Source organism: Anolis sagrei, chromosome X (genome assembly GCF_037176765.1).
Source record: "Anolis sagrei isolate rAnoSag1 chromosome X, rAnoSag1.mat, whole genome shotgun sequence".
NCBI classification, from domain to species: Eukaryota; Metazoa; Chordata; class Lepidosauria; order Squamata; family Dactyloidae; genus Anolis; species Anolis sagrei.
In genome coordinates, this window is record NC_090034.1 from 28,698,690 (window position 1) to 28,752,178 (window position 53,489).

Sequence of the window (53,489 nt, forward strand, 5' to 3'; positions counted from 1 at the left end):
ATTGGATTCCAACTCCCAGCATCCCCTCACCAGCTGGAACGACCTCTTCTCAAGTAGGTCCTTGCTGAAGTTTGGCTGTTGAATTAAGAAGAGAGGAATAGGAAAGTGAAAGGTTGGAAGAAAAATATCCAATGTGGGGGTAAAGGTGGCATATAAAGTAGTAAAGGGAAGAGTATGAGGGAAAGAGAGAAAGGAGGAAAAAGGAAAGAGTGAGAGAGAGAAAGGAGGGAAAGGAAGAGAATGAAAGAGAGGAGTAAAAGGAAGACAAAGAGGAAAAGGAAGAGAATGAAAGAGAAAGGAAGATAACAAAGAACTTGAGAGAATGAGTGAAGAGGAAAAGGAAGAGAATGAGAGAGAAAGGAAGAAACAAAAATAATGGAAGAGAAAGAAAGAAATGAAAGAGAACAGGAGAGAAAGAAAGAAAAGGAGGAGAGAAAAATGAGAGAAATGAAAAGGAAGAGAAAGTGAGGAAAAGGGAGAGCAAGAGAGAATGAAGGAAAAGGAAGGAGAGCGAGAGAGAAAAGAATAAGAGAAAGGAGAATAAAGAAGAAAATGAGAGAAAGAATGAAAAGAGGAGAATGAGAGAGAAAAAGGGAAAAGCAAGAGAATGAAAAAGGAAGAGAGAAGGATAAGGAAGAGAAAGAGAAAAGAGAGAATGAGAAAGAAAAGAGCAAAGGTAAGAGATGAGAGAGGAGGAAAAGGAAGAGATTAGAGAGAGAGAAAAGAGGAAAGGGAAGAGAATGAGAGAAATGAAAAGAATGAAAGAGAATGGAGGAAAAGGGAGAGAGAAAACGGGAGAATGGTAGAGAAGAGGAAAAGTAAGAGATGAGAGAGAGGAAGAAAAGGAAGAAAGGAGGAAAAGGGAAGAGGAGAATGAGAGAGAGAAAGGTGGGAAAGGAAGAGAATTAGGAAGGGAAAGAATGATAGAGAACGGGGAAAAAAAGGGAGAAGGAGAAAAGAAGGGAAAGAGAGGGAAAGGAGAAGTGGGAGATTAGAGAGAGGAGGAAAAGGAAGAGGAGAAAGGAGAGAAAAAGAATGAGAGAAAAGAGGAAAAGGAAGAGAGAATGAGTGATCAAGGGAAAAATGAGAGAATGGAAGATAAGAAAATGAGAGAAAGGAGGGAAAGAAGAGGAAAAACAAGGAGAGAGGAAAGAGAAAAGGATAAGGAATAGAATGAGAGGGAAAGGAGAAAGGAGAGAAAAAAAGAGGAGAATGAGAGAAAGAAGGAGAACTTTTTAACTGTCCACTCAGTGGGGAAAAAATTGTATTATTGAGGCTCCTGGTTTCAATCTAAATGTTCGGGTTGCTCTCTATGCTGCTGAACCGATGAGTAAATTTAAATAGATAAATCACATGAACACATATTTTCCCCAACAAAGGAAGGGCCCTTGTCAACACCTCTTTAAATAACGCTGCCCAAGGCCCAAAATACATGTATGAAAGCGCCTTCCAAGCCAGGACACATTGGATCTGCTCTTTGCCTCCTTGGTCCCATCCTGAATTATAGCGCAATGAGGAAAAAGGTCCCAAATTAATTCCAGAATCGCAGCGTCGGCCTGATGTGCTTCCACATTTTTCGCAGTCCACTGGTGGCATTGGATGCAAAACAGTAGAAAGAAAACTTGAGAAGTCCTGCCATGTGTTGAGGCCTGCCGACTTCAATGGGGCCTATCATTACTTCAGGCCTATAGTTTCTTGAAGCCTCCTGTTTCTTGAGGCCTATCCGTTCCTTGAGGCCTAGTTTCTTGAGGTCTACTGGCTTCAATGAGGCCTATCATTTCCTCATGCCTTGTTCTCCCCGAGGTCTAAAGTCTCCTCAGGCCTAGTTTCTTGAAGCTTGCCAGTTTCACTGAGGCCTATCAATTCCTCAGGCCTATACTTTCTTGAAGCCTACCAGCAACCTTAGGCTTTGAATTTTTTTGAGGCCTATCAGTTCCTCGAGTTCTAGTTTCTTGAGGCCTACCAGCTTCGGTGAGGCTTCTCATTTCATCGAGCCTTGAGCTCCCAGCTTCCTCGGGCCTATAGTTTCCTTAAGCCTACCACCGTTAATGAGGCCTATTCCTCGGACCTTGATCTCCCTGAGGCCTAAAGCCTCCTTAGGCCTAGTTTCTTGAGGCCTACCAGCTTCAATAAGACCAATCATTTCATCAGACCTATAGTTTCTTGAAGCCTATCAGCAATGAAAGGACCAAGACAGTGACATCTCCAACCCATCTTCTGTTTGGGTATCAGCCAGCATGCCAACATTTTAAATCAATAAACAACTTCCTAAGATCGACAGAGATACTTGCAGAAACAGCTCAGCAAGCGAGAGTCCAAAAGTGATAGGTAAAATCCCGGAGCCTCCATCAGTGGTCGAGACCAGATGAGAAACTCCCTCCTGGGCACACAGAAGACAGGGAGACTTGGAAAGCAATGAACAGACTGCACTCTGGCACCACAAGACGCAGAGCCAACCTTAAGAAATGTTGCTACAAAGTGGAGTCTACAACATGTGAGTGTGGAGAACAGCAAACCACTGACCACTTACTACAATGTAGCCTGAGCCCTTCCACATGCACAACCTTCTCACAGCGACACCAGAGGCACTCTCAAGTGGCCAGCTTCTTGTCAATGGAAATTTATGCTAAGTTTTTAACTTTGTGGGTTTTTAATACATTATAACTGTATTCTCAATTTGTTTCTGACATGAATAATAATAATAATAATAATAATAATAATAATAATAATTTTGTCTTTGATTTTTTAGCCATTAACGCTCTGTATCAAGCCGGCATAAATCCAGTGTATGTGAACATCATAAAAAGCATCAATACAGGGTGAACAACGAATATAAAACTGTCGTCAGAAGTGTGTCATATTGGAATCAACAAAGGAGTGTATAAAGGAAACAACATTGCCTATACTGTTTGTGGTGGCTTCCAGAAAATTAAATTTAAAGGCGGGATTTCAAAGGACAGCATTTTCTCATCTCCATTTTCTCATCTCCTCTTCACAGATGATTTTGGTGTCTTTTTCGCCAAAAATCTGGAAGATTTACAACATGTTCGCCAACAAACTAGCACGACTGTCAAAATCACTAGGACTGGAAATGAAGGAAACAAAACGGATGAAAAATGAGCAGCGTGTCCAGGAGATGAAATTGAGGAAGTGACTGATAATAAGAGATAAAAATCAGCAATAAAGAGCTGCATTAAAGAACCAGGGAACACAGCATGGTCAGTGAGATCTATGAGGCAAAAAGAAAATGGGCAGAGCATTATCACATGAACAAAAGACAACCAACGGACGTGGCAACTCACGAACTGGATAACAAGAGACCACAAATAGCCCTTGGGCAGACCCCATATTTGATGGGACGAATGGATGGTTAATCTATTTGGCCAGAAATGGAAAAGAAAAGCACAGGATCATATATGTTGGCAAAGTGTAGTTTACGTGAAGCTCAAAGGAGTGGATTGATGACAAATTGGATAGGATTGGATTATTATTATTATGTTTATTTATACCCCGCTTTATCTCTCCTTAAAGGTAACTCAAAGTGGCTTACATTAAAAGTATGACCACATAATTTAAAATATACAAATATGTAAACATTAAAACAGAATTTAAAAATTCACAATTTAAATCAGTTGAAACCTATTCAAAGCTAAAAACCACACCACCTAATGACAGTCTCTACCCCCTGGGGGACCTCAAAGCAGCTCATAATTATATGGCACAACCCAAATAATTTAAAAAATGACTGATACAAAATTAAATAGCAGTTAAATATCTGTGTCATAGCTGTAAGTTGAAATGTGATTATGATATAACAATAATATTTGCATATGAAGATATTTGCATATATATGATGAGAGATCTTGACATGTTTAGACCTGAGTCTAAACATGCAATGCATTCGTGTTTCATAAACACCTTAAAACCATCACCTGGCAGGTAAATTTATTTACTTCACTTCACTTTATGTGCTTTATTTTTAGAAATTTTGAACATGAAACAACAAAGAAGCCCACAGAGATGCCCCTCTGTTTTCCAAATCCAGGTAAGACCTCAAGACATCTCACTTTGCCAACCTTTGAGTCCCAAAACAACCAACAGGTCCAACTAGTGGGGCTCCACTTTACTTGAACCACTTGCTCAGTTCTGGAACTGTCTGGTATTGAACTGGCTTCTTCTGTAAGGCCCAACATGCTTTGCAGAAATGAATGGCCCAAAAGGTTTTCCCAATGGGCTGCAGCCTCGCACGCCAACGGAAGTAACTCTGGTACTGTGTCGTGTTCCTGTCCAACTCTTGTAAGAACTTGGCCAAGTCTTGCGCAGAGGGGAAGTCATTGACATGAATGAAAGAGTCTGGAGGCATGTGGCGCTCATAGCTCTTCCTCGGAGGCCCAAGGACAACAGGCACCGCCCAGGAGAGGAAGGAGTTCAACCAGACCTTTTCGGTGATGTAGTCCTCATGGATGGCATTCTCAAAGGCCAGGTAGAACTTGTACTGGGATAAGGTAGAGAGATGATTCTCCCGAGGGAGAGGAAGGTGACTTTGTCCATAGACATCCACCTGGAGGTACTTCTTCAATTCACTGTAGTATTGCACCCGGCGAGAGCCTGGTTGCCAATTGCTTACCACCCAAGCTGCCAGCTTAGACTTGAGTGGGACGGTGACATTTCGAGGCTGAGGGAGGACCTCCATCCAGCCATAAGGAGTGAAGATATCTGAGTCTCTGCGGTAACTCATGGTGAGGTTGAAGTGGTTGTCCATGAAGTAAAGGTTAGGGGAGGCGGAGGGTGACTCCAGGTTGAACCAGACCCAACGCTGGGATGGCGGTCTCGGCTCTTGAGGGAGGTTCTTGGGGCTCCTGCATGCTTCCCGGTGGTGGACGATCACCACGTCCGCCTTCTGGTACCAACTGCGGTCGGCCGTGAAGTTGCAGTCAGGGAGGCCCAGCAACCGGGAACACTTTTGCATTGAAAAAGACCCACCAAAAGGCCAGGTCCACAGCAAGATAGTGAGGTTGGAGGACCACTTGTCAACTGGAGGACTGTTTTCCAGACCTTTTGGCCGGCCAACCTCAACAAACCCAGAAATCCCTTGGTTTGCTTTTTCATGTAGCCGGACATAAGTAAAGAAGATTGCACCGAAGCTGAACTGGAGGATCAGGAAGACTGAGACCCTCCAGCAAGTTATATTTGGCACCAGTCCACTCGAGTCCATGGAGTGACCCTGAAAGGGAAGAGAGATCTGGGAAAATAATGTGCATATAGAAACCTCCTTTGTTCATCATTCAGTGAGGAATCCCTAAACCCAAAAGATTACCACAGTATTGTAGAGCTGCAGATAAGTTGGAAATGTGTGGTCTGCTTTGAGTCTAAAGCATAAAGGAACAGCTATCCAAAGTGGGCAAGATAAATGTCAGCAGCTTGAGTAGGCACTTGTTTAAAGTTTGGACTAAAACTCAAAGTGGATTAACACTTTTACAATGAAGGGAATGCGGTCCAGTGGTAGTGGTTTGAGCATTTGACTACAACTCTAGAAACTGAGTTTTGGTTTCCGGCTCATCCGTGGAAACCTACTGGGTGACCTTGAGCAGGTCACATATTCTCAGCTTCAGAAAACCTTATAATAGGGTCACCATATGCAGGTGGTGCTGCAGGTTAAACCACTGAGCTGCTGAACTTGCTGACCAAAAGATCAGCAGTGCAAATTGGGGTGCCGGGTGCCAACCTAGCAGTTCGAAAATATGCAAATGTGAGTAGATAAATAGGTACAACTCCGGTGGGAAGATAACAGCATTCCATGCAGTCATATTGACCTTGGAGGCGTCTACAGACAATGCTGGCTCTTTGGCTTAGAAATGGAGATGAGAAACCCTCCCCCCAGAGTCAGACATGACTAGACTTAATGTCAAGGGGAAACCTTTACCTTTAGTTTTATATTCCAAAAATGAGAAAGGAAGAAAAGAAAAAGAGTGAGGAAAGGAAGAGAATGAAAAAGAGAAAGGAGAAAAAGGAAGTGAAGGAAAAGGAAGAAATGCAAGAGAATGAAAGAGAGAAAGGAGGAAAAGCAAGAGAATGAGAGAGGGGGGAGAGTGTGAGAGAGAGAGAAAGGAGGAAAAGGAAGAGAATGAAAGAGAAAGGAAAAAATTGGGAGGATGGAAAAAAATGAGAGAGAGAAAGGAAGAAAAGAAAGAATGGGAGAGAAAGAGAAAGGAGGAAAAGGAAGTGAAAGAACAGGAAAAAAGGTAAGAAAATGAGAGAGGAGAAAAAAGAGCGAGAAAGAAAAAAAAAGAAAATGGAAAAGGAAGAGAATTAAAGAGAGAAAGGAAGAAAATATAGAGGATGGGAGAAAATGAGAGAAAGGAAGAAGAGAAAGAATGGGAGAGAAAGAGAAAGGAGGAAAATGGGTAGAATGAGAGAGTGAGAGAAAGGAAAAGAATGAAAAAGAAAGTCAAAAATGACTTGAAAGGCACAGAATAACATCAAAATTCAGTGAGATTCCCGACTCTACACCCATACTGGATGGCAGAATTGATGTTGTTCATTTTTTTATCCCTGTTCAACAAGATCAAAGCACATGGACCCACATATGTATGTACTGTATATATCTTTAATAGGGCTCTTTGCAAAATGTAAGCGGATGCAGGATGGCAGTAAAAACTGGCCAAATACAGCCATAAACATACAAAAAACAAACTTGGAAATGGAGTTACTCTACTGACGAAATTAAAGCGATTTAATCCTGTGTTTACAAAGGTGAAATACAGTTGATGATTAAAAGCAAAAAACACCCTCCTGAACTTTGGCCCTACCTAGAATCTCTCTCCCAAAATGCTAGATAGATGAGCCAATAATTTATTGATTGAGCAGTTGATTTGAATCATTTCTCTAAGACAGTGGTTTCCAACCTGTATTCTGTGGACCACCAGTGGTCCACAAGAATGAAAATGTGGTCCGCAGCCTCACAATTACTACACTGCAATGGCAATGAGAGTGACTGGTCTTGCAAAACCCTCTTATAGTATTGAGGCAACGGGAAGAAGTTGATTATACTACCACATCAGCACTAGATTACTAAATATGGTTTTCAGTGGGGGAGCAGATGGCGACTTCTGGATGGCATATGTTCTGTATCAGAAACTAGAGCTGATGTGGTCTATCCTATGCAATTTTCTGAATCAGCATACCAAATAACTAAACCAAATCTAGATTTGACCAAAAACTGATTCGTAACCCTTTTAGTACTAATGGTGGAGAGTGGTCCCTGGTCAAAGTGGTCCCTGGCCAAGTGGCCCCTAGTTTTTTGGTTTTTTTTTTAAAAAAAGTTGGGAACCACTGCTCTAAGATCAATGTGGCTTTATAGCAGGGAGAGAAATGCCAAATTTAATGTGCAGGGTACTAAACATAATTCATACTATTAAAAAAATTAGCAGCCGGCTTACTAGCTTTGGATATATATATAAGGCCTTTAATAGTGTTTCTTGGACCCAATTAAAATTGGTACTGGAGAAATTCAGATGTGGGGAAAAATGTAGAAGCTTAATTGATAAACTGTACTCAAAGAATTATGCCTCAGTAATGATGAATGATGACCTAAAAGAAAAAAATAAGCATAACCCAAGGTACAATACAGGGATGCCCTCTTTCCCCAATTCTGTTTGCAATAGTAATGGAAATACTAGCCAATGTAATTGGAGAGGAAGTGAGTATAGAAGGAATAGGATTGAAAGAAAAAACATAAAATAAATCTATTTGCAGAAGATATTCTTTTAACATTGGAAAACCCAATACAACAGTGGGAAAAATTTTAGTTTACTTAACAGAATTTTGGAAAATAACAGATCTACAAATTAATTGGAACAAGTCAGAAATGCCATTATTTAATTATCAGGAAGAAGAGATTTTTAAAAAGTAAAGTAAAAAGAGGAGAAAATCAAAATCAAAAAGTCAATTCAATACTTAGTAATAAATATATCTAAAGCATTAGATAATTGAGGGATAAATGATTTAATTACATTAAGAAAGGAAATACATACAAAATAGTTAGAATATGCTAAATTAAAGTTTCTCCCACCTTGGACATTCCACAGATATATAAACCTCACTTGCCTAGTTTCCAACAGACCTCACAATCTCTGAGGATGCCTGCCACAGATGTGGGTGAAATATTAGGAGAGAATGCTTCTGTAACATGGCCATACAGCCCGGAAAACTTGCAGCAACCAACTAAACTATCATGGTTTGGCAGGATAGCATTGATCAAAATGAGGATATTACCTAAATTAAACTTTTTAGTCAGGATGCTACCTATAAAAATCTTGGATCAAGAATTTAAAAACTGGCAAAATATGTTATTGCAATGGGAATTTAAAAAACCAGAATAAATAAAAGCAAGTGGTATAAACCACAAAAAAGGACAGACTAGACCTTCCAAATATTCAAATATACTACCAGGCCAGTCAAGTAAGGTATATAGTGGAAAGCTTAGCAAAACAAGGAAAATTGGAGTGGCTATAAGAAGATGATAAAAAATAGAACTGAAATTAGAATATTTTTGCTTTTGAATAATAAAGGAAGATATAAAATAACTAGTATAATAAGTTTATTTATTTATTTCTAATATTTCTACCCCACCCTTCTCAACCCCTGAGGGGGGACTCAGAGCGGCTTACACTGGCAGCAATTTGATGCCAAAACGTAAAAAACAAATACAATAAATATAACAGAGTTAAACAATAAAAACAGTAAATTAAAACAATCTAAAAACATTATTATCAAGCCAATAGTCGCATCCAGTCCAATTCCACATCCAAGGTGCTTTCATGCCTGCTGTCTAAAGGCCTGGTCCCAAAACCAAAATTTCAATTTCTTCCTAAACGAAAGCAATCCCCCTTTAAATAACCTTTTAGAGATTTGGAGAAAATCTAATAAAAGTGTATGTATGTGTATGGCTCGGGTGTCCACTTACAAAGACAGGCTCCCACTTCCACAAACAACTATATCTCCCACCACTCAGGAGACACCAAAGGCCCTCCCTCCAGTGACATTGCAGGTTATAGAGAGTGCCGTAAACATGTACAAGAAACCTTCCAGTGTCCTCCATAAACACAATCCTGCCCACCACCCAAGTGAAGGTTTAATTCAGGGAGAATTTCATCTTAAATTTTATGTGTTTCCTCCACCACAGACATCCTAGTGTTTCTTTCTCTCTCTCCATTGGTGTGAATTTGCGTGACCTCTCCCCCCACCTCTCTCTTAACCCTTTCCTATTTTTTTCTATGGCACACAGCAAACAGAGGAAGTGATCAGCAACTGAACATACTAGAGAGGCTTGGGGAGAATTCACCATGATTTATTGGAGTTGTAGGCACTGGGATGTATAGTTCACCTGAAGTCTTTTTTTTAACTACATTTTTATTTTAATATGTAAAGAGCATATAAGTATACGTAATATTTCCAAGTAAAGAGGGGGAACAATTCAATTTAAAGAAAAGTAGGAAACAATGAGAGAGAAAGAGAATAAAGAAGAAAAAATAGAAAGAAAGAGAGGATAGGCAAAAAAATCCAAAAAATGGTGTAAAAATAAAAATAAAACTTCCTTCTAATTCTTCGCGAGTTCAACTTTATAATCCATTTAATCTTCCAAATCACTCTTATGTCCACTTATTGTATTATTCAGAGTTAGTTTCCTTTATTTCTTTTTTCTATATATTTCTCCACTTGTGACTAGTCTGTTTGTTTGATCGGGTTGCCTGTGTTCCTCTTTAATAAGAAGGTTAATTTATCAATTTCTTTAATTTCATTTATTTTTATTATCCACTGACCCCCATGACCAACAAAAAATATTGGAGGTCTTTGGAGGGATTTATAGGAGTTGTAGTTCACCTACATCCAGAGCACAGTATGAACCCAAACAATGATGGACCTGGACCAAACTTGGCACACATACCTGATATGCCAAAGTTTGATTACTGGAGGGGTTTAGGTATAACTGACCTTCCTTTAGTAGTAGTAACCTTCCTGTAGTAACCTACGGATGTGAGAGCTGGACCTTAGGGAGAGCTGGACCTTAGGGAAGGCTGAGCAAAGGAAGATCGATGCTTTTGAGCTGTGGTGCTGGAGGAAAATGCTGAGAGTGCCTTGGACTGCAAGAAGATCCAACCAGTCCATCCTCCAGGAAATAAAGCCCGACTGCTCATTGGAGGGAAGGATACTAGAGACAAAGTTGAAGTACTTTGGCCACATCATGAGACAGCAAAGCCTAGAGAAGACAATTATGCTGGGGAAAGTGGAAGGCAAAAGGAAGAGGGGCCGACCAAGGACAAGATGGATTGATGGCATCCTTGAAGTGACTGGACTGACCTTGAAGGAGCTGGGGGTGGTGACGGCCGACAGGGAGCTCTGGCGTGGACTGGTCCATGAGGTCACGAAGAGTCGGAGATGACTGAACGAATGAATAGCACAGCAGACCTTCCTTTCTGGGAGTTGTAGTTCACCCACAACCAGGGAAACTGTGACCTCCACCGATGATAGACCTGGACCAAACTTGGCACACAGAACCCTCATAACTAACTCAACCTACTGGAGGGGTTTGAGGGGACAGAGTCTCCATGGTGGGAGTTGTACTTTATCCTGCAGCCAGAGAGCACACTGAACCCCACCATTATTGCCCAACATAACAAACTTTAAGTACTGATGAAGTTTCTCGGGTTTAACCTGGCATGATGTCAGTTGTACTTAATCCACAACCTTATGCATGTTGCACAATTTAAAAATCGACTTTTTCAAATAACCCGGGTAATGCTGAGTGCCCAAGCTAGTATAAAAGAAATATGATGCCAGGGATTTCATCTTTAACATCAGTATTGATGACAGAAAACTTCCCAGCAAATCTAAAAAAAAAGAATTAGAGGAAGAGTTTTTTAAAAGAGGTATCATGAAAATAAGATACTGAGATTTCAAAATGATAAACATAGAAGGAATAAAAGAACAATTAGTAGGAAAGGACATAGCTTGGTATGAGTGTTTACAATTGAGAAAATGGTCAACGGATATAAGAAAAAAGTATAACGGGGATAGAGAATATACGACATTTGAGAGGATGATATCCCAAAGAGAGAATAAAGAAGAAAATGAAACAATAAAAGGAACAATAAGTGATAGTTATATATTTTTACTAGAAGACGAACAGAAACAAGAGCACCTTAGAGAATTATGGGAACTAGATTTGGGAATATTCAAAAATGGAAAAGAATATGGAACAGGCACATTTAAAAAAATATGTCTATAAGAATTAAAGAAAATTATTATAAAATAATATAGAGGTAGTATTTACCTCCAGTTAGATTAAATCAGATAGACGAAAAACATTCAAACCAATGTTGGAGATGTTGCCAGGAAGAAGGCTCATACATTCTTATTTAGTGGTCCTGTTAATTTATACAAAATTTTTGAGAAACAGTATTTTAAAAAATAAAAACAACAATAAAAATAGAGTTAAAGAGTACACAAGAAATAGCATTGTTATCAATATATGATAAGACAATACCCTACCCCGCTGGAGAAACTATATTGTTTAGCCGGTATTTCACCAATTGACATCCGCTATGAAGTAGCAGCCTGTAATGAAAGAACCAAGGCATTGACATCTCTAGCCCATGCTCTGTTCAGATATCAGCCAGCAAACCAACACCTTAAATCAATAAATAGCTTTCTAAGATCTACAGAGATACTCGCAGGAACACCTCAGCAAGTCCAAAAGTGGCAGGTGAAAACCCGAAGCCTCAATCAGTGGCTGATACTGGATGAGAAACACCCTCTTGAGCACACAGAAGGCTGGGAGACTTGGAAGGCACTGAACAGACTGCACTCTGGCACCATGAGATGCAGAGCCAATCTTAAGAAATGAGGCTACAAAGTGAAGTCCATAACATGCGAGGGTGGGGAAGAGCATGGCACAGCCTCTTTCTACAATGCAATTAATACCGGGCACTGCACAGGCCCTTGCCTTCAAGCTGATCTGAACTACAGCAGGGAGTTCCACAGTTCCTGGATGTCCGGTTGAGCCAGCATCGGTGGGAATGTGACCCCAGCAGCGGCTTCAACTAAAACCGCCTTCTGCCTTGCTTTCTTCCCCCTTACCTAACATTGTAACAAATCCTCCAATAAAGTATCTTCTAATTGTAACTTTTCCCTCTCTATAGTGATGCATTGTGTCCATTTATTGCCTCTAACACTCTCTAGCATGAACTTTTCCTTTCCCGAGCCGCAGATCACTGCCGGCTCACCCGGGATGCTTTTCCAGCGTCCTGAGGAGGCCAAAACTGCGTTCCTCTGAACCGCGGATACAGAAACCCATTGGGCCCCCGTATCCGTGGGTCAACAGATCACTTCCAAACTGGTGCCATATTCTTCCTAGACTAATTTTAAGACTAACTGCTATCTTACTTCTTGCATTCTGGACCCCTGCGCTCAGGGAATAACCTTTTTCACCCCAAAACTTCATTTGGAGACCAGCTCATAGTGATCCATGGCTCCATGCTGCAATGATGTTCCTGCCGCAGTCTTGCTGAGTGTCCAAGAGCCTGCCAACCCCAGGGGGCCTGCTGCAGTCACCCCTTGGGACCCCGGGACCCCTGACCAGCCATCCTGGACCTTGGACGACATTGGATTTATATTTTACCTTTCTTCAACGAATGGATCCTGATCCTCAGCGCTCACAGTGATCCCAGTATGCACCCCCATGGACTCTTATGGACATTTTCCCCTTTCACATGAACACTTTGAACTTTTATTGAACTTTTGCCAACTTTTGGAAAACTTTAGAAACTTTTTGGGAACTTTTTCTCCCCAAACCTCATGGACTCTTGCTACATTTTATGAACTTTCAATGGACTCTGGAGGGTGGGAAGGGCTGATATGATTTCCTTTCCCCCCCTATATGAATTTATCCCCATGATCCCCTTGTATGCCTTTCCCCTTCCCCATATACTTATATGAAATATAAAATATAGAATGCCACCTCTTCGTGAACCCAGCACCTCATGGCTTCGGGAAGCCTCTTCCCATTTCCTGAGCCAACAAAAACCCTAAACAAAAGGACTCACCAGGAACTCTTTGCATGGAAAATAAAACAAAGGTTCTTATCTTCTCAGACCTCGGAGTAGCTAGGCTTGCCCATCTGAGAGATATGGCCCCCAGACTATTTAATCATTCTACACCAAAGGTGACATCCTGCCTGCAGAGGATTTGGTATCACCACAGCATCTTCTCATTGCCTCCATTCCCCTGGCCAACACCAGTTTCCGATGTTATCACTAAACCCATATCCAGGACCCAAGGACTACAAAAGGGTCTGACTTTCAAGTCAGACGAAGATGTATTTTCCAGAAACTCAGAACAATAACTTAGCTTGCTTGAAGGCTTAGGAAAGCTATCGCAGCAATTATACACACATTAATCATTTAATCCACTCATCTTTTCCTCCTGGTTCATTGTTTCCTGCCCAGACTGCTTCCTTCGTTCCCATTGGCCAAGAGGCCGAAGCAGCGCTGGCTGCCTGATTGGCTGAGGCGTGGCTAAGCCGGCTGCACCTCCCAGCCAGCTGATGACTCCAACCAATCAGCGCAAAGCCAGCGAGGGGGGAGGGAGCGCGAAATTTGAACTTGACAGCTCTGTATTTCTATAATAACTATAATGTTTCCCTTTGCAAAACATGTCGGCTTTGGAAAATGATTGCAGTTTGACATCCACTCCAGCTGGAACAAAATAAACAACTCAGTGGCATTTTGTTTAACTTTGGTGAGATTTATTTGAGGAAACTTAGGGAAATCTGTTTTGCGTGCTTCTTTCTTGCCAGGGCAAACCGATCCTCTTTGGTGGGTCTGGCCAGCCTCTGCCTCCAAGGCAAGGCCCTCCTAATTCTTGCTTGATATCACAACCTCAATTTTGTTCCACATGCTTTTTAACATTTATATGAAATCACTGGGAGAGATCATCTGGAGTTTTGGAGTTTGGTGTCATATTTATGCAGATAATACGCAACTCTATTACTCTTTTCCACGCAATGCCAAGAGTGCCATCCTCCCTTCAGGGAGATAAGGCAGAATATAATTAAAGTTTTGTTATTATTATTATGAGTCCCGCCAACTGCACAACAGAGGACCTTCTCACAATGACACCAGAGGCACTCCAAGTGGCCACCTTCTGGTCAAAGGAAATCTAGCATAATGCCAAGTTTTTAACTTTGTTTGTAGTTTTTTATACATTATAACTGTATTCTCAATTCGCTTCTGACACAATAAATAAATAACTACCCTCACAAGAAGAGAAGGAATTGACCTCTAGCTTACTAATGGCTGCAAGACAGATAGTTGCAAAGAATTGGAAAGATAAAAGGGAAATCCATTTAGAAGAATGGTATAAAGAATTTTGGAATATAACCTTATTGTGTCAGAAGCAAATTGTGAATACAGTTATAATGCATTAAAAAATCACAAACAAAGCTGAAAACGGCATTATACTAAATGTCCTTTGACGAGAAGTTGGCCACTTGGAGTGTCTCTGGTGTCGCTGTAAGAAGGTCCTCCATTATGCATGTGGCAGGGCTCAGGCTGCAATGTAGTAAGTGGTCTGTAGTTTGCTCTTCCCCACACTTGCATGTTGTGGATTCCATTTTGTAGCCCCATTTCTTAAGGTTGGCTTTACATCTCGTGGTGCCAGAGCACAGTCTGTTCAGTGCCTTCCAAGTCGCCCACTCTTCTGTGTGCCCAGAAGAGAGATTCTCATCTGGTCTCAGCCACTGATTGAGGTGCTGGGTTTTAGCCTGCCACTTTTGGACTCTCACTTGCTGAGGTGTTCCTGTGAGTATCTCTGTAGATCTTAGGAAGCTATTTCTTGATTTAAGCCAACACCATATATGGAAAATAGCAGGCATGGGCAAACTAAGGCACAGGGGCCAGATGTGATCCCCTGGGCACTTTCCTCTGGCCCTCCTCCTTTTCTTTGCCCTCTTGTCTTAAGGGCACAGAGGCCCGTCACATCCTTATGCCAAAAAGATGGGGGGGGGGGGGAAGGCACACAGCAGCTGAGAGTTCTATGGAGCACTCTCAGCCACCACGTCTCACCCTTGTCCCAGCATAATGCCATGAGGACAGCCTGAGGATCAGGGAAGGAGGATCAGGGCAGCCACCACATGCCTTGCCTTTTTACTGGCATAAGGATGGGGTGAGCAGCCTCGTCCTTGTGCTGGGAGGGCAACCTGAAGATGACCTGGGCCCTGCTCTGCCCCCTCCTTGCCCTACTCCTCCTTGCCCCGTCCTCTCCTAGGCCTTCTCCCTCCTGGGCCCACCTCTCCCAGTGTGTGCCTGGCCCTCCTCCCTCCTGGACCTCCCCTTCTGGCCCGGCCCACAGTGTGGCCTCAAGGCAAAAAAAGTTTGCCCATGCCTGGAATATAGTGATTAATTATAAACTGACTTGTGGCATTAAAGTTAAAAAGGAAATATGGAAGCAAACTGTGGGGTCAATTTATTGAGTTTATATTCCTTGAAGGAAAGGGGAGAAAACCTGCAACAGAAATAATGAAGTTTTGTATTTAAATGATGAGTTGGTCCAGGTGGAGGTGGTACAAGGAAAGGGTAAGGGATAAAGGGGGGGGGGAGGGGTAAATAAAACTATACTAAAGTAGATAGAAAATTGTAACATAATTTTTTAAACATGAACCATTTCTCTATACTAGTGGTTCCCAACCTGTGGTCCGTGGACCATTGGTGCTGCACAAAAACTAAAATATCGTCTGCAGCCTCACCATTACTACACCATTACAATGAGAGCAATTGGTCTCATGAAACCCTCTTATAGTGCCGAGGCTTAAAAAATATGGTTTTCTTTGGGTGAGCAGATGGTGACTACTGAATGGTATATGTTCTGTATCAGAAACTAAAGCTGATGTGGTCTCTCCAGTGCAGTTTTCTGAATCAGCATACCAAATAACTAAACCAAATCTAAAGTTGACCAAAAACTGATTCGTAACCCTTTTGGTACTAATGTTGGAGAGTGGTCCCTGGTCAAAGTGGTCCCTGGTTTAAAAAATGTTGGGAACCATACGAAAGGTTAGAAAAAGAAATTGTGGAGAAGGAAAGACAAGTCAAAATTAATCCTCAAGATATAAGATCATTTCATCAACTAGAGATATTAAAGAAACAAATTAACACACTGCAACTAGAAGAAATGGAAAAGAAACTAAAATACATTAGACAATATCACTTTGAAAACGCCAACAAGATAGGGAAGGGCTTGGCCAGGAAAAATGCACTAAAAAAACAAACTAGACACATATCAAAGATAGTAGAAAAGGGGAAATCCTACTACAACACCAATGACATCACTGAACAATTTGTAGGATACTATAAAAAAAACTCTATGAGGATGACAAAATACCCAGAGAGAAAATAATGCAATATTTAGGGAAACAAAATATCCATAGACTGTCAGACGAACAAAGAGAAAGGCTAAATAAAATGATCACTCAAGAAGAAACAAGCAAGGTCATTAAAAACCTCCCAGTTGATAAAGCCCCGAGCCCGGATGGCTTTACTACAAGAAATTACAAAACTTTTCAGGATATTCTAATCCCACTACTTGAAAAAGTTATGAATAAAGCAATGAAGGAAGGAACAATACCAGATTCATGGAAATCAGCAACGATCTCTATGATTCATAAAGAGAATACAGATAGCTTGTCAGTAAAAAATTATAGGTCTATATCTTTACTTAATATTGATTATAAGATATTTTCAGCTATACTGGCCCTAAGACTAAAGGAATTCCTATCGACAACAATAGAAGAGGATCAAGTAGGATTTGTCCCAAAGAGACAACTGAGAGATAATATAAGAACCGTTCTCAATATTATAGATTACTATGAAAAAAAACAACCAAAAGGAAGTTGCCTTGATGTTTCTAGATGCCGAGAAGGCATTTGACCATGTCAACTGGTACTTCATTACTGACTTGTTAAAAGAAATTGATATAGGGCACTACTACTTGAACGCAATAAATTCCATTTATACACAACAATACCCTAAAATTGTAATACATGGACAACAATCTGGAAACATACCTATACAAAAAGGAACAAGACAAGGATGCCCCTTGTCCCCACTACTTTTCATCTTAACACTGGAAGTGTTATTAACGAAAATATTGATAAATAGTTATTTGAAAGGATTGAAAACGAAAAAATACTCATTCAAAACTCGGGCGTTTGCAGATGATATAGTCTGCGTTATAGAAGACCCTCTAGAACAAGCAAATAGATGGTTACGGGAGATAGAGGAATTCGGAGAAGTGGCAGGCTTTAAAATAAACAAAGACAAGACACAAATTATTACTAAAAATATCAATAATGAAAGAAAAATAAAATTACAAGATACAACGGGAATCAAAATTGTCCAAAAGACAAAGTATTTAGGTATAATAATATCACCTAATAACTCACACTTAATGAAAAATAATTAAGAAAGGAAATGGACAGAAATAAGGAAGAAACTGAAATCATGGGAATATCTTAATCTTTCTCTGCTCGGCAGAATTGCCGCCGTTAAAATGAATATCCTGCCGGATATCCTTTTCTTATTCCAAACTCTTCCAATATTAAGATCTAAAACCCATACTCGAAACTGGCAGAAAGACATATCTAGAAAGGCAAAAAACAAAGAATAAGTTTTAAAAACTTAACAGATGACAAAAGAAGGGGAGGATTAAATCTCCTAGATTTGCAGCTCTATTATGAGGCATCTGCCCTTTGTTGGGTAAGAGACTGGACAACATTAAATAAAAGAAAGATACTAGCATTGGAGGGTTTTGATTTAACGCAAGGATGGCACAATTATTTATGGAGGGGAAAAGCAGAAAGGGGAAAAAATTAAAAATCATCTGACAAGAGCGACTCTCCTACAAATATGGAATAGATATAAGGAAAGATTGTAACAAAAGACATCATTATGGTTTTCTCCCAATGAAGCTTACCACTTGAGAGAACTCCCTAGAGAAAAGTGGCTAGGATATTCCCAACTTCTTAAATTTGACACACAAGGAGCAACTCTCAAATCCCAAGAAGACATAAAACAAATTGACCAATTGATCTCATGATTTTAATACCAACAGATAAAAGAAAATTTCAAAATAGACAATAAAATAGGATTTGAAACAAAAGAAACATTTTGGGACAAGATTCAAAATTAATAAAGAAAATATACCAGCAATTATTAATTTGGTTAATTGAAACTGAACTGGTAAAAGATAATACGATAAAGTGGTCTAAGGACATAGGCAGATCCATAAATTTGTCAGGATGGAAAGAAATATGGCACAAGAAGTTAAAATACACTTACGCATCTGAGCTCCAGGAGAATTGGTATAAAATATTTTACACGTGGTACCTAACTCCGGAGAAGATATCAAAGTTCAGTAAGGGTAAAATGAAGATAAATGTTGGAAATGTGGAAAGCACAAAGGCAACTTCTTCCATATGTGGTGGGACTGTATAAGGGTAAAGAATTTCTGGTATGAAATATACAAGAAGATTAAATCAATCCTGAATATAAAATTAGAATTCAAACCAGAACTATTGTTACTAGGGATTACAGATTCCATCACAGACAAAAACGTAGAAAAATTATTCTTCGACTTTACTACAGCAGCGAGAATCATACTTGCCAAAGTTTGGAAATCCAATGTGATTCCCACTTTGGAGCAATGGATACTAAAAATAATGGAGATTTTAAATATGGACATTTTAACATATGAAATTTCCCAAAACAATGTAAAACCACCTAGAACTGACTGGAAAATCTTTTTGGAATATATAAAAAGAGAAAACAAGGAAATTTATATCGGGTTTTTTTAACGAAACTTGAAGGAGCATCACTAGAAAATCGACGATCAAACCAATCAAAGAACAGAAAATTATGGAAATATACAGATTTGTTCTTCTCTAATGTGGGAGATCCTGGAAGTATTTTAACCTCCCCAGCCCCCCCTTTTTTCTTGCTTTTTTATTTTTTTCTCTTCTCTACTATATATATATATATATATATATATATATATATATATATAGGTCAATATACTAGCTGTCCCCTGCCACGTGTTGCTGTGGCCCAGTCTTGTGAGAAAAGAAAGTACTGATTTCTAATCTATGTAATTTCTTTATGCTTGTAGGTAAACGATGTTTCTTCTTGTTTCTTTGTCAGTGTTGATGTGGAGAGTGTCTGGTTTGCCTACTCTGGAATATGCAACATATCACTGTCCTTCTTTAGGGTTCCCTTTCAAATCTATGATACTATATCTCTCTGTGTGTCAATCATATATATCTATCTATATCTATGGCTGGATGGCTCTTTGTCAGGAGGGCTTTGATTAGATTTTCTTGCCCTGGTGAAGGGAGTTGGACTGGATGGCCTTAAGTATTTTCTGTTGGTCATGGGGGTTCTGTGTGGGAAGTTTGCCCCAATTCTGTCGTTTGTGGGGTTCAGAACGCTCTTTGATTGTAGGTGACCCATAAATCCCAGTAACTACAACTTCCAAATATCAAAGTCTATTTTCCCCAAACTCCATCTGTGTTCATATTTGGGCATATGGAATATTCGTGGCAAGTTTGGTCCAGATCCATCATTGTTTGAGCCCAAATGTGCTCTGGATGTAGGTGAACTACAACTCCCAAACTCAAGGTCAATGCTCACTAAACCCTTCTAGTGTTTTCTGTTGGTCATGGGAGTCCTGTTATACCACGTTTGGTTCAATTCCATTGTTGGTGAGGTTCAGAATGCTCTTTGATTGTAGGTGAACTATAAATCCCAGCAACTACAACTCCCAAATGAGAAAATAAAATAAAAAATGAGTGAAGGACATACATTGGGTTGTTAGGTGTATGTTGTCCAAATTTGGTGTCAATTGGCCCACTGTTTTTTTTAGTTCTGTTAATCCCACAAATGACCATTACATTTTTATTTATATAGATATATATACATCTTTTTTATAATATGCATACCGAAAACATAGCTATACCCTTTCCCCTTATCCTCTTCCCCTCTATATCCTTAATTCCTCACTTTACTTTGAGATGATTGTTCCCACTCTTTATCTGTATACACACCACAGGAGTTTTCCTTATCACTTCTTTCTATCCGCTCCTACCTTAAGGAGCAACTTATTCTAAATAAAAACAATTTTAAAAATGTTGGGAACCACTGCTCTATACGCTTTCATCCTTTCAGCACTTCCCAGTGCCTGACCACAACGAAACAGTTTAGGAACATGAAACACACAAATAAAAACTCTTAGGAACTGGCTTTAAAATAGTTTTGAAACCACAGGCCATTAAAAACAGCCAGAGCCGTCAGACTTGGTTTTAAAGAACGAAAGCCAGGCAAAATAAAATATATGATTTCCAGTTGCCCACATTCAGATTCAGGACTGCCAAAACCTGCAAGTAAATAGTTATAAGGAGATCCACTGAGACAGAATTTGTTGGGGGTTTTTTTGGAGACAAAAACGTCCAGAACCACTTAGGTAACATGGCCACTGGCAAGAGTGACAAAATTGAATTTTCCCTAGAGTAACATATAAAATCATTGATTTTAGGTTACTTTAGGCTTCACTCATTGCATTATTTCATCATTTTTGTGGTTACAAGGGGAAAAGTGTTCCAACAACAGATTGTGCTATTCTGGCCTTTTCAAAGAAGCCGTTCTATAACAGTGATAGTAACTAATGATTTACTCTGCCCCCAAAGAGCAGACATAGATGCCCCTAACTCCCAATACTTTGAATATTCGCCTGAATTTTTCAAGAAATTGAACCTGAGTGAGAATTCAGCACCCTGGAGAACAGCGCCTTGAAAATTCATAGAATTCCAATTCTTTAATTCGATGGTCCCAAAATAGACAAGGGGAAGGGATCACCCCTTGGCTTTCACACAATTAAGTCTTCTTGAGGAATCTATTCTAAGGTAGTCTATGTTGCCTACCTCTCTTTAGCTGAATAAAGGAAATATTTCGGGATTGGAAGACTTCTTTCAGCAAGATCAAAGCTCCTCTCTGACTGTTCTGGATATGCCCAAAGACAGAGCAAAAGCAAGGACTTGCTTGTTGTGTTCCCAAGATGTTGACTTTGGCAGAGAGCATCTGTATTGTCCAAGTGGTATTCAGTTGACAAGTGAGGGCATAAATTTTTCGAGGAAATGTTGCCAAGGGTGCAATAGGCTTGTGACCAATGGGGAGCCTCACTTGCTTCACTTTCCCAAACCCAATCAAGTGGCTACCGTTGCCATACCATTTTTACTGTGGTTCAAGGATTACATTTCCTCATATGAGATGCCCCAGACAATAAAGGTAATTCCCGGAAGCACAGTTCTTTGGTGTGAAAGCCTGCTACCAGGCTTTGGGTATAAGGTGTTTTGTTTTTGTTTTTTTGCAGGGGCAGGGGGGAGTAGGACTAAAGACTGACAGGTTGTAGGTTTGAATTCGAGGAGAGTGCGGATGAGTTCCCTCTGTCAGCTCCAGCTCCCCATGTGGGGACATGAGAGAAGCCTACCATAAGGATGGTAAAACCTCAAAACATCCGGGCGTCCTGTGGGCAATGTCCTTGCATACGACCAATTCTCTTACACCAGAAGTGACTTGCAATTTCTCAAGTCACTAACACACACAAAAAATTCTAATAAATATGTACTACAAACACATTTGCTAATAATTACAATCAAATGAGACATACTTAGTTTTGCAATATTTACAATGCTTGCAACATTTACATTTTCTAAATCATTACAGTTACAAAACCAGCTGAGATATTTCTTCAAAATTTTTCTTTCTTTGGTTTCAATTACAAATATAGTTATAGTTACAAACACAATTGCAAATTCACACACACATATATATATTTCTCAGTTAATATATATCAAACTTTTCAAAAATTTCCTTTGTATTAATTATCTCTATCTATCTATATAAAACCTACAACCCTTCAGGTGATCCCAGGTGTGGTCTCTGCCAGCCAGGGACAGAACTTTTGCCATCGGTTAGAGGGCATCCTGCTTCATTCCATTTTATTAAGGGCTCCTATTTTCTCTGTTACCCAATTCACACTAGAGGTGACATTTGTTGGGTTTTGAGTTGTTATTTCTCGATGTCTCTGGAAAACCAGGGCTAGGAGAACATGCAAGTTGATCAACTTTGTCGTTGACCAAGAAACATCCCAAAAGGCCTCCTGAGTGTCCCCCTGCTGTCCCCTCTTCCTCTTCCTTCCTTGGTGTCGACGTGGCCCCCGAATACCAGTTTCCCGCTCCATTCCAGAGGCCACCACCTCCCGAGGTTGGAGTGCCAAGTCCGGCCAGTCAAAGACAATGACCACCTTTTGCCTGATCTCTTTGGTTGAAGGACAGTCCCTGATGAAATGCTCAGTGGTCTCCCTAGACTCACTTCCAACAACACAGGCTTGTTTCTGGGACAAAAGTCTGGGACAACAGTGTTCTTTTCCTTTCGGCCATGGTTGGTTGCCCTTCAAATAGTATATTTGATGGTAAAACATCAATTGAATGTCTCACAGATTGAAGGGAATCCTCCGATCCATGAAAGAGTCTATTTTTTTCTGGTTGTTTTTTTTTTAAAAAAAATAACTTTTTTTTGAAGTAAATTTTTATTGAATTATCATAAACTACAATGAAAGAGGGTGAATAATGTGTAGAAGATAGAAAAGTGGGAAAGTTATAAATACAAATCACAACAACAAAGGAGAAAAGGAAGAGAAAAAAATTCAAAAAAGTAAAAAATAAACAAAAAAAGGAAAAAATAAAATAAAAAAACTATAAAAATAGAAAAAAGAAGAAAAAAATAAAAAAATCCACAAAAATTGGACCTCCTTCTGGCTCTGCCCGTACGTTGTCTTTTTGTCAAACCTTTTTATGTATTCCTCCTTGTGAGGTTTTATTACCTTTTCTATTTAATTACAAGTCCTTGGATCTATTTTCAATGTACTCCTCAATTATTGACCAATCTGTCTGTTTTATTGGATTGCCTGTATTCTTTTTTAATAAAAAAGTTAATGTGTCCATGTCCTTAATTTCATTTATTTTCTTTACCCACTGGAATTTCGCCGGTACTTCTTTCTGCTTCCATAGTTGCGCAAAAACGATTCTGGCAGCTGTCGTCAAATAGATAAATAAGATATCTTCATTTGTATCTAAACATATTTCTCCGTCTGTGATTCCCAGTAAATTGTATTCAGCTTTTCTCGGGAATTTTTTGTTGAATATGATCTGCATTTCTTCATGTATCCCTTTCCAATATTTTTGAGATTTTTCACAGCTCCACCATAGATGAAAAAAACTTCCATCATGTTCGTTGCATTTCCAGCAAATTTTTGATACTTCTTTGTACATGTGGTTTAATTTCACTGGTGTCATATACCATCTGTGGAACATTTTCATCCAATTTTCTTTTAAATCAGTAGCATAAGTATACTTTAGTTTTTTGTTCCACATTATTTCCCAGTCTGCCATTGCTATCGGTTTTTTAAAATTCTCCGCCCACTTTACCATACAGTTTTTTATCAGTTCAGTTTCCGTGAACCATTCTAACAGCTTGTCATATAATTTTGTTATACATTTTGTCTCAGTTTTTAGGATTTTATCCCAAAACTCTTCCTTAATTTGAAAACCTTGCTTTTTATCTTGATTGTATTGTTCTTTTATTTGTAAATAGTTCAGCCACATAATTCTTGGGTAGCTTTGTTTTATTTCTCCGTTGAGCCCTGTCTTAAAAGTTCTTTATAAGTAGGCCAAGTTGTCCATCCCAATAGCCTTCTCTGTTTAGCTTCCACTGGGGAGGTCCAAAGGGGGGTTTTTGAGTGGAAATAATTTTTGTATCTGTCCCAGATTCTAAGCAAAGAGGAGCGAATGAAATGGTTACCAAAGTTTCTTTCATTTTTCTCTTTTCCATACCATACGTAGGCGTGCCAACCAACTCGAAGATCATGGCCTTCTAATGTAAGGAGATTTTCACTCTTCAGTCTTATCCAATCTTTTATCCAAATCAAGGCACATGCTTCGTGGTATAACTTAAAGTTTGGTAAACCAAATCCTCCTCTATTCTTTTTGTCTGTCAGCACTTGATATTTTATTCTTGCCTTTTTCCTTTTCCAAATAAATTTCAGAAGATCCTTTGTCCATTCATTAAATTTCTTAACATTCCTTATTATGGGAATATTTTGAAATAAATAGAGCAATTTTGGAAGGACTGACATCTTAATTAATGCAATTCTTCCTAACAAGGAAAGGTTTAGATATTTCCACCTCTCCAAATCTTTTCTGATTTCGCACCAAAGTTTTTCATAATTGTTGGAGAGAAGCTGACCATTTTTTGCTGTAATCCAGATGCCTAAATACTTAATCTTCTTTACGATTTGAAGGCCTGAGATTCTCCTTAGTTCTTCTTGTTTGTTCTTTGCCATGTTCTTCGTTAAAATAACAGTTTTATTTTTATTTAATTTAAATCCAGCCAATTTTCCAAATTCCTCAATTGTATTTAACCAATTTTTGATGTTTTCCCGTGGATTTTCTATTATACCAATTATATCGTCCGCATAAGCTCTGGCCTTATATTCTTGTTTCCCAATTTTGACCCCCTTGATCTTTTCTTCTTCTTTTATCTTTTTCATCAAAATTTCTAACGACATTATAAAAATCAGGGGAGATATGGGACAACCTTGTCTTGAGCCTTTTCCTATTTTGAATTCATCAGATGTTTGTCCGTTTATTTGGATTCTGGCCCTTTGATTCTTGTAAATTTCTTCTATAGCTGTTATAAATTGAAAGCCTAGATCCAATTCTTTCATTAAGGTCTTGAAAAAGTCCCAGTTCAAATTGTCGAAGGCCTTCTCTGCGTCAGCCGCGAGGAAGGCCACTTCCTTTTGGGGGTTGGCTTCATAGTATTCGATCATGTCGACCACTATTCTCATATTATCCTTTATGTTTCTTTTAGGTAAGAAGCCAACCTGCTCTTCCCCTATCCAGTTGCTCAAAAAAAATTTTAGTCTTTGGGCCAGAATATTTCTAAAGATTTTGTAATCCACATTTAAAAGCGAAATTGGCCTATAATTCTGTACATCTAATTGGTCAGACTGTTCTTTATGGATTACTATTATTTCCGCTAAGTTCCAGGTTTCTGGAATTCCCAGATTCGGAAATACTCCATTCATTACTCTTTTTAACATTGGCATAAGCTCTTTCTTAAATGTTTTGTAATACCCAGCAGTAAAGCCATCTGGGCCTGGCGCTTTATTCGCATCCATTTTTCTTATTGCGGCCTCAGTCTCCTCCTCTGTAATTTCTTTATTCAGATCTTCTCTTTGGGCATCCGTAATTTTGGGGATATTAAATTTGCTTAAATATTCAACTATGTCCTGCATTGGAATACCATCATTCGCATAAAGATTCCCATAATATTCTTTAAATTCTTCCAGTATCCCTTTGTCTGTTGTAACCTCCTCGTTTCCTTTCTTAATTTTTACTATTCGTTGTGCTTGCCTCTTTTTTCGAACTAATTTGGCTAACCATTTACCGGATTTATTTGCGTTTTCAAAATGGTATCGATTTAAAAATTTTAGCTGTTTGGCTTGGTCCTCTGTTTCTATGTTAAATTTTTTCTGATGTAGCAGTTCAATTTCTTTGAGTATGTCTTTATTTCCTGGCTTACTCTTCAATTCATTTTCTTTTATATTTATTTTACTTACAATATCTTTTAAATCCTTTTGTCTATGTCTATTATTTCTGGCGTTGTGTTGGATAAGATGACCTCTTAGGACCGCCTTAGAGGCATCCCATATCACATTTTGATGCATTCCTGGGGTGTTATTTGTCTCTACATATTTATCAATCAGATCTCTGTATCTGATTATGTCCTCTTCCCTTTTTATTAAATTCTCATTTAGTCTCCATCTTCCTTTTGGTCTTATTTGATTAAGAATGATTTCTATGGGGGCATGATCCAAGAGATCTCTTGTCAAAATATTTATGTCCCAGATTTTTGTAATAATGTTATTAGTTGCCCAACACATATCTATTCTCGACCACGTATGGTGTCTGTGAGAGTAAAATGTATAATCTTTTTTTGTAGGATTTTTGTATCTCCATACATCTTTTAAATCCTGTTCCTCCTTAAGATCTAAAAAGATTTTGGGTAGGGTAGTCATTGTCCTCCTTGAGCCTTTTTTCCAAGTTTTTGATTTGTCCAATTGACTATCCAATACCCCGTTGAAGTCTCCCAAGATTATTAAATCATCAAATTCTGTTTCATCCAAATTCTCTTTTAGATTTTCAACAAATTTAGTTTTTGGACCATTTGGGGTATATATATTACAAATTAGTATTTTTTGGTTTCCTGAAGTGATTTTGACAGCTACAAATCTTCCCTCCTGATCTTTAAAGGCTAATTCCGATTGCAAATCTTCTTTAATATATAATGCTACTCCTCTTTTCTTTTTTTCGAAAGAGGAGTAGTACAATTTGCCCAGTTTCTTATTTGTTAAATGTGCAACATGTTTATGCATAGTGTGGGTTTCCTGTAGCGCCATTATGTCATACTTCCCTCTTTAATTTATTAAACAGAATTTTTCTTTTATTTGGAGAATTAAGACCATTGACATTTTTTAAAAATAACTTGACAGATGTTCCTCTTGGGCATTTTTTTCCAACTGTGACTGAAAGAAAACCGTGCCACCATCTCCCAGTAGACAAACTCTTTCAGGTTCTTAATAACCTGTCTCTCAGCTTGGAACCACTCTGCCAATACTTTATTTTGTTGGATCTGTCCATAGACCTCTATTAGGAAATCAGACCCAGTGTGCTTCATGGCGGTCGTCAACCGAAAGGGCACCGGCTCCTCCCTCTACCATTTCTGAGCCCAGTTCTCTTTGACCCAGTTCTTTGTGAAAAGAGAAAGCCACCCCTCCATGCCATCCTGTTGGTTTACCCCCTGGCCATATTTTCCAAAATTCTGGCTGATAAAAACAGCCAAAAACTTCAGTCATAAAGCTGGTAAATCAAGGCCTCCTTGAGTCATCTTCCTATAAGCCACTGCCTATAGGGTGCCTATAGGGTGCTCCTAGGATGCCCCTTTTTCTCATCTCCCAGCAAACCTTTCAGGTTGCTTTCCTCAGTGTGAAAAGACAACTTGCTGTTGGCATAAACTCCCTTGACTGGCCACACTGACACAAAGAGTTCAACTCCTCTGACATTATTCCTCCTAAGTCATAAAAATTGGAAGCCAGACTATTTTGGAAACATTCAAACCCCATCTCACTTTCCGAGAAAAGTATTGTAATAACCCTCAAAGCATTGCACTCATCTTCTGTGTTCAAGAAAGGCATTTATGAGATATGGAGAGAGAGATGCGACATTTTCAAAGAGGGTTCAGGAAAGGAGAATGCTCTAGGGATTGTATTGCAAATATACTTTTTTAAGGATCCTTAAGCATGCAAGCCTTGAAAAGAAGGGCCCAACAAGGGGCAGGGTTGACTTAGAGCATCCAGTTTAGGACAGAGCTGGGAAAGCTTCTGGATCATCAAAGTCAGGAGCAGAAGCACTGGACTGGCTAGGTGTGTGGATGACATCAAACTCCTTAACCAACTTATCAGTTCTGCTTCCACGGTTAGCCCTTCCCCCACGCCCACGGCCTCCTCTTCCACCTCGACCCCCATGCCCAGGACGGCCAAGATCCCCAAAATTGATCTCCAGCTGGGATGTGATGTCATTTGCCGGCTTACGGAAATGATGATCCATTACAGAATCTTCAGCATGAGTCTCATTGGATTCCATCTGACTCCCTTGCATCTCTGTCATCCCCTTTGTCTCCTCACTCTTTGACTTATGGAGAACAAAACCTTTTTTCCATTGTCCATCAGCACCTTCATTTGGTTTGTGGATGTTGAATTCAACTTTTGAGCAATCCTTGTTTTGAATAGCTTTCCATTCATCCAGAGTCATTTCTTTTGGCCCTACCTCCTTCACTTCTTCTACTTCGTTCTCTTTATTCTCAGAGTCAGCAGGTGGATGTTCCTCTCCCTCTGGGGTTTCCTCTGTTGCGTTAGATTGATCCAAGTCAGTTAGCTCATCTTTGACCTTTCCCCAGTTATGTGATCCACTTCCACCGCGCTTATCCTCATGCTTCAGACCAGATCTGTCACTTCCACTATGTCTATCAAATTCACGTTTGCCTCGGGAGTCAAAGCCATCTCCTCTAACCATTCCACGCCCTCGGCCACCGCGGCCGCCCCTTCCACCTGGGCCACCATGGCCACGCATAGGACGATCAATAATTGGCTTATCAACAGAAAATTCTCCTCCTTCACCCTTTTCTTCAGCAGGTTTGTCAAATCGTCGCTCACGAGGAGGCTGCCTCTCCTGCCTGCAAACATACGTTGGATTATGGAATAGTAAAGGTAAAGGTTTCCCCTCAACATTAAGTCTAGTCATGTCCAACTCTGGGGGTGAGGCTCATCTCCATTTCTAAGCCAGAGAACTGGCATTGTCTGTAGACACTTCCTAGGTCAAGCACCCAGCATGACTGCATGAAGCGCTGTTACCCTACCGTCAAAACGGTACCTATTTATTTATTTTTTTGGAATAAGATTCAGTTTATGGTATTGGGTTACACATATTAAAGTGTCTCAGACAAAACATTTTAAAAGTCAAACCTCTCTTAAAAGTCAAGCCAAAGATTTTCTGGACCAAGTGGTACCTATTGATCTACTCACATTTGCATGTTTTCGAACTGCTAGGTTGGCAGAAGCTGGGGCTCACAGCAGGAGCTCACCTCGTCCTGCAGATTCAAACCGCCGACCTTTTGGTCAGCAAATTCTGCAGCTTAGCTGTTTAACCCACTGTGCCACTGCAACATCGAAAAATTTCAGAAGGAAAATAGCATGTACTTTTTAGACTACAAATGTGTAAATAGTACAAAATTATACCACAACATCCGATGGTCATGATGCATCATTTATACTCCAGATAAGTATAAAACATAGAAACACAATGGGTTCTTGTCTATAAGGAAGGAGGAGACACAACTGTATGTTTTCACATTCTTTACTATATATGTGTCATATAATATAAATCAAAGAGGAGAGACAAAGTCAATAGGCAAAGAAACGTTACAGCTTGGGGAATGGAGTACTGTGCAAAAGCGCATTGCCTAACTGGTCAGCCAGAGTCCCAAAAAGAAACATAATGGCCCCATGTTTTGCCTCGGTTTCCACTCGTTTACCCTCCGATCTGTGAGAATCCCCCTGGGGAAGGCCAAGGATTTTCTGGACCAGACATTAGAGATTTGGTTGTTTCCCAAATTTGTGGGAAATGCTCCAGATTCCAGTCTCATCAAGGTGTTCGCAACAACACTCCCAGCTCCGACCTCACAGAGCGTGATAATCGGGATTTCCTCGCCAACAGCTGAAAAGGATCATGAAATTATCCTTCTGTTTTTTTTGATAGAAGGTTTGCCGAGGTTACTGTTGTGAATGTCAAGAGTAGGAGGGGGAGAAAAGGGGAATTCAAGAAGGAGATTCCCGACCCCATCCAATGAGGCTGGACTAGTTGGCCTTTGGGACCCCCCTTCCAACTCTAAGAATGGGTCATTTGGCTCTGTCACCAGAACAATTGGCTGCAGGAGTCCTCAGCTCGATTTGGCTTTGAAGAGGGACACTGTTAAAGCAAATATTTTTGGACAGTAATGAGCTTTTCAATGACCCCATCTGTTCCTGCTTCTCTTGGGCCTCCTCCAGCCTTTGCTTTCCAGAACAATTTGTAAAGGCTCCGTTAGAGCCAGAGAAAACCTAGACGCAAGACTCTGAAGCCCTTGGTAGTGTTGGTGCGGCCAAATTTCCATCTTGTAAAAAGCAAAAGCCCTCTCAATAATTAAGTTATGCTCTCTCCGTTCTTGGACACCTTTGTCCTTTGCAAGTTGAAAAACAGTTCTTATTTACTGTTAGTCTTTTAAGGAGGGGAAACAGGCCAAGGTTGGGAGGTGGGTGATCTACTTAACCCAAAAAATAGATCCCATATTGGGTTGCTGTAAGTTTTTCGGGCAGTATGGCCATGTTCCAGTAGCCTTCTTTCCTGACTTTTTGCCTACATCTGTGGCAAGCATCCTCAAAGGTTTGTTCAGAGGTCTGTTGTAAATTTATTAATGCTGCAACAAATGGTCGTATGCATTTACACCAAAAGAATCAAGTTCTAACAAGCATCTATACAAAACACTGTAAAATCCAACAGTTAAAAGCAAATAGATGCAAGCAAGATCAATCAGAAAGTGCAAAATGTACATTGAAAAGTGCAGTGACGCAAGTGCAACATGTGCTAGGAACTGCATGTTAACAGATAAGAAACCAGTACAAAAGTTCATTCATATTAAAGATTAGATTATATCTATTACGGGCCAGGCTGTAGACCTGTCAGTAAATCAACAGTCATTATAAATGCTCCCTTCTCAGGAGAAGTCATATCTACATGATCCCTTAATACATGTTGTGGTGACACCCAACAATAAAATTATTTTCGTTGCTACTTCATAACTGTAATTTTGCTACCGTTATGAATCATAATGTAAATATCTGATATGCAGGATATATTTTCATTCACTGGGCCAAGTTTAGCACAAATATCCGATACGTCCAAATTTGAATACTAGTGGGGTTTGGGAGGGGGAATTAATGTTGTCGTTTGGAAATTGCAGTTCCTGGGATTTATAGTTAACCTACAATCAAAGAGCATTCTGAACTTCACCAACGATAGAATCGAACCAAACTTGGCACACAGAACTCCCATGACCAACAGAAAATACTGGAAGGGTTTGGTGGGCATTGACCTTGAGTTTTGGAGTTGTAGTTCACCTACATCCAGAGAGCACTGGGATAGATCTGGACCAAACTTGGTACAAATGCCCAAATATGCCTAAATGTGAACACTTGTGGATGAAGATGTATTTTCCAGAAACTCAGAACAATAATTTAGCTGGCTCAAATGCTTAGGAAAGCTATAGCCAGCGATTATACACACATTAATCATTTAATCCACACATTTTTCCTCCTGGTTCATTGTTTCCTGCCTGGACTGCCTCCTTCCTTCCCATTGGCCAGCAGGCGGAAGTGGCATTATCTCCCTGATTGGCTGAGGCGTGGTTGAGCCGGCCACACCTCCCAGCCAGCTGATGACTCCAACCAATCAGCGTGTCGGCTTTGGCAAATAATTGCAGTTTGACATCCGCTCCAGTTGGAATGAAATAAACAACTCAGTGGCATTTTCTTCAACTTTGGTGAGATTTATTTGGGAAAATTTAGTTTCTTTCTTGCCAGGGCAAACAGATCCTCATTGGTGGGTCTGACCAGCCTCTGTCTCCAAGGCAAGGCCCTCCAAATTCTTGCTCGATATCAGCTTCTCACACAGAACCCTCATGCCTTGAAGGGACTCACTGGTGCGAGCCTCCCTCCAGCCTCACATGCTCTCCCTCAGCTGCACATGTGCACCAACCACACTGCCATGCGCCAAGCATGCCTGCTCTCCCCTCTCCATTTGGATTCCCATAAACAGACCCCCACCTTGGCTGAGAGGCTTGCCAATCACAGCAGAGGAGAGCTTTTGATGGGAAGATTTGTCAGGATAATTGCAGTTATTTTATGTATGTTTTTCAATGTGTTAGTATTGTATTTCAAGATGGATTCAGTCATGTTCAATCTTGTTCATATGTGCAGTAGATTATTTTTGTTATAGGCCAGAGTAAAGTCCTTCCCAGATAACAGCTCTGGGAAGAATAGGGAGTCAACCGGCTAGGACATAGATACGTCAGAAGGGCAGGATGTTTTTCTTTGTCTGTGTGTTTAGTCCTGTACTACGTAGTCGCCATCTTTCATTATCAACATGTAGTCGCCTGTAGATAGATGCTTCTAGTAAAGTTATTTTGGAACCGAAGAAGAATGCTGTGTGTTAAATGAGTCTGTGTGTTTTGGAAACCTCACGTTCGCTGTGCCAGACCGGAGGGTCTCACTCTGACAAGATTCGCCGTCTGTTTCCAAAAAGGAAGAGAAGGACTGGTGGAGAGATCTTCATCCTTCTCTGCCAAAGGGATTCTTAAGACCATCAGAAATATATGTTTTCTGATGGTCTTTGTTGACCCCTCTAAAAACCCCTCACAACCTCCCCCCACAGGTCCCAAGTTGAGAAATGTTGATCGACATGGTTTCAAGTTAGTTGCTTTCTCAGCCTTGTTGCCATGGTGATGAATTTTGCCACTATGAGAGTCACCTGGTGGCAGTTGTCCTCTAAAAGATATCTAACAATCCTATGTGGGGGATGGCTGGTCACGCAGGACAGGATTGGATATAAAAGTTGGCTACGTTGCACTGTGTAGAAGCAGCACTGTAATAAAATGTGTTCTATTGTTTCCATTTTGTTTCCTCCACAGGGGCCTAGTCTTTGGGAGTAAGGAATTCCAGACAGTCTGTCTCTTAGTAGTTCTGAGGGAAATACGTTTAATCTCACCTTTGTAAAGAGTCTGCAATATTTAGTCACTGTTAAGGCTTTTTAGGTATTCACATGCTCCCTGTATGGTAAATTTAGGATTCTGGGGAAGCATGATGAATTTGAGTGGGCTCTAAGCTCTCCCAGGGCAATGTCCCACAACCTTTGCTTCAGGGATTCTTGCGCCATTTTGAGTCCCAAAAGGAGCAGAAGGGGTGTGGATATTCCAGTTGAGGCTGCTTTTTATTCGGTCCTCAACACCCAAAGGGGTTTGGAGGCTTCATAAGGGAGATGATGTAGTAAACCTGTTCCCGGTTTGAATACCATTGTTTTTAACCATAGGTTCATTTTCAAAGTCCACCAGGCCCTAGTACTCAGTGGGCATTCACCTGTTTCTAGAAGCAGGACCACATTAGGTATGCAAGAAGGCACATTTAGAAGATCGCTTATAAATCTTGCTTGCACTCTATCTAGATCAGTGGGTCCCAACCTTTTTTTGATCAGGGACCACTTCACCAAGGACTACTTGACCAGGGACCACTGTGACCAGGGACCACTCTCCAACATTAGGACCAAAAGGGTTACAAATCAGTTTTTGTCAACTATAGATACGGTTTGGGGTGCTGATTCAGAAATTTTCATTAGATAGACCACATCAGCTCTAGTTTCTGATACAGATCATATGGCAGGCAGTGCGAACGGAGTGGGAATAAAATAAATAAATAAAGAGAAAGGAGGCTTGCGGACAGCAACCCAGAGATTATGGCTATGAAAGTCTTTGACAACAGATTCTATGTTTCTGTCCCATGCTGGCCCTATTTCTCTTTTTAGTGATGCCAATGTTTTGGCCAGGCTTTAGCACAGCAGGTTAACCGCCAGCTGCAAAATAAATCTTGCCAATCGAAATGTTGACAGTTCAAGCCTGGGTCGGGGTGAGCTCCTGGCTGTCAGCCCAGCTTCTGACCACCTAGCAGATCGAAAACAGCAATGTGAGTAGATAAATAGATACCACTTTTTTGAAAAGCGGAGAGGTAATAAAAAGGCGCCCATAAGGACATACCAACGATAAGGAGGTTGTATATGGAAAACAAAGCATGGAAGATGGAGCAATAGCACCCCCTTCCCATGGCCAGAGTTGAGCACAGCCTCCAGATGTCAGAGATGGAAAAATATGGGAAAAGCCTATACTCCGTTTATGTATTGTCTGTCCAGGTCAATTGTATAATGGCATTGAATGTTTGCCATATATTTGTTCTGTAATCTGCCCTGAGTCCCCTCAGGGAGATAGAGCGGAATATAAATAAAGTATATTATTATTAATTAAACTTCTTCCCACATATTTCCTTCTTCTTTGGAATTCCTTCAATGTTAAGATCAGGTCTGTTTAACACTGTTTTATTAGGAGATCCCTACTTCGAAACACATTTAGGGGCTTAACCAAACCACCCTTATGTTCCCTTTCAACTCTTAAAATCCCATTATATTAAACTAAACTGTTTACATTCCGTATTTTTTTCCCCAGCAATGCCTTGTTGAGCTCACACAGGTGGGAAAGATCAAAGATTCGATGTTTTTAACGTCTTGCGGGCAACTCGAAAAGTGCAAACATTTTGACCTGGTAACTGATATTTTGGTAGAAATTCTACCTGCCAACAAAGCCGAGACCAATCAGGTGAGCATAATGGACAGGAAGACACAAATATTGCAGGGAGAATAACCACCCGTGTCTCTTTGATGTGCTTATCTCCCTGCCTTTTGGAGCATTTGACTATTGCAGTGACCCCAGACACTGAAGAATGAAGACATCTGGCCACAAGATTTCTGCAGTGAGCCAACAAAGGTACTATAAATTACAGAGGGAAAAATGCAGCTTTTCCATTGTGGAGCCTTTTATAGATTCGTTCCAGCCCCAGCTGGAAATGGGTTTGATTTTGTTTTCTTTCAAGCAATATATGAAAGAGAGAGAGATACCATAAACCAGGATAGCAAACGTTAAAATTCCTGAATACTGTATTAAACTTTTTAAATTGTTTGCAAGTCTAGAGGTGGAAATGAATGGATAATCCTCAATATCCATCCCACTAACTGGTTTTTGAGTCAGCAGGGCATATTTAAATTACTCCATTCCCATCCAAGCTGCTGACATGACTTCCTGGGAAACTTCATGGACGTAGTTGTAGAGAGTTGGCCTAGATTTGGATCTGTTCTGAAGCTATGATTCTACCCTTTTACTTGGTGGTCAATTTCTGGAGAGACTTGGGATGCTGACCTCTTGGTTGAAGTTCTTAATTTGGTCCCAGGTCAATTTCAAGTTCACTTTATTATGGTCAGGGACCAGTTCAAGAGGAGGGACATAGTCCCATACATGAATATCAGAGTTAAGGGTTAAGAGATTTAAAACTCTGAAATAAGCGTATTGAAATAGAGCAATTTAGAATGGTCACGGATAGTGAGATCCGAGCCACAGATAGTGAAACATGAAGCACAGATACTGAGTCCTGATAAGCGGTTGCCAGTACTGCCGACAGGCCACCTTGTAGGTCTGTGCGTCTGGCAAGATGAAGACGCTACCCAATATTTCCCAATGAAGAAGTCTCACCAAGTTGAGACAGAAGACAGCAAGGTAGTTTATTCAATCAGCTAAAGAGATGCCAGCTCACCAGGCCCGTAGCCAGGATTTTGTTTGGGGGGGGGGGGGCTGAGTTTGGTTCAGGGGGGCTGAGTCCGAGTGAAAGAGGGTCTACCCTAGCAAACCTTTTGTATCGTTACCCCAATACCCCCATGCATATGGGATATATTGAGCATGGTGATCAGATCATGATATGAATAAACATAACAGTTTAAATAATGTACCAGTAAGGCCTTCTCGCGGACCACCATGAGAATTTCGGGGGGGGGGGGGCTGAAGCCCCCCAAGCCCCACCCCCCACCCCACCCCCGGCTACATGCCTGCAGCTCACGGTAATCTGCCAAAGGAAGCTGAGATCCCATCTGCAAGTCAAACATGCAGTTTTATACATTCAAATCCTTTGTCTTTCCCGATCCCGCCCCACCTGGAGCTGGCTCCTGTGTTGATTGGTGAAGCCACATGACACAACCAGTTAGGAGTGACATCCTCTGTGAGGTGGGACTGCAGCACCCGCCCGCCAACCAAGGAACATTCCCTACTTCCAATGCAGATTCCTGCTCTCCAATGGCAGACAGCAGGCAGGATGGTCCAGGAGAGAAAGGAATGCAAAATGTTCTGAATGGGTTACCTTTGACCCAGCAGAGGGACAAAACAAAGAGAGGTCATCAGGTCCCATACTGATCATTTTGTAGTCTTGCTGATTATCTTTATGAGTCCCCGATCATGCAGGTCTAGTGACTGCACTAGTGTCCATTGGGTTCCAATTCAGTATATTGTTCAGGGATTATGGGATTTGATGATCTATTCCTGAGAAAGAGAAGACAGTATTGTGGAGAGCAGGGCAAGTCATCCCAACACCAAGGAAGGAAATGCCAGATGATCAATGTCTTTTCATATGTGCATGTGGCTGAACAAAGAACAGGTGGTCTGACTCCGTGGCCTGTTGTCTCTTGCACAGCCAGTAGTATGGGCCACAGATGATGGGTGATTGAGTCCTTTGTGATTGAGATGATGCCCAGGGGAAACTGCTGGAGGGAGTTCCTGCTTCTTGAGGTGCTGGCGAAAGGTCACAAAGGTCTTGCTGGGTGTCTTTGAGGTCGAATCCGGAACTCCTTGCCTTCAAGCTGATCTGACTTGCAGCAGGGAGTTCCTCGGTTCTCATTGACCTGCTAGGGCCAACCTACATGAACGTGGCCACAGCAGCAGCTGCAACTCAGAAGCCTTCTTATTACTTTGTTTTCTTCCCCTCCTAACATTGTAACTAATCCCCCAATAAAAAGTATCAATTAATTGTAACCCTTTCTTCTCCATATTGTTACTTTGTGTCCTTTCATTGCCTCTAACCCCTCTCTACATAAACCTTTCTTCTCCCGGGCTGCAGATGGCAGCCCAGGATGCGATTTTTGCCAGTCACTTTTGCATATTTCAACCTTTCAGGATGATGCCAGGTCGGCTTGAGGAATCTCTTCGTCTCTAGGCACCTCGCTCGTTCTCTCGCGAGGATTATTGCCCGGCCATCAGGACACACATTGAGTCATTTTAATCCACTCATCTGTACTCTCGGTTCATTGTTTTTCCTATGGACGCCTCCTCCGCTCTCATTGGTCAAGAACCTGAAGCGACACTGGCTCCCTGATTGGCTAAGGCGCTCCTAAGCCGGCTGCACCTCCCCTCCAGCTGATGATGACAGCCAATCAGAAGGAAGCCGGCAAGGGGGCTGGGGGCGGGAAATTTGAACTTTGACAGCTCTGTTTCTCTATAAAATGTACTGCAATGTATTGAATGTATGTCTCTCCTGATGAATTATTGCGGTTTGACATCCGTACCAGCTGGACGCAATAAATACAATTCAGTGGCGTTTCTTCAACTTTGGTGAGATTTATTTGGAAAAAAACCCAGGGAAAATTCTTTTGGGTCTCTCCTTTCACTTGCCAGAGTACCAGGCTCTCATTGGTGGCTCTGTGGGCTCCCCTCTCCTAGGCAGGAGCCTCCAAATTCAAGCTCGATATCATCTTCATTCTCCGGAGCCCCTGGTGGCGCAGTGGGTTAAACCTCTGTGCCGGCAGGACTGAAGACCAACAGGTCGCAGGTTCGAATCTGGGGAGAGGCGGATGAGCTCCCTCTATCAGCTCCAGCTCCTCATGCGGGGACATGAGAGAAGCCTCCCACAAGGATGATAAAAACATCAAATCATCCAGGCGTCCCCTGGGCAACGTCCTTGCAGACGGCCAATTCTCTCATACCAGGAGCGACTTGCAGTCACTCCTGACACGACAAAATAAAATCTTCATTCTCCAAAGTTTTATATTAAGACATAAAATATAAAATATTAAATATACACACACATGAGGTTCCACTGATACCGAGGGGTACCCAGCGAATGGAGGCCTGGGTATCCACGGGGACGATTGAGGTCTCAAGGTTCATTGTTGAGAAAGGAGGACACATTTGGGGGGTGAAATAAGGGAGGGAGGGAGGGAGGGAGAAAATAGCTGAGGATTATGGTTTACATACATAGTTGCATATGTCTTAGTAGAATCCAGTCACAGCAGCAAGGAAACAGCAAAGGTGAGTCAAAGATAGAGAGACAGGTATTGGCAGAAAGGATACATTATAGATTTGGGAAATAATTGCAATATTATACAATATATTGTTTGCTTGGCTTTTCCTTTGCTAACCTTTTAGCTTCCCCAGGCTAAAGCATAGAAATGTAAATGTCCCTCACCCCAGCTAGGCATTGGAGTTCTTTTGTTTGTGGGCCATTGACTGGGGTAGGTCACAACAGCAGGATAAGCCTTCGACAGTACAATAGCAGGGTAATTTAGCTGTTGGTTTGTTGAAGGCTTGCCCTGCTATTGTGACCTAAACTTTAGACTAAACAAAGGTCAATGCCTTTTGTAACATGAATTCCAGCATATTTGTTACCTGTCCAGTTGGTCAAAGTATAAGTTCTCTAATTATAAACTTTTATAGTTTTTCTAGTTGGTAAAACTATAAGTTCTCTAATTATAAACTATCTTTTATTTGGGGGGGGGGGGGTGTTGGAAAAAGCAACCTTCCAAGCCTCCACTAACTATTTGTTTGTTGTTGTTCATTCGTTCAGTCGTTCAGTCATTTCTGACTCTTTGTGACCTCATGGACCAGCCCACACCAGAGCTCCCTGTCAGTCGTCACCACCCCCAGCTCCTTCAAGGTCAATCCAGTCACTTCAAGGATGCCATCCATCCATCTTGCCCTTGGTCGGCCCCTCTTCCTTTTTCCTTCTATTTTCCCCAGCATAATTGTCTTCTCTAAGCTTTCCTTTCTTCTCATGATGTGGCCAAATGACTTCATCTTGGCCTCTACTATCCTTCCCTCCAATGAGAAGTCGGGCTTTATTTCCTGAAGTATGGACTGGTTAGATCTTCTGGCGGTCCAAGGCACTCTCAGAACTTTCCTCCAACACCACAGTTCAAAAGCATCTCTCTTCCTTCGCTCAGCCTTCCCTATGGTCCAGCTCTCACGTCTGTAGGTGACTACGGGGAATACCATTGCTTTAATTATGCGGATCTTTGTTGCCAATGTGATGTCTCTACTCTTCACTATTTTATCAAGATTGGTCATTGCTCTCCTCCCAAGAAGTAAGCGTCTCCTGATTTCCTGGCTGCAGTCTGCGTCTGCAGTAATCTTTGCACTTAGAAATACAAAGTCTGTCACTGCCTCCATGTTTTCTCCCTCTATTTCCCAGTTGTCAATCATTCTTGTCGCCATAATCTTGGTTTTTTTATGTTTAGCTGCAACCCAGCTTTTGCGCTTTTTTCTTTCACCTTGATTAGAAGGCTCCTCAGCTCCTCCTTGCTTTCAGCCATCAAAGTGGTGTCATCTGCATATCTAAGGTTGTTAATGTTTCTTCCAGCAATTTTAACCCCAGCCTTGCATTATTCAAGCCCCGCACATCGCATGATGTGCTCTGCATACAAGTTGAATAGGTTGGGTGAGAGAATACAACCCTGCCGTACGCCTTTCCCAATCTTGAACCAGTCTGTTGTTCCATGGTCTGTTCTTACTCTTGCTACTTGGTCCTTGTACAGATTCCTCAGGAGAGAGACAAGGTGGCTTGATATGCCCATACCATCAAGAACTATTTGTAAATGAATTGTTAACCTGCAGGCATGTAGCGGGTGGGGGGGGGGGGGGGGCTTGAGGGGCTTCAGCCCCCCCCCCCGAAATTCTCATGGTGGTTCGCGAAAAGGCCTTACTGATGCATTATTTAAACTGTTATGTTTATTCATATCATGATCTGATCACCATACTCAATATAGCCCATATGCATGGGGGTATTGGGGTAATGATACAAAAGGTTTGCTAGGGTAGACCCTCTTTCACTCAGACTCAGCCCCCCCCCCCCCCCGAATCGAAATCCTGGTTACGGGCCTGTTAACCTATATTGTATGTACATTTTGGTTTGCCAGTTTGACTGTATCTCTTTGGTGTGGGAGGGGCTTCAGACACAGGACTCCATTTTTGTTATACAGTATTATTTTAGACCTCAATGGAGGTGGATGCATATCGCTGTTTAGACTTTAGTAGAACAGTATGCTTTTAGACCTTAATGGAGGTGGATGCAGTTTGTCTCTTTTCAGACCTCAGTGAGTACAGTTATACAGTTTGGATGATATTTATATGCTTAAAGACATTGGACTATGGACTAGTATGCTGAATATATACAAAAGTGTTGCATGGCCACATCATGAGAAGACAGGAAAGCTTAGAGAAGACAATGATGCTTGGGAAAGTGGAAGGAAAAAGGAAGAGGGGCCGACCAAGGGCAAGATGGATGGATGGCATCCTTGAAGTGACTGGCTTGACTCTGAAGGAGCTGTGGGTGGTGACGACCGACAGGGAGCTCTGGTATGGGCTGGTCAGTGAGGTCATGAAGAGTCGGAAGCAACTGAACAAATAAACAATAAATGGAATTTCCAATGGAGGGGAAGTCACACTCGATATCAGTATCATTGTTAGGACATTAAGATAATTAAGAATCTAAGCTAAAAGCCATATAGAGGATTACAGTAAAACCCAGTAGGAGGCCCTGCTCTGGGTCCCACCGGCCTCACAAGCATGGCTGACAGGGACAAGAGACAGGGCCTTCTCAGTGGTGGCCCCTCGATTGTGAAACTCCCTCCATAGCCACATCAGATCAGTTCCCTCCCTAATAGTCTTTAGGAAAAGAGTCAAAACCTGGCTCTGTGAGCAGGTCTTTGGAAACTAAGGCAATGCAGTATTTTTGAATCAAGACCTTGTGCAATTGACCTTAGAACGGACTCAGACCATGAACTTGGATGGTGTGTTTTTAAGTTTTTAACTTTTTAAATCTGTTTTAACTCTGTTTAATATGTTGCAGTTTTTGAAATGTTTAGGTGGTTGTGTTGAGGCACAATGTTGTGCCATTGTAAGCCACCTTGAGTCCCCCTGTTGGGGTAGAGAAGGGTGGGGAACAAGTATGGCAAATAAATAAATAAACACAATTTATGGAATTAAGGGGAAGGAAATCTGGAGGAAGGGAATAGGGGTGCTCATATGGCACAGGGAGGGAAGACCAGTCAAACAGGCAGATTAGCGTTATTGGTACTCTTGGACCTCACAGCTGCATTCGACACCGTGGACCATGACTTGCTGATTCATTGATTGGCTATGTCTGGTATACGAGGTTTAGCCCTTAAATGGTTCAATTCGTTCCTCCGGGACTGGAGACAGAGGGTGGAGTGGTTAGGCCAAAGCGCTGAGAGCTCCTGCCTTTGTTGTGGAGTTCCCCAGAGTGCTATCCTTTTGCCCCTGTTATTTAACATCTATGCCCGCCCACTTACTGGACTGGTGCGGAGCTTTGGCATAGAGTGCTACCAGGGGCAGCTCAACCCATTACACGAAGTAAGCATTTGCAGTATAGTTGATTTTGCCCAGGGGCGCTCTTGAGGCGCTCTTGGGGGGAAATAGACCTTGACATATGCGAGTTGTAGTTACTGGAATGTATAGTTCACCTACAATCAAAGAGCATTCTGAACTCCACCAATGATGGAATTGAACCAAATATGGCACACAGAACTCCCACGATAAACAGAACCGGGATTGTGGCGCAGCTGGCTGAGTGTCAGCTGCATTAAGATCACTCTGACCAAAAGGTCATGAGTTCGAAGCCAGCCCGGGCTGGAGTGGGTGTCCAGCCATTGTGTAGCCTGTTGTCGACCTTTGCAACCCGAAAGACAGTTGCATCTGTCAAGTAGGAAAATAAGGTACCACCTTGTGTGGGAGGCTAAATTAACTAATTTATGAGGCCATAAAGAAAACTCCGGGATGTGGAATGCGGAAGAACTTCATCGGTGTCGCTGATGGACGATGAAAAGCAGCAGCTCCCCTGGAGACCAGAAAAAAGTTAAATAGCCTCTGTGTATTGTCTGTATTCGTTGTCTGTCAAACTGGCATTAAATGTTTGCCATATATGTGTATACTGTAATCCGCCCTGAGTCCCCTGCGGGGTGAGAAGGGCGGAATATAAAAACTGTAAATAATAAATAATAATAAAATATATTTCAGTGATTGTTTGGGGGGGGGGGCGCCAAAATACTGTTAGCTTACCGTTGAAAATTACCTAGGGCCGCCTCTGAGTGCTACCAGTATGCAGATGATACCCAACTACTCTTGCGGTGTTTAGAAGCAGTGATGAGTTGGCTGCGAGCGAGCAGACTAAAAGCGAATCCTGCAAAAACTGAGATACTCTGGCCCGGCCAGCCACCAGAATTAACCCAGTCTCTGCCTGATTTCGATGGGGAAGTTCTGGTTCCGTCTGCCACTGTTAAAAGCCTTGGGGTTGTGTTGGACTCATTGCTGACAATGGAGGCCCAGATCACTGCCATAAGTAAGCAGGCCTTTTTTCATCCTCGCCAGGCAAGGAAATTGGCATCCTACCTTTGGGTAGAAGCATTGGCAACGGTAATCCATGCAACAGTCACCACAAGGTTGGACTATTGCAACGCCTTATATGCCGGCCTTCCGAAGTCAACAACCCAGAAGATTCGGATGGTCCAAAATGCGGCAGCCAGGCAGCTAGTGGGATCATCTATAAGATCCCATATCACACCAATTTGCAACAACTGCATTGGCTACCAATAGAACATCAGATCTCTTACAAGATACTGATCCTGACTTTTAGAACTCAAAACCCTTTATATCTTAGGGACCGCCTCATTCCTGTTTTCCATCAGTGGTCACCTCGATCCACCCAGGAAAATCTCCTATACATACCGGGCCCTAGGGAGGTACACCTGGAAGCTACAAGGCGTAGAGCTTTTTCGAACTATGCTCCAATTCTGTGGAACTCATTGCCTCCATATATTAGAGCAATGTTGGAGTTGCGACCTTTTGTAAAAGCGCTCAAGACTAGGCTGCTTGATTGTGCATTTAAGTAAAGTGATCAGATCTAATTTGCCAAATAGTCACTGCTGGATGTTTTTATGTTGAATGTTTTTATATTGTGAAATGCTATTTTAAATTGTAAGTCGCCCGGAGCACCTTGGTGGAGAGTGACTAATTAAGAAATAAAGTGAATTGAATTGAATTGAAGTGAAGAAACAGAGGAGGAAACAACATCCATACTATAATTAAAAGTCTGTGCTATCAGTCACTGATCGCCAGATTTTAATAGGTGCTGTGCAGAACTTGGCGATATTGTAAGTTATAGCCGAGTTAGTGTCTGAAAGCAGCAGGGAGATGTAAAATTGTCCAGAGCATCCTGGGTGTTTGTATAGCCATGGCATAATGAGACAGGATTGAATATCTCTATAGAACAGAAAATGAAGAAGCACATGTTCTGTTGTCCCTATGTATTCTGAGTCACAGGGCCTTGGTGCCAATTTATCAGGGACACTTCCGACGACTCCTCTGTCTTCCCACGTTTCCAATTGCTACTCAAGTGTCCCAGTTTCTTTGTCTTGCCTTTTCCTTATTACATTTGCTGCAGATGGAGTGCAAAATATGAAGAGTCTGCTGCTAGTTAACACAGCAGAAGGGACGGAAGAGGAAGTAGCAGGCTTCTGCAGCCTCTCTTCACTTGCTTATTCTCAGTCTTTTGTGCCCCAGTTTTCATGTGAAATGTTGGAGAGGTTATGGAAACTATCATCTCCTTAGAGAAATGGCACATTCCTTGTCCACCTGGCCGAATGACGGTTGCGAAATCTACCCCAAGGACCAGCTCCTATGGCAAAAAGGATGACGAATGAGCCGTAAAACTGAATAAGAAGCCTTGGGGAGGATGCGTCTTCCCCATCGCATCTCCCATAGCCACTGCAGATGTGAAAGGCCAAGTTGTTGCTATTAATAACGTTGTCAAAGGGATTGAGTACCAACTCATTGTGGTAGTTGCTCTTCTTGTTTACCCGGCATCTCCCAAACAATGGGAGAAAGTGGCCGATCCAGCAGCTGCTCAGAATGAAATAGAATAAAATAAAACATGTAGAAATAGCCATTAATTCCAGCAGGCCACCCATGGCGTTCCCGGCATGTAAAAGTTTTACAAAAACCTGTCCTTACTTGTTTCCACTTGCCCTTTGGCTCCCTTCTGCCGTGACGAACCATAAAAAGAGACCCGTGAAGTTTGAAAAATTCATTTTGATTGGCACCAAGGCATGGAAAGAAAGAAAGAAAAGAAAAGAAAGAAAAGAAAGCGGGCTCCATAAATAACCCACCAGGGAAGGAGGAAAAGATCTGTAGTGTGTTTTGAGAAACCCTTACGCTAATGAGACAAGGGGAGAACATTATGGGTTTCCCCCCTTTTCCGGAGAAGGTTTCTTGGAATCCCACGCAGGAATTTTTTTTATTAGCATGATGACCATTATTAATAGACGGAATCGATTTGGATTCCCTTTCCGAGCAAAGAAAGAAGGAGCCAAAAAGCATCCGAATCAAAACACGGAGCCAGGCAACGCCAACCAAGCAAAACTGAGAGATCTCAACCCGCCTTCTGCTTCCCAGAATTGTCTTTGTATGGCCTGGATCGGATTTGGTTTTCAAAACCCAAGGAAGGGAAAGATACTCTGTATGTCCTCAGGAATGTTTGGCCTTATTCTGTCACCAAAGATATAGCCGAGAAATATTGCATCTGAATCGGAATTGAGCAATAGAGGTCAGACTAGGGTTCAAGTTCGACAGGGAGAGAATCCTTTGCAAACCTTCCTCTTGAGTAATGTTAACAATGTTCTTCCTGGTGTGAGGACACTCTTCAAAAGGTTTTGACACTTCTGAAGAGCTTCTGAAACTTTTGAAAACTATGTGAAAAAAATCATATGTAGAGTTTTGTGTGTATGTGAAAAACTGCATGGCTTTCATGACATTTTGGTGAATAAGCTCCCCCCCCCCCCCCCGCCAAATGTAATTTTTCAAGCTCTGATGAAGGAATGAGACATATTATGTCATTGTCTCAGTTATTAGAGGAAACAGTTTTAATAGGCCAGTTGTAACTGTAATGAATTACTTTTCAAATGCTAGGACAAGTCACAGGAACATTTTGCTTGATTCCCACCCACCCCCCTCAAAAAAAAACAAACTTCGCTTTAGGAATAAGGTTTCTTACCCCTCCTTGCAATACATGAAGCAGACCCATGAATCATAATTTAATCTGTGGAAAACAACAAAAGTCCACAATAATCCTCGGATTTCTGTATCCCTCACGGATCGGGAAATGGTAAGAGGGTTTCCTATCGCTCTTGTTGGTGAAGTGGGGCAGCGGCGTAGAGAGAAACCACTGGAAACCCAGCAGATTTGAAGCCCATAATGATCTCCAGATTTCTCTCTCTTTTTTTGGTAGGTGGGGGGCCGAAATTGCCAGCTGGTTTGCATTATCTGCAGCTTCCCCCCCCCCCCCCACTTCCCATGGTGATGGGGAAATGATGTGCCTGTCGAAGGGTAAGGGAAGGAAACAGAGGCTCATTACGTGAGGCTCAAAGTGGTGGTCCCTGTGGATGGATTACAGGTTTTGTTCCCAAATTTTTCAACAACCCCCACAACCCCCCCCCACTCATCTCCCTTTGAGGGGATCTCGTTTCCCAGTTTTGAAGCACCGAACAATTAAACAAAGTCCTTTCCACAAGCCAAACTGTGGTAGATTTACAAGCTGGAGACTTGACATGGGGAGGTATCTCTGGGTTTTTTACTCGGAGTGCGATGTTTATTAACACACAAACACACATATGAAATGTCCCTGGGTAACCAAAGAGTTTGTTTAATAAATCCACCAGCCAGAGCTGAGAAACTTGACTCTTTGATAGAAGTGGCTCTCACCCTTATATCTATATCTATATACATATATAATAAAAGTCAATGTTTGTGTGTGTGTGTGTGTGTATGTATGTAGGCAGCAATGTATTTTTATGGCCAGGTCTCCAACTTCCACAGAGCATTGCGACCCTCACAAATGACAGACCTATACCAAACTTGGCACACGGACAACCCCCCCCCCCAAACCACTGCAACCCCACCAATGACAGACTTGGACCAAACTTGGCACACAGACACCCTGTGGCCCACTTTACACATTGCAGTAGTTGTGGGGAGGACTAACAATGGGTTATGGGATTTTCAGTACCTTAACCCCCTTCAGCTACAACTTCCACAGAGCACTGCGACCCCATGAATGATGGACCTGGACCAAACTTCGCACACAGATCCACTATGACCCACTTTACATTCTGGTGAGGTTGGGGGGAGGATGGTTGACCTTGGATTCTGGGAGTTGTAGTTCACCCACATTTACAGAACACTGAACCCATCCAACGATGGGTCTGGACCTAACTTGGCACACAGACCCAACATGGCCAACGGTGAATACTGGCAGTGCTTGCCAGTGCTTGACCTTCTAATATAAGAGTTGTAGTTCACCCACATCTAGACAGCACTGAATCCAGCCGACAACAGATCTGGACCAAACTTGGGACACAGACCCAACATGGCCAACTTTGAATACTGGTAGGGTTTGGGGAGGATTGACCTATGATTTTGGGAATTGTAGTTCACCCACATCCTTATGCATTGTCTGATGGAAGCATTCATTTAAAAAAGGAAATACAAAGGTTTTTTCAGAGAACTAGTTTAACAAATTACCAAACTGATATTACCTAACATCCAAAACAAAACAACACCTTTTTCAAATAACTCAGACATTGCCAGGTACCCAAATTAGTTAAGAATATGGAGAATACTGAAGCTACTCAAGAGGAACATCTAATTTCCATTATCCCTGGGTGCCATAGAAGGTCTCTCCTATAGTATTTCCTCAGATATTCCTTGACTTTTTGTAGATACCTCTGAAGAAGACATGAAGCAAGTAGACTTTCAAAGAGTGCCCTCAATCTTCTCACCACCAATACTGCAGTGTCAAATGGTTCAACAAGGACAAAGCAGAAAAACTTAAGCAGAACACTTAAGCAGAAAAAATGAAATGCGGAGATACAGGATGGGTGATGCCTGGTTCCACAACAGTCCATGTCAAAAAGATCCGGGAGTCTTTAAGCTCCTATTCTTGAGGAGCAACCTTATTCTCAATAAAATATTAAAAAAAAAAAAGATCCAGGAATCTTTGTGGAGAACAAGGTGAACATGAGCCAAGAGTGTGATTCAGCAGCTCAAAAAGCCAGTGGGATTTTGGGCAGTATCCAAAGGAGTCTAGTGTCCAGATCAAGGGAAATCATGGTGCCTCTCTATTCTGCTTTGGTCAGACCTCTTCACCTGGAATAACACTGTGTCCAATTCTGGGCCCCACAGTTTAAAAGAGATATTGACAAACTAGAAGGTGTCCTGAGGAGGGCAACTAAAATGATCAAAGGTCTGGAGACCATGAATAATCGTCTGAGGAGTGTCTTAAAGGGCATGTTTAGCCTGCAGAAGAGAAGATTGAGAGGAGACATGAGACCCATGTATACATATGGGAAAGGGTGTCACAAGGAAGAAGGAGCAGGCTTGTCATCTGCTGCCCTGAAATTAGGAGTCAATGGAGCAATGGGTTCAAATTACAGGAACATTAGGAAGAACTTCCTGATTGTACGAGCTATTCTGCCTCAGAGCCTGGTGGAAGCTCCTTCCTTGGAAGCTTTTAAACAGAGGATGGATGGCCACGTGTCAGAGGTACTTTGTGCTTTTCCTGCATGGCAGGAGGTTGGACTAGATGGTCCATGTGGTCTCTTCCAACTCTATTCAATGATTCTATGAGCCCTTTCAACCTCTTTTTGAGACATCTCTTCAGGAACAGAATCCATCATTTCCTCCAGTTGGAAACAAATAATCACGGTGATCCATTGTGCTTTCTCAGCAGTTGTGTTCCCAAAGTGTAACCTAGTGCAGCCAATGGCACTATTGTGAGCCAGATCTGCCTGACCGAGACATTTTTAACACCAAAACCTGATGTGCATCACTGCTAGAAATCACCTTTAAAAAGATGGATCTACATCAGAGGTGAGAGAGAGTTCAGCATTGCCAGGCAGAATCCAGGCCCTCAATAACAAATTCAATAACAAAGAGCTGACACAATGGGTCTTTAGGGCCAAGTCTGCAGGGAAACGGATCTCTCGAAGCTTACATTGAGCAGAAACAATAAAGGAAACAGAACCCTTCTCCTGTACTACTAACAGATAGGAGAATTATATAAGCAGGATGATGTGTGTGTATGTGCCTTCAAGTCACAGACCCCAAGGATTCTGTAGGGTTTTCTTAGGCGAAGTAGAGTCCAGGATACTTTTGCCAGTTCCTTCCTCTGAAATAGAACCTATTGTACCTGGAATCCATTGGTGGTCTCTGATTCACGTAAATGAATAGGTCTTAGAGCAAGTCAAGTTTGAGCTCTCCCTAGAAGCCAGGATGACGAAACCAATACTGTTATAGATTATACAGATTGTTGGAAAAGTTGATGTCAGGAAAAGTGAGAGGCAATCGGAAAAAAGAAGGGCTGCACTACTGATGGATGGGCTCTTTCCAGAAAGACCCTAATGGGGCTGTTGTTAACAGGACAACCTGGAGGTCTCTCATTCACAAGGTCACCATGAGTTCATGACAAACAAAAATGACTCCACTGGGCAGCTGTTCAATAGGGCTCTGTTACTGACAAGGACTCTAAAACCCATCTACCAGGGGTTCTGCATCACACAGTGTTAAATATATATGGTATTTTGGCCATCATAGAGCACTCCAGAAGGCAACTGGTGTTCCCACATTCCCTTGTGCAGGGGAAAAAATACAATATGTATATGGACAAGGCTGATAAGCTATTGATGATAGAGTACTTTGTCTTCATTTTAACCAAGTGTGGATGTCAGTCTCCCATTGAGGCTCACACTGGAAAGCAGCCAGGTGGATCTTGTTCTTCTGAATTATAACAGATGCTGAAATGGGGGGAGAGAGAGAGAAGGAAGCGAGGGAGAGCAAGAGGTCAATGAGTCTCCATTGGAGACATCCCATCAACCCTTGATTTCCTTCTCCCCAAGAGGGATGCTCTCATCTACTATCTGGCGGCGGTCTGGTTTCCTCCCAGTGATAGCGGGGCGCTTTTGTGGTCAACAGATCCGATGTTGCTGTGGCGATGGTTCCAGGAGGTCCCCGCTTCCTCTCCCCGGCTCCCCTGTAACCCCAGCGTCCGCAGATTTTTCCGGAAGACATCCTTCAGCCAGGCAATGGGTTTTATGGCCCTTGGCGAGAGTACAGTCATCGATGCTCTTGTGCAGGGCTTCAGTTATAACTTTGACTCAATGGAAATCAAATAAGAGAAGTAAGAGAACAAGAGACGAAACTTGGCCAAAAGCCAGTACACCGAACAGCCTATTTTTATCGCTGTGAACGTTAAGAAGCACATAACTTCCGACTATCCTAAGCTGGCAAAGATTATTGGAGTATCTTCCCACTTTTTCTGTTTTGAAAATGTCCTGTTCTCTCTCTCTCTCTCCTCCCTTTGTCCTCATATTCATGCTGGAAATTTGCGGTTTTCTAAGTACCTGCAGATACCGAGGAGCGCCTGGCAACCTTCGCTAGCCGTGAATATTTTGAGTCAGGAATCACACCAGGTTAAAGGCAAAGGCAGAGGCGTTTATTCACTCTGTGCAGAAAGAAGACTTGTACAGCAGCTTATGTGCTTTTCCTCTCTAAGCTAGAGATTGCCAACAGTATAGCCTTACTTCATTGGAAAGTAGCTCCACTACCTTGAACCACAACAATTCACCTAAGGGCTAATCAATAAAATTTACTACTACTACTACTACAGTTTGCATCATTCTGATCCACAGACATTGAGATAAAGTGCCCAAGGAACAATGATTCACTACTCTGCAAAAAAAAAAAAACCCAAAAAAAAAACTTTTAGAAAGCAATTGTAAGACCAGTTTTAAAGAAGCCATCCCTGGACTCCTCTGTATTAAATAACTAGCAGCCCATTTCAAATCTCTCTTTTGGGGGCAAGGTTCTGGAGCTGCTGGTACCTTCTCAGCTCTAGGAATTCCTGGAGGAAACCGATTATCCGGATCCTTCGCAGTCTGGTTTTAGGCCTGGATGGAGACAGCTTTGGTTGCCTTGGTGGATGACCTCCACTGAGAGTTAAACAGGGGGAGTGTGTCCCTGCGGGTTCTCTTGGATCTCTCAGCAGCTTTTGATACAATCAATCATGGTATTCTTCTAGGTTGGCTCTCCAGAATGGGTATTGGGGGCACTGTTTTGCAGTGGCTCTGCTCCTTCCTAGAGGATTGTACCCAGATGGTGAAGCTGGGGGACACTTGCTTGGACCCCTGGCCATTGACCCACAAGGTTTTATGCTTTCCCCCATGCTATTTAACATCTATATGAAACAGCTGGGTGAAGACATCCAGGGTTTTGGAGTCATGTGTTATTTGCGTAGAGACTCTGGAACAAGAAGTAATTCTCTTTATGAAGAAGACAATGAAAAACAAAATGGAAATTATACAGTAAAAACTCAAAAAGAAATTCATAAAACATATAAAACTATTTCCTGGTTCCAGTACCAACAACTAAAAGAACATCTCAACAAAGATAAGAAAATAGGATTCTGGGAAAAAGCATTCATATCGGATAATATAATCCTAGCAGAAAAGGAAGTTATAACAAAAATCTACAGGACTCTATTAAAGTGGTCAACAGAAACCAAACAAGTAAAGACTGTATGATCAAATAGGCAGCCAATTTTGGACATTCAATCAAGCTGGAAGAGTGGGAAGAAATATGAAATAATAAATTATACATACGCATATGCCTGGAAAGAAAACTGGTACAAAATGATGTATCAGTGGTATATAACTCCCCAAAAATTGGCAAAATGTTATAAAAAATACATTAGATAAATGTTGGAAATGTGAAGCACATGTGGGCACTTTTTACCATATGTAATTGTCCTGCAAACGTGGAAATAACTATTGGAAGAATGTACAGGAAAGAATCCAGAAAATATTGGAAATCAGGATTCAGTTGAAATTGGAATACTTCCTACTAGGTATGACGGATATATAATACGGAATAATTGATAATGAAACTGGATTCTGATTTTATTGATGAGACATGATGGATCTGTTATATTGATGTATTGATGTTTGGTGTCTAATTAATTGTTATGTTACTGTTTTTAAATGTCCAATGATTTTCTATTGTGTATACTGAATGGTTGTTGTTAACCGCTCTGTTAACCGCCTTAGGGCTGAGAAGAGCGGTATACAAATAAAGTAAATAGATAAATAAATAAATATAAAGTTAGATAAAAATAATAATATATTGTTTAACTATTCTGACATGGCTGCCAGAATAACATATGCAAGAAATAGGAGAATTAAAGAAGTCCCAATAGAGGAATGGCTACTGAAAATAGCCGACATAATGAGCATAGACAATTTGACACAATTAACTAATTACCAAGGCAAAGCAAATAAAGTAACCGACTGGTCACCATTTAAAGAATATTTGATATGAGAAAAAATGATAGTGTAATATAAGGAAGACATATAGAAAAACTGTTCACACTGAGAGAAAATACAAATGGGAGAAAAACAAGTTTAATCTGTACACATAATCTATCTATCTATAAACATAGTAATAGTGATAATGTGTATATGTGGTGGAGGTGTCCACTTTCATAGACAGCCTCCCGCCTCCATAAACAGGCTATGGCTCCGAGTGCTGAGAAGCCTCCCAAGGCACTCCCTCAACTGCCATGAGCACCGTGAACATGTAGCCTAACCCCTGCCAATGTCTTCCCCAAACACCAACCACCCAAGGAATGCTTTCATTCAGGGACCACTTCATCCTAGATATTCTGTTTTTTCTCCAGAATTGACATCCCAGGGTTCCTTTCTCTCTCCATATTTGCGTGACCCCACCCACCACCTCTCAGTTAACCCTTTCCTACCCATTCCTATGGCACACAGCAAACAGGAATTGATCAGCAACTGAACAAGAGGTTTGGGAAGAATTCACCATGATTTAGAGAAGTTGTGGTTCACCTACATCCAGAGAGCACAATGAACCCAACCAACAATGGATCTGGACCACACTTGCCACGGATGATGGGATTTGCAGTACCTTCACTCAGTTCAGAGACCACTGCAACCTTTACAAATGACGGACCTGGACCACATTTGGCACACAGACCCCCCATGAATCACTATATGTCCTGGTGTGGTTTGGGGGAGGATAGACCACGGATGATGGGATATGCAGGACTTTCACCTGATTTGGCTCCCACAGGCCACTGCCACCCCCACAAATGACAGACCTGCACCAAACTCCTTCTTTGGAAGCTTTTAAACAGAAGCTGGGTAGCCATCTGTCAGGGGTGCTTTGAGTGCAGTTTTCCTGCTTCTTGGCAGGGGGTTGGACTGGATGGCCCATGTGGTCTCTTCCAACTCTATGATTCTATGATTCTATAAACTTGCCACACAGACTCCCCATGACCAAGAGAACATACTGGAGATGTTTGGGGGAAATTGACCTTCATGGGAGTTATACTTTACCTACATCCAGAGCAACTATGACCTCCACCGATAATGGATGGGACAAAACTTGGCACAGAGAAGGCCCATGACCAACTGAACATACTGCAGGGGTTTGGGAGAATTTACCTTGATGTTGGGAGTTGTAGTTCACCCTTATCCAGAAAGCAGTGAACCCAGCTGATGTCGGACCTGCACCAAACTTGGCACACAGACATGCCCAACTGTGCATACAGGTGGGGTTTGGCATGAATGACCTTGGCTCTGAGAGTTGTAGTTCACCCTTATCCAGAGAGCCCTGAACCCAACCGATGTCAGATCTGAACCAAACTTGGCACACAGACTCAACATAGTCAATTTTGAATACTGATGGGGTTTGGGGTGATTGGCCCACAATTTTGGGAAATGCAGTTCACCCACATCCTTATGCATTTTCTAATGGGAGCATTCACAAAAAACAACAGGAAAGACAGGCTATTTTCTAAGAAATAGAGCTACAAATTACCAAACTGATATTACCTAACACCCCAAAACAAACAGTACCTTTTTCAAATATCCTGGACTAACATAACATACTGGAGGGCTTGGGGGAGAATGTCCTGCCCATACAAGAGTTCACCCTGCATCCAGAGATGTTACCAAACTTCCCAAAACAAACAATGCCTTTCTCAAGTAACCCGGGCATCGCCAGGTCCCCAAGCTAGTAAGAGATAAAACAAAACATCCGGAAACATGATGAAGAAGATTGGAAGCCAACAAAATTCCCAATACTTTCCCTGCCCCACTTTTTAGAACCCCTGCCATACCTTATATCCTAATAAATACCTCTCCATAAGTAGCAATTTCCTATAGTTTTACCCTAATAGCCCCTTTCTCCTCTTGATCCCCCCCCCATCCTTCTTTCTATTATTATTATTATTATTATTATTATTATTATTATTATTGTATTACATATTTCTACTAACAAAAATTATATTTTAAAAAAACCTCGTGCACCAGCTGCGACTGTACCTCGAAAAGCCTGACTTGGTCAAGGTGGTCCACGCCTTGGTAATATCCAGATTGGATTATTGCAATGCACTCTACGTGGGGATGACTGTGAAGATGGCTCGGAAACTGCAGCTAGTGCAAAGGTCGGCAGACAGATTACTAACTGGTGCTAGTTATAGGGAGCATACCACGCCCCTATTAAAGCAGTTTCACTGCCTGTCTACAAATTCTGGGTTCAATTCAAAGTGCAGCTTATTACATATAATGCCCTATATGCTTCAGGTCCAGCCTATCTTCGATACTGCTCTCTTTCTATGAA

General features: G+C 41.5%; 2 protein-coding genes across 2 annotated transcripts; both read right to left on the reverse strand.

The window, feature by feature from the left end:
- Positions 1-4,076: 4,076 nt before the first annotated feature.
- Positions 4,077-24,990, reverse strand: LOC132781752 (4-galactosyl-N-acetylglucosaminide 3-alpha-L-fucosyltransferase FUT6-like). The gene is made up of 2 exons (XM_060786181.2): positions 24,925-24,990; positions 4,077-5,224 (listed from the first exon to the last, which is right to left on the reverse strand). Exons 1-2 carry the CDS (start codon positions 24,988-24,990, stop codon positions 4,124-4,126), a joined length of 1,167 nt encoding a protein of 388 aa, XP_060642164.2. The 3' UTR covers positions 4,077-4,123.
- Positions 24,991-27,510: 2,520 nt separating this feature from the next.
- LOC132781536 (SERPINE1 mRNA-binding protein 1-like) lies at positions 27,511-28,522 on the reverse strand. The gene has a single exon (XM_060785794.2). The coding sequence runs from the start codon at positions 28,520-28,522 to the stop codon at positions 27,581-27,583; it is 942 nt and encodes a 313-aa protein (XP_060641777.2). The 3' UTR covers positions 27,511-27,580.
- Positions 28,523-53,489: the final 24,967 nt, after the last annotated feature.

Coding starts and splice junctions, on each gene's coding strand:
- LOC132781752 (XM_060786181.2), bottom strand. CDS start 24,990: ATGATCGAATACTATGAAGCCAACCCCCAAAAGGAAGTGGCCTTCCTC. Junction 5,225..24,924: donor TCGCGGCTGACGCAGAGAAG/GCCTTCGACAAT, acceptor CTTCCCTTTCAG/GGTCACTCCATGGACTCGAG.
- LOC132781536 (XM_060785794.2), bottom strand. CDS start 28,522: ATGACTAGACTTAATGTTGAGGGGAAACCTTTACCTTTACTATTCCAT.